The sequence below is a fragment of the Camelus bactrianus genome, chromosome 5, assembly GCF_048773025.1.
Source record: "Camelus bactrianus isolate YW-2024 breed Bactrian camel chromosome 5, ASM4877302v1, whole genome shotgun sequence".
Lineage (NCBI taxonomy): Eukaryota > Metazoa > Chordata > Mammalia > Artiodactyla > Camelidae > Camelus > Camelus bactrianus.
The window spans coordinates 56,011,880-56,083,968 of NC_133543.1; positions in this window are offsets into that span (position 1 = coordinate 56,011,880).

A 72,089-nucleotide genomic window follows, 5' to 3' on the forward strand; every position below is an offset into this window, starting at 1 on the left:
GTTATGTGTGAATAGTATATGGGGTTTTAAAAATAATCATAATTTTTTCCTTAACTGAGTGGTAGATACACATGAATTTATTTTATTATTCTATAAATAGGGCATATACATTGTATATATTTATTTGTATATATGTGATGGCATTCATAATTTTTAAAATGTAAGAAAACATGGCTCAAGATACATGTATATTTACTTCAACAGTTTTTTTTATTGTAAAACAGTAATTTTGAATTTTTATCAGTAGGGGACTGGTCAAATATATTATGGGATATCATGAGGTTATTGAAAAGAATAAGAGTAATCTCAATACACTGATCTGGTTGGCTGTCCATAATATATTAAAAGACAAAAAGCCAGTTATACAAAAATGTGTACAATGCCATCCATTTTAATAAACAACCACAAAGGAACCATCAAATGAAACCATATATTTGTACATGTTTGTATGAGCATGAAAAACAAGTAAGGAAAGATATGCACTGGTGAGGAGGTTGTCAATTGCCTTCCTTTCAGCAATGCTCTCCAATGCTCTCCTTCTTCTTTAGAATTATAACTAGTTTTTATCTAGGCTTCTTGCAGAATAAAATACTACAATTCCCAGCCTCCTTTGTTATGGTGGTGATCATATAATTCAGTTTCAGCCAATAATATACAAAAACAATTGTGTGCTTAAAGGGAGATAACTCAGATGGGACGGATTCTCCTATCCTTTTTAATTTCCTCTGCCTTTTCTCCTTCTTCTGGTCCTTAGTATGTCTCTGTTGGCTGAAGCTCCTCCAACAGCCATTTTTAGATCATGAGATGACTTTAAGGATGGCAGCTATGAATTGGGATAGTGGAGCAGAGACAGAAATCCGAGTTCCTGATGACACCAGGGGCCACCCTACTAGCCCTGGACATCCTACCTCTGGACACCTTTTAGGTGAGAGAGAAATAAACTTCTATTTTGTTTAAGTCAGAAGAGAGCAGAGCATTACCAAATTTTTTCTTTAAAAGTCCACATTGTTTGACTTCTTAAAACAAGCACAAATTATTTTTATGATTTAAAAACTCCAAATAAATTATAAAAAGAAGAAAAAAGAAAGCCTTTCAAGCGCATATGATGTGATTGATGACTTGTTGGAAACTTCTCTGATTTCACAGGTGAGAAAACTGAGGCCTGTAGTTCATACAGTGAGTTAGAGGCAGGGCCAGAACTAGAACCCAGATCTGTGGACTTCCAGTCCAGTGCTCTTCCTTTCATAACAGAACAGGAAATGTTTTAAAATGTGAGACTCTGAGAAACCTGAAGCTTAGCAGAAACAAAGTAGAAAAAGCTTGGTTTCTGATAGGTTTCAGGTCTGCATGGATTATCTAAGTGCCTAATTTTATTTAAAAAAAAAAGATGACTAGATGACTAGATAGAAGGTGAGAAGCAGGTTTGAATCCAGATGAAATAATAGTTTTGTTCTAGAACATTTTCTATGTAAGATTGGGCATTGTTTTAAGTAGCTAAAACCTGTCTAGTGTTAGACATATAACAACCTTCAAAACATTAGAAAACTTTTATTTTCTGACTTGTCATTGGGAAAAAAGGAACATCCCATCCAAGCCTTGATGTGTGGGCTTCCTTTCCTCTTTGCTAAAGGAATATTTAAAATTCTTAACTGTGACCTTACAGATAAAATCAAACGATTAAACAGTATGATATAAATTGAACAAAATATAATTTTAAGCACTTATAAAGAAAATACATCCTTACCTAAAATGGAAGTCAGTTTAGGGTCATATTTTTGACCTATGAATTCCTACACATTTCTGAAGTTATATTTTCTTCTCAGTAGATTTTTAGCATCCAGAAAATGATTTGCATAATGCTATTGTTCAACGATGAAAACTTAAGCAAAAAGACCGGACACTTCCAGGGTTAAAATATAAAAATTAAGATCAAAAACCATTTGAGTTCGCTCAAATCCATTGCCTTTCGTCACATGTAGTCAGTCTTGCCCACTGTGGACAACCCAGTGGTCAGCCTGCTACCTGTGCTGCCTGCTCCTTCACTAACATGGGCATCTCTCATTTTCATGCCTTTTGCTCACTTCACCTACAGGGTTGAGAAACAGTTTTATAAAAACTCTTCGGTACTTTTTCAAACCATCAGCTCAAAACATGTAAAGAAACCTTAGATTTATTTGCTAAATAGTGACTTTCCCTAAGTTTCTTTCTCATACACAAAAATGGCAAGAGTTACACAGACATCATTACAAGTGGTTTTTCATTGTTACTCTGTTGAAACTGAGCCCCCCCTCTTCTACTATCATGGAGGAAGAGCTCACTCCATTATTTCTACAATTCTAGAAAATGGAACTAGCTAAATTTCATTGTCACTAATGCAAGATCAATATCATGTGTTCTACAGAATTCAGAAAAACAAGAAAATGCACTGCACTTACAGGTTTTCTTATTTTCTCTAAAATGTAATCGACGACTTAATAAACTAAGAAGCTCAGGACATAAAGATGTAAGTGAGTGTCTGGTAGCACTTCAACATTTCAGAGAACACGTGTTACTAATGGCCTTTCTACTCATCTCCCTTCACTCACACACATACCTGTGGGTCAGAGCACATATTGAACTTGAGTATCAAACACCAGAGCCAATTTATGGAAGATGATAAGGAAACAGTCTTACCTCTAGAAGCAGTTCATTTTTCAGTGCCAAAGGCAAAGTGTTTAGTAGGTATTTTATAGGCCATATATCCAATACACGGCAAGACATCTGTAGTTGCTCAAACTAAAAGTCCTTCACTAGGGGTGAGTTCCCATTGTGTGTGTATGTGTGTACACACACACGTGTGCACGCGCGCGAGAGAGAGTATGTGTTTCTGCATGTTCATGCACACATGTTTATATGTGCACAAAAGGGTGCCCAGCAGAATATTCTTTGGGAGTTTTAGAGGAAACAGCTTTGATTGTTAGCTCTGCATTCTTGTCTATGAGCAATATCCTAGGTGCTTTGCGCTGACTTCTAGGCTTAATATCAGCAACCAGACTGTGTGGTCTCAACCCTTCACCACTCTGGCCTCAAGTTTCCCATTTATCAGATTGGAGTGGCACCACTTCCTCTCCATAGCTCACAGGATGGTTTGGCAGTGAGAATCAATGTGAGCAAACCCTCTGAAAATTTGATAGCACTATGAAATCAAAGGTGCCCTCATGAGGACAGACTTAACAAGAGGGGGTAAACTTGTCCACTGCTTGATAAGATCACTCTACAACCAGTGCAGAGTAATTTCTTAAGCCAGGAAGACGAGTCACATAACAAAAGGTCTTGATTAAGTCACATTTGGGAAAGTAAAACAAGCCTATCATTTTATAGCATCTCCATGTGCCAAAGATTCGATGTCCACAGATAGAAGAAAAAAGGGCCAGTGGCTCTGGCAGGCCTTTTTGTTGTCATCTCAATGTCCCTTGAGGCGCTGCCCAGACCCAGGGTGGAATGCCTCACCCCTCTCCACAGCCCACTTAGTGAACCACCACATTGTAAAGTGTTTACCAGTTTTAACATGAATGAAATAAGAATTAAGTTTCCTGGGTATATATGGTTTATCACAGTAAGTCTGTGTTAATATTTCCTAATCATAGTGACCTCAGCCTGCCAGAATGCACAGGCCCCTAATCCTCGCTGTAATGTTTTCTCATTAGCTACGCAGCATTGCCACACCAGTGGCAGCAACCAAGCTCTGCCTCAGGCACCACTGGAATTAATTACTAGAAGAAACACTGCTGTTTTGAATTGTCATCTTGAATTTATCACTTGCCACTTAATGTAACTCATCTGACCTAATACCTCCATCGTGTCACCAGGGGCCTTGGCACGGGTTTCACCAGGATAATAGCAGGGGGTTTCTGTATACCTAATGCGGCTGAGATGCCAAACACACAGCTGCTGGAGGCCTGGTTAAAATCCTACCCTGGAGGCAAAGCATGCTAACAATGCCCCTAGCAAATTGCAGATTACCCATACGTCATGTTCTATCTGAAGCTAAGAGTGATTCAAAGGTAGACCCAATAAATCTAATTTCTGCATCTTGGAGAAGATAATCTTTCATTTCTTTCAATGTAACAGCCCTCACCATTGGTTTCTCTCATACTATGTTTTTGAACATAATGAAACTGACTATTCACATATGGAAGGAAAAGGGGCTCTGGCGGGACCTGTAGGGCTAGGTCTGCGGCCCTTTTTTTTAAAATAAATTCTGAAGAAATTGATCATTAAATTACTCACACAAAGAAATGCAATTTCAACATTGGTTATGTTTCCCCACGAACAGAAGTGTAACCCAAGTAGAAATCTGTCCTGTACTTTTTGCAGTACTCCAATTTCCCCTGCACTTGTGAGAGTTATTCTGGGTTAGCCATTTAAAGATGTACATTTAATAAGGGAATTAACGATTTGGTTAGTTCTGTTAAGCCTGAGAAATTATTTCAGCATGAAAAATAAGCTTTGATGCATACTCTGAACAATAGCCCTCTTAATCAAATTTTTCATCTGTGAAAACCATATACTTGAAACCAACATTTTTCAAGTTTTCTGCTCATTTTGGATTCACCTGTCATTATTTCCATTTTAGTTTTTTAGTTCTGCTATAACTTTTATTTCAAAACATGATATACACATGCATGTACTTGGATATATGCATATATATGTATAAATGCTAGTCCCTAGAAGCTTACAGACATAACATAATACCATAATGTAACAACAAAGCATGAAAATCCTACTGATGAAATAATAAGTGAAATAGATTTACTTTCATAATGACAATTCCCAGCCTATTTCATAGACAAAACCATTTCCTTTGGTTACCACACTCTACAGTATGCATAGTAAACTTTGGAAGATGTATAATGCAATATAAACATTAATAGTTACACAATTGTGTTGTTTTAGAAAGACTATTTATAGAGAAAATACAAAATGCCTCCCCGAAGTATACTTAGACCTAAGCCACCATAATCTTCCTGCTCATACAGCGGGAAATCTAATACACCAGCTCAATAAACCTGGAGGAACGACAAAGGTTTTATGTAGCATTAAGTGTCACAATATTAAAATGCTCACATTACTTTCAATTGCTCTTATAAGCTTCTTTCTAACAACCCAGAAAGTTGAGTGCCATTATGAGAGGAATATTGTCTCATTTGGTAAGGGGTAGAAAGGAAAATCAGAAACCTCGCCCCTTCACCTGTGTTGATCTCTGATTAATACCATTGGTGCTTTTACACAAGGGTCTCTCCTCTCAAACATTCCTATTTTATACCGTTTCAAGTTGTCATGGTATGTTCTATTAGAGGTGACATAACATTTAAAAGGGTGTCAGAAAGCTTTGACTGCAATGCCAGCTCAGCCACATGACCTCTTCCGAAGTTGGTTTCCTTTCCTGTAAATGTAACATTGTGTGCTATGAGCTACTGAAGCTATAATTAGAGACTGTAAAGCTCACTGAAAATACAAAGTCCTTCATTTCACAAATGCTCATTACAAATGGTAATGCAGCAACAACAAAGATCACCACCCCCCCATCCCAAATGTGAAGTTTCCCCCAAACAGGGACAGTTGTTTTTGTGAGTTTTGCAGGGCGTCTAGCATTCTGTAGCTGCCTAATTAATACCTAATGACAATGATGAACCACTGGTGATATTCAGCGAACTAATTGGGGTTTTAAAGTATCTCAGAAAGTTTCAACTTAATGGCCATTAAAATGGAGTATCTATTTCTGTTGCACTTGCCAACTCCCCAAACTTTCTACAAACAGAAATTCATTAATTGAGGTTTTTTAATGAAATATTAATGATACAAAAGTACATTTTGAGGACTTTAGAAATACCCAGGGTCTATAAATTAATAGTGTCTTTTAAGCAACAATTTCCCCCTTTTTGTTGCTTGGGCAAGCTCAGGCAAGGAGGCCCAACAATCCTACATTGGGGTTGGTGGATCTGAATCCAGTGGGCTGTCTTTCACATTCCTCTTGATAGGGTGAGTTTGAAGGCATTTTCAATAGATACACAGTCTTTCAGGGTTGTGTGAACTCCTGGACTGTAAGACTTCATGATGGTCACACATAAGGAAGCATGACACTCATAAAGAACCAGGGGGGTTTGCATGCAGGTGATGGCAAAAACCCTTCTCCCTCCGCACAGATGGTCTGGAGACTGCAGCCTACTGGGAGCTCTGGAGCCTTGCCTTCAGGTAAGCCTTGTGAGCTAGATTATCTTTCTCCCACCCTTTTGGAATACCCAAACTGTTAACTTCCATGGTCCCATACCCATACAAACTCTCTTTAGGCAGGCCTCAGTGCAGAAGCTCTGTGAAATTGTTTGCTGATCTTTAGATGTTTCTAAATAACTTACAATGAAACATTTTAAAATCCTGACTGTTAGCATTAAAAATGTACCAGGGCATGCTGGGAATCAATGGCATTTAGTGCTGCTGCCTTGTAAAAAATGAAATCCTAAATGGTTTGTCCTAACGTTATTGGCAGATGTGGTTTTATACTTTTAAATGTCTTGGAGTTGCTGGAAAGGAAAAGAGTACATATAGGTATGCCTATGCAGATGAAATGACATCATAAAATACCTCACTGGAAAGCAAGGGGACTTGCTGTGGCTGGATTGCTTGTTATTGAACTAGGGACCCAGAGCAAAGGAGAAAGCGTATCATCTGCAACAGAATGTTTTCAATTACTTTTTGTCGTGCTTGGTCATTCTCACCACAACATATACATTGGGACGAAAGATTATTTTACATTCTGAGTGAAAGAAGTGCATAATGTGGCATTTACTGTGCAAATGGGGACCCTGTTGCCTCTCACCACTTTGAAATATGGCAAATCTGTAATGGTGCCTATACAGTAGTACCATACAAAACGATTCTTTTTCTGTCAAATTATTCCCTTCATCTTAACATCCAATTTCATCACAATCAACTGTAAGAGCCACATAGTACATAACTGCATACTCCTAGGTAATAGTTGTCACATTGGTATTTAACATCAAATATATTATTTCTTTCAGGATTGGAAATACAATTATAGAAGATGCACCTTTTTAATTTCTTTTTTAAAAACAATTGTAAAACAATCATATTCTGTATCTTAAGAATGAAAGACAAAGAAAATATGCCATTTAATAGAAGCTGTACTGACACTGTAAACAGCTCTGATGTAATTAATTCTTCCAACAGGAACTTGCTATGGCAGGAAGTTGGTGTTGAAGGACATGGCTTAGGACAGCCACTGAGAAAAGTCGTTCCTTTGAGCAAAAGCTGTCCTGCATGAGGGTCCATAGATATATATCCTTGGTCGTATATCTCTGCCTTGTCCTGGGTCTCCAAGGACCAGCACAGATGCCCCCCACCTCCTACCCTGCCTCTTGACTCATTCACAGTATCTTACTTGGGGCTAGGAAGAGGGAGATTTCAATACAAATTATTTTCCCCCACCTGGAAAACAACCTACCTAGAAACACATTCTGAGTGCTGATGACTGTGAGGCTGAGCTCATTGCAGCCATTGTCATGCAAGCACAGTTGTAAGTAATAATGTGGCCTTTAATGACGGAATGATGGACCTGCCAAACACTTGCTCCTGCCATAGACTGCCTGCATTTCCCTGCTGGAGAGCACAGAGATGCCCATCTGGGAGTTATTAACATATCCTCGTCAATTCAGAACCGACTTTAACATAATCCATATTTGTTGGAGAAAGTCCAACATCAGCTTGAGAACAGCAGTCACGTGCCTCAATGACACATTTCAAACAGCACACACGGAGCATGCTTGGGCAGCTAAGCAATTCAGAAATGCAAATAGCTGAAGCACTCTCCTGACTAGATAAAAAAGGACAAATCCCTTTTGGCAAGAGACTGGATGTCCTCTTAATGTCTTAGGAAACAACCAAACCAGGAAAGGTACAGATTCCATGGGCATTGATTTGGGTTTTGTGGGTCACCAGGAAGGTATCTCTTTGGGTTTATTCTAATCATGTTGGTACAATCCATCTTAAGTTGAACCTGGACTTGAGCGGTTGTCAGGCAGAGCTGTTTGTTTGGGATGCAGGAACACAGATGCTCTTAAGCCAACAGTGTTGCACGTCTCACGCCTGCTTGTTGACATATGTATAAGCACACACCTCTCCCTTTAAAAACACAACAAAAAGCTATGGGCTCCATTTCAACTTCATCTCAGTTCTTGCTCTGAATGGGTTATCTACTATAAACACATCCCTGGAAGAAGCTAGATTGGCTGTGCCCCTACATATGAGTCCTCAGGAAACTAAATTATATCAAAATATCACATAATGGCTCTGAAAGCTGTCTCCAAACTAGGCACTGGTCTTTGTGGGGATAGAACATGTCCCCCACCAATTCTTTCTCAATGATTTTAACATTACAGTTCATCAGTTAAATTCCTTTGGTTGATAGGTATTATTAGTGGTATCTGTGTTTTATATGTGAAATAAATTAAGGAACACAGAGAGGAAAGCATTTCCTGTAGGCCACCACCCATTCCTATTGATGTGGATTTTGGTGAAGCTGCAATAAAACCCTATTTTTAGATTATGTAAACCAAAGCCAAATGCAGATTCTTCCTTCAAATGTTTAAATAGACTCACAGGGTTGGATCCCTAGATAGTAGTATGTTACCACAATTAAATATTCTGCATTTGATAATTATGTTGCAGTTATCTGAAAGAATGTTCTTGTTTTTAAGAGATACATTTGGAAGTACTTAGGGATAAAGAGTTATGATATCTGTAACTCTTAAAATAGTTCAGCAAGAAAAGAAATAATGAATATACATACACAGAAGGAGAAAACAAATGTGGAAAAATGTTCACAACTGGTGAACGTAGATACCAGTCATATGTGTGATCCTAGCACCATTTTGGCAACTTTTCGGGAGGTTTGAAAATTTCAAATTAAAAGGTTGGAAATAAAATAAATTAGACTCACAGATACTAACATGGAATTTTAAAAAATAAAATTTGCTATTTGGAAACTTTCTCTTGTTTACTGTTTTTTTGCTTGATGATGACACTCTGTATAAGGGCAGAATCTCCTGGAAGGAGAGGAAGACTGGGTAAGAAAAACTGAGGGGAAATACCATACTTGAGGGATGGGAGAATGAGGTAGGAGAGACAAAGAACATAGAAGGAAAGAGATAGAAGAGAAGAGGCTGCTGAGAGGAGGAAAAAGCGTACCTCAGTGCAGTTCTGAGCCAGGGCAACACCAGGAGCAGCCAGGGGCAACACCCTGAGGCTGAGAAGAAGGTGGCAGAGGTCTTACCTGAGGGGAGGGGCAGTGCAAAACTACCATTCTGTTCCTGCAAGCAGAAGTGGATTGGGCAGCCCAGATGCTTATGGAACCATACACTTTCTTCCAGTAGAGAACATATTTGGCTACAAGGCAACCTGGAGGCCAGACTGCAGGTCGTGCCATAGGACTGGACACAATCAGTGCTGTGCAGGGTGTGCCCCCCACACTCCCTCCTTGGTGTGGGACCTCATCACACCCTATTAGAATGGAAGGGATATGCCTAAAAGGGAGCGGTGTCTATAGCCTTTTGATAAGGTTCCACCCTTTGCAGTTTAGAAATGTTGTACAAGTGTGGACTGTGAACATAAAAATTATAAAATAGCAAATAATTTGCCTTCACTTCAATATGTATATATTTCTTAATTTATCCCTGTGAACTGCAGAAAATGATGAGAGCTAAACAGTTTCATTCCTCAAGCTCTTGTTGGACCTACACCTCTTATCAGCAAGAAGTAGCCACAGTGGTCATTGCCCCCTTTCCCTCAAGACTGAGGAATGATCAAAAGATAGGGGGCATGGAAACCATGGGTAATTTTCAGTCAAATCCATTTCACCTGTCTTCACTAATTAAGGTCATTTTAACTGCTGTTACAAAAGACTTGCATGCCCTCCATGCGACATGGAGTCGAAACAGTAAGATGTTTGTGTGAGTCATTTTCCTGGAACTTGGAGTCAGCTGTGTCTAGTTCGAGCTGAACTGGTTAGGACTGGATAGGATCCCAACCCTCCAGGTGGGCATGCGCCAGAATCTGCTCAGTGACCTTTTGACATCAGAGGGGCGAAAATCCCATCCCCAGATCATGCTCTGCACATGCAGAGTCCTGTAGCTTAGTTACACTCAAACAGAAGGCCAATTATTGCACCTTTTTCCAATCACCTTTACTCAAGCTCCCCCATGCCCTAGACTGCCCTTCTTCTTTATTCTTCATCCCTTAGATACCGTGGTCCCTCGCCCTTGGAAAGGCAGATCTGAAATTTGTTATCTTATTTCCTTTCTCGGCTGCCTTGTAAGTAAACCCTCTCTTTGCTGCAACTTGGGTGATGCAGTGCTTTGGCTTGCTGAGCAAGGGGCAAAAGGAACCTGGTTGGGTAACTGTAGTGGTAAAAGAGGTCACTACAATTGTTCAGCCTAGGTTAGGAGCTGAGATATGACCAGGAAGAGTGTCTGTAATAGTGAGTAGCCATCAGACCAGGAACAGGCACAGATATAAAAATCTGGGGGAAGACAAGGGCAGAAACAGACAGGAAGCACACGGGCAAGAGATCTGGTGTCCAGGAGCCATGGCCTAGCTGCAGGTCAGCTACACCCATTTGGGTGGCTCTCTCCAACCAGCCACCCCAGTGAAGAGAAGCTTCGGGATCTCTCTCACCTCCAAATTTTGTGAGGAACCTTCCATTTTTGGCTTACCAGTCTCAGAACCTCAAAATTTCCATTGACTGATCCCCAAAGCCAAGTGAGCTAAAGTCTTTTTGGTCTTGAAATTAATTGTGGCAAGAAGTTGAAAGAAACTGCTTGCCTTTGTCTTACTTGTCATATTCTCCCCACAATTACTAAATAGTTTAGAGCAATACCGTTTGTTCCCAAGGAAAGAAAGAACCTCAAATAGAGTTTCAAAATTCACTGTGAAGGTCAAGTAACCAGTGTCAAACAAAAGACCTCAATAGTTCATAAACCCACAAGAAGAGGAAATGCTGGGTCTGTGTTCCCCGCCCACTACCCACTCTGGTCCCCCTCTAAGCATCATGGTGTCTTTGCGTGACGTCTTCTACTCTTCTCCCCTGATGGTCACCTAAATCTGATCTTTCTTATAGGGAAATATTAAGGAGTGGAGGTGAGGGTTTGTTCTGGGCCCTGCACTGTCCCGGAGAGGGTCCCGGGCAGAGCGGCACCAGGGGTTCAGAGCAAGCCTGCCCAGCAATCAGGCCCGGGGCTGCGTCCTCTGTGGTTTTCTCCCACGGAGTTTAGGACATTTGGCTTCTTTGATGCAGTGGTATTTTGCACAGAACATTTAGTAGGATGAGACAGTGGGGTTTCCATGTGGACTCTGAGGAAAATGCCAAATGACTAATATAAAAGCTCAGTCTGAGAACTGGCCATAGCACATTAAAAGTTATATCCTAGGGAAATCATGTTTGTTCTTTTAAAGATGGCAACTCTTCAACCAGAGGCAGCAAATGAGGGGCCTGCTCCTTCACACGATCAGGAGGTTTGCTCAGCTCACACCGTGAGGCAAATGTATGCAGAATATTGCCGATTCAAGCTAAATTGCTGCCTCATTAAGGTTATTTGGTATTTTATTTGAAACCTGAATTTCTCACAAAAGCATCACAGAGGAGGAAATACAGTCAGTTGCCTGAAGTAAGGAGGGGCATGAGTGCCACCTCTCTACCACATACCAAGGTTCCTGGCCTCAAACATACTTTCCTCTCCTCTCCTACACTTTGCCCTGGTTTGGCTGTATTTCTCTTTATGGTCCCATGGAAGACTCATTCCTCCAGACATTTCCTAAAGCCTGGGCCATGGTCGTTCATACTTTCAGTGTTGAAATAATACCTACATCTAAGACAGCAAAATACCAGCAGATATCTTAATTCCCACTGATTTAATCATCAAACCTGGAGTCATAAGAGATTAATACACAGGGAAGTGGAGACATTGGATTCTTAAGGAAAATCTAGAACATGGAATTCTATCCAGTAGAGCAGAGGAATCTGGATCATACAGAAAGTTCTGCAAGGGGGTGAAAAAGGCACCAAAGACTTACTGCGAGGATGTGTCCATTGCTTATTTCCAGCCCTACAAAGCAACACTCTGGCATTTCTGAAAATACGCTTGCTCCCTGCAGGATGCACACACATCACACTGAGCCGCATTTGAGAATTCAAAGTGTAATTTGTCAGTCATGTTTTGGAACAAACAAGGTGTCTCAACTGTCTTGAGGTGGTAGTAGCTTGTGAAAAATCACTAGACCATTTAATAGGGCAATTTACTTTCATGTGTAAGATTTGCTGTTTTCGCGGCTTGTGGGCACACCAACCATAACAATAGGGAGCCATAAGGTCAAAGAAGTGAGGAATTGATTTCTAAGGCATCATTCTACTCCTGCTTCAAGAATATGGGTACAACTATCCACTTCTTGCAAGAACAAATTTCCTCAGTGGATTGAAGAGCTGTGATTCATGGCTTTTGCAGCTATGGTCTCTTCCCTTAGGGCCAAAGTCACACCAAATGACAGGAAGACGCCACGTCCACTCTTGTAGTTACTGAATCTGCTTCTTTTCTCTCTGCTCATGAGAAACAGATGGCAGCCTCTGCTCCCTGGTTCCATCTATAGGTGGCAGAGTCAAGCCCATGTGTGAGACAGACACCTCCAGTCTCTCACTAGGTCAAAACAGACCAGGACAGTGGCTTGAACAATTCAGGCACATCAGAATCTCCTGAAAGACTTGTTAAACCACAAGGTACTGGGCTTTGCCCCAGTTTCTAATCAGTAGGTCCAGGGTGGGGCCGAGGGTGCACATTTCTAACAAGTTCCCAGGGGATGCTGATGGTGATGGTTTGGGAACTGTACTTTGAAACCACTGGGGTAGGTTATGCTGCAGTTAACAAATGACCCCAAAATCTCAGGTTTATTTTCCACTCATGTCTGAGACCTATCATAAGCCACTTCTGCTCTGTGTCACCTTCCCTCCAGGACCTACTGTGATGGGACAGCCTCTGACTGGAACATTGCCAGTCCCATGGCATAGGGCAAAGCGGATGTAGTAAACTAGTGGCTGGCTTTTAAAGCTTTGGTTTATGTTTCATTGGTTGAAGTAAGTCATGTGGTTAAGTTTGATGTCAGTGGCAAGTGAGGGACTAAATAGTTTTGTGAATAATTACAGTCTACCACATCCCTCAATATCGGTTATCCCCTTCTTCCACAGTAAATGAGCTCAAGCTTTGATTGGACAAATAGCTTTCCTGAATAAGGACTGAATTTCTCAGATTCTCCTGCAGAGAGATATTGGTCAATGCCAATTATAGCCAATGGGATATAAGCAGAATGTTGGCTAATCATTCCAGAAACCTTCCTGAAAGGACAGTGCATAAGTGCCCTCTGTCTCCCTCTCTTTCTCTTTTTTCCATTCCTTTCTCCATCCTCTTGCCTACAATGCTGATGCTAGCATTTTGGAGCATATGTTCAAAGCCATGCCTCTAATAGAAAAGATACAAGGCATGTGGAGCCCCACACTAGCCCCAGAACATCTACCCATACTTCCAGATGAGAGAGAAATAAAATTCTACCTTGTTTAAAACAAATTATCTTGGGTTTTCTGTCACTCACATCTGAATATAATCCTGAGTAATACATCCTAAGGAAGGCTTTCTTTTGAAGTCTGCTCACTTCTGTCTGCAGCTTCTTGTGTTCTACTCATCCATCCATCTGTGATTTTCTGAACTTCTGATCCTATTTCTTCTCTTCACATCCTTTTCCTCATTCTTAGCAATGCAGTGAGAATGCCTACAGAAGGAGGTCAACAATGGTGTCCTTCTTTCTAGGAACATAGATAAGACTTTAGATGCACAGAATCTGGTGGGGAAAGTGACACCAAAAAGGAAAGGCTCGTCTGGCTAGAACTTTCCTAAGCAACTTCCAAAACAGTCTTCATTGCATAGGAACAAAGATGACGATGTTCCTCTTTGTTGCCAAGCCCTCCCCTGCAATTTGGGAACATTTCTGATGTCTAAGTTTATGTGATTTGCATGCCACTTGATCCCTGATCTGCCCACAAGAAGAAATGAGGCAAAAATGTTTGAAGATGATTGTTGGAGGCCTGTAGTCACCATGCCTCTCTCCTCCACCTTCGCTCCTAATCTCCCATCCCCTAGTCTGCACTCTCTTTGTCAAGTCTTTTTCCACTTTGCCCATTTTTGCTATCTTCACAGTCATTGTCTCTTGTCTTCCTCTCCCCACAGACAGAGGGAGCAGCTAGAGAAGAGAAAAAAGGAGAGTGTTAACAAAAGTCAAAAGGCTGAAAAGGGGGAGAGAGAGGAATCTGGTGGGAGAAGTCCAGCCCCAGAGCTGAAGGGGCTCTTCCTGAAGTAAAGCCAGAGCCCTCACGGTCAAGACCTGACCAGGACGCAGGAAAGAGCTTAAGAGAGTAGTCCAGAAAGTTCCACCAATGCACATAAAATAGCTACCACTTTAGTTACACAAACACAGTTTGTAAACTCTAAATATGTATATAAGTACTTTTAAGAGTATTTCTCTTCTAATGGAGAGCTACTTGTTGGGGACATATCACATGCAGAATCTACTGCACTAGACATCATCAGTTATCTAAAAAAAATAATGTCCCAAGAGGTCAATGGCTACATTTCTCAAAAACAAACAAACAAAACCTAGTTTTCATTGTTAAGTAGGTTTAAGAAGCATTGCATACCATGTTCTCCTGGAAATTCACAACGTATGTTAACATATTAAAGAGTAAGAATTTCTGGAGTAAAGAAGCCCATTTATTTCTTCATACCCAAACTTACTAAACCACAGAATCCTTTTTTCAAGTATAATCTCTATTAACATCTTATGAAATGTGTCCTTGGAACACAGGTTGGAAAGCTGTCTCAAAAGAATAAAAATTTTATGTGCTACATGCCACGTTATTTTTTTAAAAGGAGTTACTGCCACCTGCACCCTTGTGAATATTCATAACCTATTGACATTTCAGCGAGACCACACGAGAATTAAATAGAACAAGGCGGTTCTCAAAATCACAGGCCAGTAGCAGAAAACTCACAAAATTTGGTTTATTTCACCTACCCGAAACCCAAAACTATACTGCAAGAGAATTATTTTAGAAGTAAAATAAGTCAACAGAACTGGAGAATTAACCATGGTTAGTAATTAATAATAAAATAACAAGAGAATACTCATCTAAAAATGTCTAGATGTGGAAGAGACCGTGACAAAGGGGAATGACTTGAATCAAGTTATGCAAAAGAAAAAAACACAGTGAGTTTGGAAGGATAAAATTCATCTTAAGTACAGCATGAGCCTAGGGCTTCAGTGGCTCAGCATCCTCCTCTGCCCAGAGGCAGCGAGAACTGGACAAAGTTTGGGCCTTGGAGCCCACTTACCCTCATAAAGCCGTGCACTTATTGCTATTACAACATTTCCCAGAGTGCACTGTCATAATTATGTTTTGGTGGTTTTGCTTATTACACTGTGCAATCCCTAAGGGCAAGTGTTACCTCTTGCTGGCCTGCCGAGCCCCAGTCTAGGCCTTCCAAAGTAGACATGCAGTAGGCGTTCTGTAATGTTTGCTGAATGGGTATCTATGGGAACTCTGGATGTATGTTGTATAACCAGGCTGAACCTCAGTAAGTTAATGGGACTGGGAGGGTTTACAGGTGACACAGATAATGTGACTATTATTATTATCACAGATAATGTGACTATTATTATTACAGGTGACACAGATAATGTGACTAAAATTTAAAAAAATTTTCCCCTCTGCTCATCAACCATCATCTAGTATTAGAATAAAAACATTTACTGGTTGAATGGGTGGAATCGGTTAGAAGGAAACCAAAGCCAATACCTCTACAGAAGGCCTCAGATCTGCTTTTCCAGCCTTGGGTCTCACCCAGTACAACCCAGCACTGATTCACAGGCAGCCCCTGCCACTCTCTGAGTGCTTCACACACTCTTTTGCCCGCTTGCAAAGTCTCTGCCTCTAGAAGTCCTCCGCATCCTCAGAGCAGCAGCACAGATGCCTGCTCCTTTCATGAAGGCTTTCCTGAAATCCTCACCAACAGTCAGAACTAATCCCCCAGTTTCTGTACCCCGCCATACATTTCCCCTTACTTGATGTGCTTCACTAACATGTCACTCATCACAGAGCTGGACAAACGTAACCACCACGGAGCAGAGCTCATATCTAGAGGCTGTGGAGCTATAGAGTAGGAGCTGTGTGCACAGGCTGTGAAGTCCAGCTGCACAGGTTCAAATTCTGCCTCTACAGTGGAACAAGGGGGACCTCTGGTATGTTGCCTCAGTTTTCTCATCTGTATAATGGCAGTCTTAGAATCCACTGCAAAAGGGTTATTGTGAGGATTAACTTTCTTCACGTGAGACCTGAGACCAGTAGTAACAAACTTCCATATGCATGTGAAGTTCACGCAAAAAATGCGGATTCCCTCCCCTTCAGCATTTGTTTCAGTGTAGCGGGGTCAGGGGAGGCCTGAGAAAGTACATTTAACAAGTGCTCCACTCAATTCTGCACAGGTGCTCTCTTGGACTTTGGATTTCAGAAACATTATACCCATTCAATGGTTTCTAGTCTCTGATCTACATGTTAGAACCACTTGGGAAGGTTAAAAAAAAAACAAAAACAAAAACAAAACAACCCTATATAAAGTCAGAGTCCCAACCCCAGGATTCTAATTTAAGTTTTCTTAAATTAGGTGTGCCTGGGATACCAACACTTTAAAAATACCTATCCAGGTGATTCTACCATGCAACCAGGGTTAAGAACATCTGCACTAACTGCCTCCAGGGTGCTTAAATACACCTATTTAAAGACATTAAAATACAGCTGAAATGGATTCCTCTTGAAATAGATAACAGATAAAACTCAGGATTCTGAAGACGTAGTTCCTACCCAAATGACTAAAAATGAGAAAAGATAATGCAATCCAAGTGTACAGTGGTTAAATGACCATTCTTATTGTATTGTATTTAGTTTGTCTTAAAAATTTATGAGACAAATGTCAATTGGTGAGCATCACCCAATATTAGCAAGCATCCATCAGGAAAGGCAAAGCAGTTGATTGGCAGTGACATTTGCAATGTACCTACTGTTTGATGCATGCAGTTTTTAACTTGGAACACTTTCCAAAGTCCATGGTGTATTACCTGCTATGAGAGCTTTAGGCACTTATTCTCATATTTAACAATAACAAAAAAGTATTTATGTTTTTAGTTGAAAGAAGCAAGCAAATCCCACCAAGACACCAGACTTTGTATATATACATCTGGCAAACCAAATTGCTAAAGAATGTCATTTTTGATTCTGTAATCTTTCAAGAATTTCAGCCAAATCAGACTGAAGAAGAACATGAAGTGAATCATCAGGATAAAAGGGAAAACTGTTAAGGACAAACAGATTTTGTTTATTTTAAAGCCAATCTGAAATATTCTGCTCTTAAAAAATAAGACTTAAAAGTAGACAGAAATTTATGTGTGTGAAGTGGACAATATTATTCATCAAAATGAGCTTCTGTGAAGCTAATGATAATAAAAACTATAAATGTATAAAAGCTAAGGAACAAGTCATTTACAGAGAACTGTCAGGAAAGAAAATGATGTGATTACAACACAGTGAGAACAAAAGTTTTCCCATTGAGTTTTCTTAGAAATTCGGGTGTTAAATAAGATACGAAACTATCATCAATGAGAACAATTTGGCTCAAATCTGAAAAATTAAACATCAACTTTTTTTTCACAATATGCGGGAAACTAGCCCCTGAATTGAGTATAGCAGCCGTTCACTCATTTGGAATCATGCCAACTTTAAAACCAAGCATTTTTTTTCAGAGAACTATTTTTGGATTCATTATGGGACTGTTCTGTAGCCAAACCTTGGGTGTTATATTGGTCACCTCCTGCATATCTATTATACTGTATTCTCTGGAATATTCCTTGGACTTAAGACAGTGAAGCATCATGGAAATACCATACTTGAGCAAGCAGTTCTTCACCCAGCACTTTGATGTACAGCCCCCAGGCTTGTCAACACAAAGAACACCAAATCCACTTTTTACTCTAGTCTCAATGCCATGTGTCCTCAAATATTTAGCTATAAAAAATTAAAAAGATATTCCTTTTCTCTTCATACAAATATACCCCTGCCCCACATGCCAAGATAAAGAGAACATGCTGTTGTGACTTTTGATGTCCAAATCACTAGAATTGATGACCTCTGGAAGGCTCAAAGGAGAGATCCTGATGTGTACATGTGGTCTACAGCCATCACCAGCGTCCAATGCAGGCCCGTGAGCCTCAAAGAGCAAGTGTAAACAAAAGTTTCTCATTAAATCTGAGTCTAGCATTAGTAAGACTGTCCAAAGATTACATTTAAAGATAACTGAAGTGTTACTATACTTTGTGCAGCCCAGCCATGACCCTAATTAATGTGTCTAAGGTAGGCATGTATTTCTTCAAGTAATGGGTGGTTTTGTTTGGACAATTAGACCAAGCTGACAAGGAAATTTTCCATCAAACCAAGTCATAAAAAGTACATTATTCAGCATTATTATGAGTTAAGCAGTATTTATTACCTGAACTTTACAATACTCTTATTATCAATCATTACCTGCCATTAAGGTATGTTAACATGAGATCAAAGAGAGAAGCCAAGCTAAACAAACAGTCTTGTCTACAAGTCACTTTAGTGCTGTTCATTTAAAGAGAAGCAAATGCCTTGAACTTAACGATGGACAATTTGCATTTAACCAGAAGATGCAAATCAGTTGTATTGTGGCAAGGCAGTGATTATACAAATTCCATACCTGTTATTCAACTGGCAAGACAGAGCTGGTTTCCAGGGAATTTCCAAAAGAAAAAAATGTAGTCGAAGTAAAATGTGAGATACAAAAGTCCAGTTTTGATGGGTGCTAGTAAAGATTCATTGCTGTATCAATTCTCAGCAACAATGCTGCCTTGGAAGTCACTAAAAATGATATCAGCTGAATGGATCTAAAGAGGAGACCGAATGTTTTTAGCAAAGTTGTAAAACCTTGGAAACCACCTCCTGAACAAACACTCTGAAAGCTCAGAAGTCTAAGACAAGCTTACAATGCCCTGACTTTAAAATACATTCTTGTCACCACTTCTTCCTTCTAACTCTGGAGCCAAGAGCACAAACAAGGTTTTGGGAAGTTACCCCTTTGAAAGTTTTCATTCCTCCTCTTTCATTCCAGAAGCACTTGATCCCATCCTTTCTGAAATAAACTCTTTCATTAATGCTCACTGGCTTCCTTCCCCATGTCCTATAGATGATTTTCAAAATTTAAGAAATGTCTAGGGTTCAATTCCAGCTTAAGGTTGTCTACAAACACCTGGAAAAGCTCTTTAATACTTCTTGTTACACAGAATACACAAAAGTATCTGTTTGAAAATCAAACATCCTTTCAAATCTTTATCTATTTTTTCTGACTATTAATTGGGGACAGTATACATCCATGACAAAGGAAAAGATGCAATATTTTTATTTCCTTTACATTCAACATTAGGTAATTCTGCAGACTTAATGTGACATTTCTGCTTATTGTAGGACACTAGTGGACAATCTTTTCCAAGTTACACTGTTTACAGGGATTCTTAAAAGTAACTAAATAAGCCTCTTAGGACCAACCCTGGGCCAATCAGCAAAGTATATTGAGTGCCTACTGCAATAGGGAGTCACAGTAAAGCAAAAGTTGGCCTCTGTCTCATGAGGTGCAAGACTATACAAATAGAAAGAGAGCTAATAACACCCTTGGCCAGGTGCTGGGAGGAGCAATGAGAGAAGATGGGGGAGTGGGCACCATGGGCTAGTGGGTGAGCCCCTGGGCATATATGCATTCAGTGTGCATGGTAACAAAACAGAACTCTGGAGTTCTGGGCAGGTAGGATGCGAGCTGGGATGGGAAGACTTCAAACAAGCAAACTGGGGCAAGACACAGCCAATCTCAGTGGTCAAAGGTCTTGAGCAAAATTCCTACCTATGTATAGGTGACCCTTCTCTTTCTACCCAGAGAGCTGGGTTACAGGAGTACATATGGCAAAAACAGACCAATCTGACAAGTGCAGAGAGGATCTGTGTGGGCTCTGAAGAGGGATGTGTAAGTTTGGAATGTACGTTTGGTACCAAATTTTGAAGGGCCTTGAAGGCTGGGCTTGGAGGAAGTTGACCCTCTTAACTATTGTTGATCTCTGTTGGTTTCTAAAGAGGAGCATGACATGAAGAAAGTAGTAGTTTGTGAAAGATTCATTTGGTGGGAAATTACAGGGGAGGCTGGAGTGTAGAGAGGCTGGAAGCCAGGAGGCTAGACCAGAAGTTACCACGTCAGCTATCTCTGCAGGGCTATAGGATAGAGCGTGTGAGGGATGTAACAGAAAACTAGAAAGAACACAGCAATGAGGGAGAGGATCCCAAAGCCTGGAGCCATCACTGTGTATGACAAACATGAATGTGGGAGTGCTAAAGTAGTGGTAACTGATTGTCCCCTAACTTTCATTCTCCCCTTTCTCCTTTACTACTAGAACCCTGAATTTAGAGGCAGCATTGCAGAATGGTTAAGATCACACATTTTGGAACCAGCCTGTGAGGGTCTGAATGTCACTCCTGTCATCTGATGACCTTGGGTGAGTTACTCTACCTCTCTGTGCCTTAGTTACCTTATTTGTAAAATGGGAATAATAGTTCTTCTTTCATGGGGCTGTTGTATGTCAACATGTGCAAAGCTCTTAGAATAGTGCTTGGTTCCAGGAAGCACTATGTAAGTGTCTTTTGTTACTATTAGCTGAGCAAATGGCCTGAGCATTTCCAACTATGTGCAGCCATATGGCTACATTATGGCCATTAGAATGTGAGCAGAAGTGATGTGTACAACTTCCAGTGAACCCTGGTCAGGTCCCTCTTTCCCTTCCTGTTGGTGGGATCGCAGACATGAGGAGACCATGAAATGGAAGCTGTGTGTTGCTGACACTGTGACCAGCCACGTTAGCTCTGAGCTGCTTATGCTCAGATTATTGCCTGAGAAAAATAAACCTCTATCTGATTCAAGTCACTATTATTTTGGGTCTTGGTAGACTTGTATTCAAATACATATTCATAATTTTCCTGGCCCTGGATGAAGCCTCAGGGGACTGCTGCATTACTGCATGGGGGCTTGTCTCCAGGACTCAGCTGCTAGCTGTGAAGAGTCTCCACCTGCCACTGCTCAAAATGACCTAGGGCTCCTGTCTGTCAGGCTGTCCATAGCAGTTATACTTTTAGCTCACTTCACCCAGCTCAGTTTACCTGCAGAAGAGGGCAGGGCTGTCCCTGTTCCTTGGTACCCAGGCTAGGAGACAGGTGTCTGTGTGCTTCCTCTCCCGTGTTAGTGTGTCCTCCATGCTTGTTTTAACTTGATTTTTATCCACATTAAAAATATTGGTGTTCAAGGATATCACTGTGACTCAACCCAAGTTGTCACCCATTCCCAGGAATGACCATGACTGAATTGTTAAGAAAACTATGCAGCCACCAAAAGATGATGGGAGTGGTGGAACTGAAAGTGAAATGATGGTGACATACAAGGAAATGGCCAGCTACTGGTTGGAGATGTGGATCTGAATTTAGAAAGAAGATGGGGCCATGTGAGAGAAATAGAGTCTGCCCTTGACTAGCAATTTATAGCTATCACCCAAAACCTTGTGGAAGAGATAGAACTTCAAGAAGAACAATCCCATTCCTTCTATTCACACAGCCAAGACACACCCCACCCCCTCCCCCAACTCCACTTCAGCCACAGTTAGCTTGCATTTCTCAAAACTGTGTCAATTAAGTTCCCATCCAGGCCTTCCTCACTATCACTGCCATTTGAAGCTCTAATGAATGATTTGATCCTTTCTCTCCTTGTGCTAAAACCTTCACTGGATCTACACAGCCTTTTTTAAAAAAGTGGAAACAACTTAGGTTAAAGATGAAGGCTTCAAAGTTTTCTATGTCTGATGCCAATATTTCTTACTAACTTTAGATCACATTTCTTCCTTTAGAAAACCCATATTTTATTCACATCAAGGTTCTAACTATCCCCTTTTTCCTGTCCCTTTGCAGTTCTGCATGCCATTCCTTTTTCCTGGAATGACTCTCCTCCTGCCTCTGATTTCTCACCACTGAAATTAATTCATTCTTCAATAAACAGATGAAATATTTCTCATGAAAGAGCTCTAGTCACAATCAGCTGATCTGTCTGATTTCCATCATTTTAGATTTCTCTTGTCTCAATTTCACATGATACCTCAAATTACCTATTTGTTAATGCCCCATACCTCCTACCATTTTGTAGGAGGCCAAGGATCTTAACAGTCCTTTTCTGATTTCCTCATTCAGCATGACCAGTGCCTCGAACATTCATTGAAACAGTGGGCTTGTGATGAGCATAGGACACTCCAGGAATAACTGGAGTCTTTCTTTCAGATTTAACATAAGACCTGGCAAGAAAGAAGCTCTTCCTACTCCTTTATGGAATTAAACTGGATAAAGTAAGCCTCCATGTGGCAGCTGTATACATGGAGGAAGGAAGCGTTTGGGATAAAGGAGAAAAGCAATAAGGTTAACACTTAGAAAGAAAGAGTAAAGAAGAAACAGCAAGCCAATGACATCATGTGGGTCAACGCAGTCACAAAGAGAGCTCCAGCTTCAGGCTCCCCCAGACTGGGGACCCAGCAAGTCTCCTTTGGTGTTCTTGCTTGTTTGCTCCAGGTTTCTAGTCCTTGTGAGTAAGAGTCCTCACCATTTACATATGCTGAGAGGCTTCTCGTATTCTGAAGCATGTAAGATGAAGTTACCCTGAACACATTCCTGCTGTGTTTCTGAACATCTGTGAGGCACAACATATGTTCTTCTAAAGACGCTCACTATTCTTGCTTCATTTAAGATGAGAGTATTTGATAAACACATCAGATTGCTTGAAAAGTGCTTATTATCTGCCCTATCAATTATTGATAAGGGATTCAAATTTCATGAAAAAAAAAATCCATAGACTGGTGAGGGCATTACACTACCCTAGAACTGCACCCTTTCTCAACCCCCAAATTTGGGGGATTTCTGAGCCTCTTGGCTAATTCAAATGTCACATTTCTAATGGCTCAATAAAGTGCCCTAGTGTAGCTCTACATGCCTCACAAACCAGGGGGCAGCTTCTAACTGATGGGTCTTCTGCCTCTTATAAAAGCAAATACGTATCCCCAGAAATACTGCATATCATTGCAGATAAACCAACTTCTGCTCATGTTGCCAAGGATTTCAGAAGTGCTCTGCTTACAAATTTGTCAGTCCTGAGTGCAGATTCTAAAGGAGGACAGGTCATACACTCATCACACCTTTTAAAATAAAGTTGAGGAATAGTTCCCACTGCCTGGCATCATGACAGTAAAATCTAGGAGTTGTATCATTTTCAGAAGGTCAAGGGGGAATGCCTCTGGCTAATTTGGAATTAGAAATGGCTATACTGATGCAGCCATAAGTCAATTCTAAATGGATAAAGATACGTTTTTTTAACAATACTATTTCAGATGTCCTTTTTTTGTTTTCCTAGATTTAAATCAAGACTTATTCATCTAGTCTGTACCAATATACAGCTGATGGTTCTGGAAGATTTATTGTGAAATGCCCCCTCACAGTAAGTGCCAACGTATCAGTAGAACCAGGAGTGAAAAGTCTCTTGGAGAGAAACTGGTTCACACCTCTAGGAATCACAGCCTAAAGCATTCACACCATTAAGAGCCTGCAATCTGAAAACTGTCATGTGATTTTTCTGAGCATTTTCTTAGGAAGATGGAAGAGGCATCAGTTTCTCTCCATCTGGTGCTATCCATTACACCAAATCACTTGAAAGTTTTGAAAATGGTAATAAGCAGTTCAGAAATCTAATAAAACTAGATACCCAGTAAGGAGACCCCAGTTGGGCAGGTCCCCAAATTTAATGGTATATTGAGACCCTGAAGAGGCTTCTGACCAAGTCGCAGAGACACCACTACCAAAGCCTATTATTCTTCTTCTTGTCTTTCATGGCCTATTGGGGGAATCTGTGTGTCTGTGTGTGTGTGTCTGTGCAAAATTTGGCCTCCCTCAAGTTTATCAATAGTTGGTTATTGATGATACCTTTCAAATCTTTTTTTAAATACTTCATAGACATCATGCTTTCTTAGAGCCCAAGGATGCTATTCAGTTTTGAAGTGTTCCATACTCAGAGATCAATTAACGAAAAGCTTGATGGCAGATTTAGGGAAATCTTGAATCACTTCAATGCATCAAATACCAAAGGAAAATAAATAGGGGATTAGATATTCCAAGGCCACACTACCTTATTAGATTAAACTAGAGCTGGGTGGCTTCAAGGGAGTTATTTAACCTCTCTGAGCTCTAATTTCCTCACTTGTCTAGTAGGAATAAAATACTTCACACACAGAACCATTATGAGGGTTTAATAAGACATAATACACATGTGAATACAAATAACACAGTACCTGACAGCCAGTAAAGTTTTAGTAAATACAGTTGCCATGTGTCTGGTTTTAAACCAGACAGTCCAGTACTTGAGTTTTCTTTCTGAGAAATAGATTAAGAAAAGACCAGACATATAAATGTAAATGTAAGTGCTATTATTACTACTACCATGACATGTCTTGTGCATGAGTACTGGTCCTCCTGTAACTAGGAGAATTTTGCACAGGGAATGAGAGAGAGAACGCTTGACCAAGACATGCTTCAGGCACCACGACAGAGAGCTCAGCACGCACTTTGCTGAGTACCGGATTCCATCGCGGCTGTGGGCCAGGTGCAAGGGGTGAGCCCTGCAGTGGTGCTCAGTGTTTCCTCTTACAGGTAACAATTCCTAGTAGTGGGCCTCTGTCCAGCTCTCATTTTCCTCTCATCTCCTTGTTCTCTCTTTTTTATAAGAGATATTTGGCAGTTTAATACTAACAGACTGCTTAAAAATTAAGAATATTGAATTTTTAATTCAGTTCCCAAATCGGTTAGAATTTTTTCCAGTAAGAAATTTATTTTACCAAAATTATACTTAATAATTCTTGTCATTAATTCACAGGCTTTCTAGACAGGTCAGCACAGTAACTCCTATGTTCATATTCTCTTGAATTTGAACTTGTTCTGCCTAAAGACTCCTGTTCAGGAAAGCCCAAATGGCCTGTTGTTGCCTGCAGGTGGCACCCCTCCATAAGATCAAAGTGTGATCGTGACCTCAATGCCCACTTGAGACAGAAGTCCAATCAACTTTGCTGGTCTGGGTGATACTTACCAATTAGTATTTATTATATGTCACTTCCACCAAAGAGAGACAAGCCTTGTTGAGCTGCTTCATTGCCTATTGGAAAAGTTGTGCCACACTGTTGGACTCAACAGCCTAAAGTTGCTTTCTAGAACGTCAAACATATATTGCTTTCTAACCTAAGTTTAACACAGACTTCATTTTTTTTCCAAAAGCACCTGATAGCGTTGGGCCCCTGATTATCCTCAAAATACCAGAGACATCAAATGCTCCCTCATCAAGAAGGGTGTGACCTATAGAACACCACCACACCCCAGGTGAAGGTGTAAGCACTTCCTAGGAGTGAAGTTGAGATTTCCAAATGATATGGGGTTATGCCCTTACCATTTGTCCTGAGCCCAATCTTGGGAGAAGATCTCCTTCCCAGGAAAAGCCTGTTCCCTGAGTTGTTGCCTACAAATGCAGCCCTGATGTCCAAGACCACCCGCCTGTGTGCAAGCTTAGAAGAGCAAAGTTCGATGTCGTTCCCAGATTCTGTGATGCCCCTGCCACTGCAAATTCTTATGTCCCAGCATTTGACTGACTCACTTTAGACTGATTAGGTTGAACAATTAATTGCTCTGGGTACCTTGTGGATGCATGTCTTCAATTAGGATGAGGGAGGTTTCTAATATGGCAAATATCTGAGGCATCCAACAATTATACAAACTGTTCATATTCAGCTATCCTTCAAAAAAGGTATTCTATGAAGAATATGCTGTTTTCAAATCTGACATCATGCCAGCTCAGTTCTCCTACAGAAATGCGGGAAGAGTAGTGTTTTAGCCAGTTCCAGCTGCTGTAACAAAATGCCACAGACTGGGTGGCTAAACCATAAATATTTATTTCTCACAGTTCTGGAGGCTGGGAGGTCCAAGATGAACGTGCCAGCAGATTTAATGTCTGGGTGAGGGTCTGCTCCCTGGTTTGTAGATGGTAGCCGCCTTGCTATATCCTCACATGGCAGAGAAAGAAAAAGCTCTGGTCTCCCTTTTCTTGGAATGACACTAATCCTATCATGGGGACCCCATGCTCATGATCTTATCTAAACTTAATTACCTCCCAAAAATTACCTCCAAATACCATCACATTAGGAGTTGGGGCTTCAACATATGAATTTTGGGGGGAAACAAACAGTCTGCAACAGGTAGAGAGGAAACGAAGACTGGAAGCTACATTTGGTGGCTTAAACTGTACTCTTTTTTATTCTAATATAATTTGATTCATATTTTATTATAGAAGTAAAACATATTCATTATAGGAAAATTTTGAAAATATAGAAAAATAGAAAAAGGGGAAATCACCAGTGAGTTAATAAAAATTACATAGTTTTGTTTTGTTTTTTTAACTTCAGGACTTCTCAGTCCTTTAATATGCAAATGTATGTTACATCAGGAATGCTATTCCACAGTCCACTTATTCATAGTTTCAAGAAACACAGCTTGGGAAATGCAGTTCTAGGGAGTGGTCATAGTTTAGGATATAATTTTACACCATGATAACAATTAATTTTTGTAAATTCTTCCTTGGGAACTATTTTCCTGATGAGGTGCAGCTTGAGAAGGAGATGGAAAGTTACAGTTCACATCACTGAGTAAAGAGCCCACAGAGAGCCAGAAGTAGGATGAAGATGAAGACAGGAGGCATTTGGTCCCAGGATGACAAACATTACTTGCTTCATAACTGGCCCAGACGTGCACTATCTTTGCAAATAAGTAAGATCATGTATGCTGTGCCTCCCACTGTATCCTGCTTTCCCTTGGTTTACATATTCTTCATCCCTTCCCTTCCAAGCCCACTGGAGGAAAAAAAAAAAAAAAAAAAAAACTCCACTCTGCATATACTTGTTGGGAATTACATTTTAAATATTAATAGTCCCAATGTCTAGTTTAGGGTTTCCATTTCTACCCCCATTTTATACTGTACCTTTTGGGAGTGACTCTCTCACTATTTAATACAAAAAATCTCTTTGCTTGTTTTTTTCTTCTTCCTAGCACATCGGAAAGTCTTACAGAATATGGTCCTATGTTCCCTGTTTTACCAATTCTTCACACCTGCATTTTCTCTGACCTTCTTCACTTTCAAAGAGACTCCCCTCAATAGTTGTCTCTGCCTTAAACCCTGGGCCAGCAGTCCTGGTGACCGACCTCTACGAGGCAGACTCTATCAATACCATGAGCTCACATCTGTGAAATCACTTCCATGTGCTGTGTTAGGCACACTGGGCTAAGCACATTACATAGATTATCTCATTTAATCCTCACCCAACCAAACCAAACCAAACCAAACCAAACCAAACCAGATGTTTGCAATCCCCTTTCTACAGGTAAGGACACCTAGGCTTGGCAACTTTTCTACAATTTCACAGTGGTAGAACAGGATTTGAATCTAGGGCTATCTGACTCCAAAACCCACGATTTTACCTGTTATCCTTATAATCATAGCCTAGAGCAATACTTTTTAAAGTTTGGTTCCTAAAACAGCAGTAGTAGCAGCAGCAGCAGCACCTGGAACTTGTTGCAAATATAGATTCTCAGGCTCCACACAAGATCTACCAAACCAAAAACTCTAGAGATGTGGAATGGAATATTATTTAGTCATAAAGAAGAAAGCAAGCCTGCCTTCTGCAGCAGCATGAATGGAACTTGAGGGCATTGTTCTAAGTGAAATGAGACCAAAAGAGAAAGGCAAGTATTTTATGTTCTCACCTATATGTGGAATCTAACAAAAGCCAAATTCATAAAATAGAGAGTAGAACGGTGGTTGCCAGGGGCTGGGGGTTGGGGAAACAGGGAGATGTTGGTTATAGGGTACAAACTCCAATCTATAAGAGATCTCGGGCTCTGATGTGCATTTATGGTGATTGTAATTAACAATACTGTATTATATACTTGAAAGTTGTTAAGAGAGTACATCTTAAATGTTATCACCACAAACAAACCAAAATAAAATCATAATTATGTGAGGAGATGGAGGTGTTAACTAACCTTATTGTGGTCATTGTTTTGAAATCATTGCATGTATCTAATTATCACATTGTACATCTTAGTTTACATGTGGGATATGGCAATAATATCTCAATTAAGCTAGGGTAAAAAAGAAACTCTTGAAGGGAGGACTAGGAATCTGTGTTTTAGCTAGCCCTCGAGGTGATTCTGATGTATGCTAATGTTTAAAAATAATGTTTTTGGAAACCAAGCAGGAAGACTTCAGGACAAAGGTGAGGGATAACTTTCTGGTGGGATGGTTAACACTAGTGTGGGCCATCTCAAAAGGCTGGCCTCGGATCTCCCATTCGGCCCCGATGGATGGGAAGGCCCAGTGTCTCTTGAAGGTCTTCCACCTTTCTTGTTCCTTCCCCAAGCACAGAATACCACACCCCCAAATATGAGAGTGACAGTGTGGGACTCTCAACACCACTAGAAAAATCTCACACTTAAAGTTTAACCTAACAAAGAACAGGATATTCTGATCCCACGTGTAGGTGCTGGAAAAGTAATCGGCAGGAACAGGGCGGGTGTCATGGTCAATTTCTCCCCCGCACTCACCCCGAGCAAGGGCATGCCATATATTAGCGGGCATTTCACATCAGCTAATTCAGATTCCCCTGTCAGACAAATCCCACCTGTGAGCACTGCTGTCTACACCACATAACACCACATAGATCAAGAGTGGGGAGAGGCCGAAGTCATGAACACCATGGCTTTCCATAAAAGTTAATTAACGACAGAAGCATATTGCTGGGAATGGCAACACGGCCATTATTTATGGCTCAGGAAACCCCAACTGTAGGGACCTGCCTTTTCCTTTCTCCCAGCCCCAGCTCTACCAATGAGTTTACTCACCCCATTACAGTAACTTTGTGAATCACTCGCCAAGTTAGCAAGAATATAGCCTGGAATCTATAAAAATTAATACAACAGCTGGACATCCAACACACATCCCAAGAGAAACAGACCACCCCATGGATGCCGCCCTGTTCTTTTCTAGCCCTCTATCTCAACACTCCTTCACACTTCACATTCTACTGCTGGTAACAGTTCCCACTTGTCACCCACAAGAATGGGATTTCCCCAAGGAAGCTTTGCTGCTGAAGGGCTTTGAGAAACCTCCTTTCCCCCTTCCCAGCACAGCACCACACACAGGCATGGGCCGACCACTAGGAAAATAGCTCTCCACCAACAGATCGTTATCGCTTTGGGAGGCTATGTAGCATCATGGTGGAAAGTGTCCCTCTGGCTTCAAATTCCAGTAAAGTGCTCTTAATGTCCTCATCCATAAAATGGATCCAGTAAGACTCAACTTTGAAGGTTGCTGTGAAGTTTGAGCCAACCTGACATGAGCAGAGCAACACCCAGTGCCGTCAGGACCAAACAAACCTTCATGGCACAGTGGCTTCTCCTTTACATGCCCCCTAAGAAGGCCACATGTCCCCACAAGCCCAGACTAGTATTTTCCACACTCTATCTTGTTTCCCACACAGATTTTAGAAGGAGGTGGTCTGAAGGTGATGCAAAATTTTAACGTGTGTGCACGTGTGCATTTTTGTGAGGACAAGGTCTAGAGGTTTCAGCTTATTCTCCAAGACACTCGTGACCACTGCAGTGTCTCAGGAGGAGAAAGAAAACTACTCAGGAAAAGCTCAGAAAGCAAGAATGCACATTCATCTTGGAGAAGACAGTTCCATGTGCTGGAAAGAGCACTGCACTGTGGGTCACGTGACTGGCGTTTTCCTCTTTTATGTTTGAAATGGACATTGTAGCAACTCCTCACCTCACTTCATACAGTTGTGGGCATCATAATAGGTAACAGATGTGAAAACATCTTTTCAAGAAGAAAACACCACCCCAATAAATGTATGATAATTCAAGGTTCAGATGCCTCATCAAGATTCCAGTGGATAAACAGTTTCACCAACTGGCCTGTGCAGTCCACAAAATTACAAGAAAAATAAGGATGGAGTGAGTTATATTGTTCTTTTTATTCTGCTTGTGTGAAATAGCATGGTTATCTCTGGAATAATTTATTAAAAATAAGCAAGTGGGAATCCTTTGTGGGAGAAGGAAATCTAAACATGGTGTGATTTCACCCGACCCACTTTAATCCTTAGAGCTACCCGGCATCCCCCTGCGGTTTGCTTTAATTGCACGTCACTGCTAACTTCCTTGTAAAGAGACAGGCCCCTGCCATTCCTTCTAATTATCCAAATAGCGAGCCAATGTGTGTGGCCTCACCTAAGGCTTTTAACCAGCAGTAATGTCACTAAATCAAAGCAAGTGGGAAGCGTCCCTGTTGGAGTGACTCTAATAAATGCTACATGACATTCCTTGAAGACCATTTGGAAATATTCTCTTCAGAGTTACACCAATTCCAACATGATAACTCATCAGTTAAAAACAGTCATAACCAGAAGCCCACATGTAAACCATACATCTCTTACTTTCTGGTGCCAGAGGATCCACATTTCATCTGGAAATGTGGCACTCTCATTTCAGGCCTAGCCCATCCACCTGTGGAAGACTATTATATAGCTCAATACAATCATGAGGCTATTTCCGTAGCTTCCACAAACCCAACATCAGTTGATAATGGCATTGATAATAATAATAACAAAACACCATTTACTGATGTCTTGTTACATGTAAATGTCATGTGAATCTCTTTCTATACATTATCTCACTGATCAGCACAATCCTGTGTACAGCCATTGTCCCCCATCTACAGTTGGGAAAACTGAGGCCTCGAGAGCTTAGGTGTAACTTGGTTGAAGTACAAGACAAGTACTGAAGACAAACAGAGTATATGTGGAACTGACAAGGAGATGGCCGCTGAGTGGGCTGAGATAAATTGCTCTGAATTATCATCATCTATGTATACAGTTGTGTTATTCCTTTTATATATTTGTTTAAAAAATTGAGCTAAAAATTTAGGCATCTAAAAACACAAGTTCCTCTTATTTCTAACTTACAAATATAAAATTATAGAAACTCTGGAGAAAATATTTGGTATTCATAAGGAATATTATTATCTGTATTTCAGCCTTTTTCCACATAGCTACAGATTTTTAAATGTATGCTGTACATTCTTGATTTGTGTTCTGGTAAATATGTGTATGTTTGGCTCATAAAAATTAAAATGTACATAAGTGTAAGGCTGTACACATGGTCTAGACACTTTCTTATGTGTATGTAGTATGTTAATGAAAAGTTTCAAAGCTGTATCTATGTGTATCTGTATATTGATGTTTCATCACTATTTTCTGTACTTTCTCAAAATGACCATCAAGCTGCTACTACACCTTTTAATTTTCCTCAGAATGATTTCCCTTTACAATGAAAATCTGTTGGAGCAGCATCTTGGTAAATCTCTTGGCAAGTCTTTGTTGACACTAGAAAACTGGTTACCTTACAACCACAAATCAAGTCTGAATTCCTGATCCAGAGATCCAAGCAGCTCTCTGTTCAGTAGCTCTTGCTTAGAAAAATCAAAAAGGAGTTATGACAAATGGCAGAGCAGATCAAAAGGAGGTGCCACTCCTTCTCTGTTGACTCTGTTATCTAGGCAAGCACAGTGCTTGCCCACAGGGTACCAGATAGGGAGGAAGGCTGTTCTGTTGAGATGATGGCAGTTGCCTGGGCAAACTCTGTCCCTCTTGCCCATCCAAATAAGATCTGAATAGAAACATTTCCTAGGATAAGTATTGCTCCCTGCCCTCAGTTCTGTAACTCAGGGTTTTGTTCAATCTTTCATCATTCTTCCCCGATCACCAGTCAGAGCAACCATTAGACAACTGAGAACAGAGTGACAATAAGGTTTAAATGCTTCCTTAAAAAAGAGTTAAACCAAAGCCTTTGTTGCTATATTTAAATCACACACTTTCTCAGTTCTAATCATCTGTGATAACTGAAGTCTCATCTATTTTTATCAATATTGTCTTTATTAGAAAATTATCTATCAAAGGGCAGAGATTAGTAAATGTAACTCTGTGAACAGTGTGAACAGGGTGAAACAAAGAACCATGTACCACCAAAACAAACATCAACAGCAAAACAGTGTTCCAAACAAGAAAGACATTTGAATGCAAGCTGTCCGGGTCTGGTACAGCAACTCCATATCATTAAGAACCCAGGAGTGGTTAGATCTTGTTGCTCTCCATCCTCAACAAGTGCCATCCATCTCGTGGTCTAAGACAGCAATTTCAGGTGTCACTGACACATCCACACTCTATTTAATGCCAGGAGGAAAAGGGAAATGGAGGATGTGCCTCTTTTCTTTAAGGGCATAACCCACAAATGGAACACCACACTCTCATGTACATTTCATTGGCCAGAATGTAATCACATGGCCACACCTTGCTGAAAAGGAGGCTAGGACATGTGGTCATTAGCTGGACAGCCATATGCTCTGCTAAAAGCATGTGGAGGCTCTACTGCTAAAGAGAGAGTAAGAGAATGGATATTGGGAGACAACAAATGAAACATGTATTTATTCATTCATAAACGCTGGGTGCCCACTTAATGTCCAGAACTGTACTAGTGTTAGGAGTACACCAATAAAACACCATCTTCCAATCCCTACATCAAGGGATTTATTGTCTAGGGAGGAAATACACATGGAAACAGATTGCTCTACTGGGATTATACACTAACTATGACACTCTGCCTAGGAGAACCAGGAACGCTCAGAGGACACAGCCTTTGCACAAACACTTGAAAGACAGTAGTAATCACAGAATAATAATGGCATTTCTTTTCAACCACTGTTTCAAATCCTTTACATATGTTAATTTATTTAATCTCTCCATGATAGAAACTGTTATTATTCCCACTTAACAGATGAGAAAACTGAGACACTGTACATGGTGAACTTTAGATGTGAACATGTGCGGTCTGACTCGAGCCTATATTGCCTTCCATGAGAAGGAAAGGGTCCACCTTATCACCTAAATCCCCCAATGCGTTTTTGGTATGTAGAGGAAGAAAACGATAAAAGGAGAGAAGAAAATGAAAGATTAGAGGGCCTCAGAGGTTTGCCTAAGACACAGCATGATGGAACTCACAATGCTGTGCAAGTGTCCTGACATCCAGCTCTCTCTGCGGAGGTGGGTCCTGAGGTACATTCTAAGGATGTACTCAGGGATGACACAGACCTGTGGAATGTTCTCCAGATTATGCTTTACCAAATATATGACCATATGTGTTCCTTTATTCAAAAAGTAAAGATTTTTGGATTTACTAAAAATCAGACATCAGTTCAACATCCTCCTTCTGGAACCAACATAGTAATTTCCTTAATTCTGGGGTAGTATTATTTGTGTTGACAGGAGGGGAAGCAATTTTGCAATGTAGGAGGGGTCCACAACCTAAGAGAAGTTTCGCTTTTGTGGAAATCAGTGATGTGTTTAGAGAAGAGCTCTTCTGCCTTGATGACCCTGTTAGACAAAACAGAATTTGTTCATTTGCAGTAGTTATTTATTATGGTTCTTCTATTATTCTGAACAGATTGTCTTTTATTTCAAAGATGCTGGCCCTAAAAGATGAGAGGGAAAATATATCCAGTGCAAGTCTGGTAATAGTTCAGCATGTTTCAATGAAATCTCTTTTTCTCGTGTTTTCTCCTGGTCATTTCCCACCCTTGATTAGTCATTTTACACCCTAATAGTAAAATATGAAATATTTTTTAATACTGCCATGGTGGTAAAAGTGCTTAGTTTTTATGATGTGTCTCCAGAGATAGATCTTTAGCAGTATATAGTGAGGTTAATTCAGCATAAAATAGTATAATACCTTTCTTATTTCTGTTCACTCATTTAGAAATTATGGGACAAATTCTAGCAAAAGGTTTACCCCACTGACTGGTAACTAGTGTTTTAAAAGACTGAGGTTCTCCTATTCTCTTTGGGGAGGTTAAAAATGTTTCCAGTCAACTTTTAAAAAATCTAATAAACAGGAGTTATTTCCCATTTCTGTTTCCTCATATTCTTGGGAGAAGGTACCATTACTGAAAGCCTTACAACCCCTGGTGACTCTCCCATCCAGACAGCCTGCTACTCACCCCTCCTAGGGTCTCCCCTTCATGAGTACTTATGAAATGAGATCTGGAAGCCTAGCAATCCTCTTCCACTCTGCCATTTTGTGAAGACACTAATAATATTTCCTTTGGCCATACTGTTCACTTGTGAGAGGCAGAGAAACAAATTAAGTTAGCTACTGGGGAACACAGTGCTGAAGCCCAGAAAACAAAAAAAGAAAAGAAAACAACAGGAAGTGTCTCCTTTGGTCACCAGGCTACACTTAGAACAGATCCCCTCACTCTGGTACCTGGGAGCAGTGACACCCGCCTGTGGAGATGCATTTCCCTCCAAGAAAGTCATAGCACCCTGTCTTCCAACAGCCACCAGCATCAGACAGGGTAAAATGAAGGTAAATTTCACCTATGCAATCATGCTCACTCTTCCTAATATTAGCACTTCAAGTCTAAACTGGGCTCGTACAATAAGCTACGTTCCAGCTTAATCTCATGGTCACTTCTAACTTCAATCTCTAATGAATGCTTGGCACTCCTGTGCTTCCTTTCATAAAAAGACAAAGTTCCTGCTTCTCACTTCATAAAAATGGCAAGAACAAGTTAACCTTTAACTAACATGGATAAGAAAAGGTTAATATGAGTAGAATGAAAACACAATTTCCACATAATTTTAATTTTACAGTGAAATGCAAAGCTCTTTAGACTAGATAATTGTTAGTTTTTCTGGGCACTCACTGCATTACCCCACTTGGAAACCTATTAAGAATTAAAAGTAAACATGTCAAACAAGAACTGCTCCCTAATTAATACTAAGACATGTATGAAAACATTCTTGAATATTAGGCTTAGTAGCATTGTATATTATACTGTCCTTGCTTATAAAAAGTTAAATGTTTCTTCAAATGAGAATGTAGACCAATAAAGATAGTTAAATATGTAAAATGTAGCCATCCATTTGACATACACAAGCCAGTTCTAATAATGTTATGCTGCCTACCTGGATTTTAAAGATTAATTAATTCTAACTACCCTTTTGAGAGAACGCTGATAAACAAACAAGTTGATTAACAGAAGTTAAAAATATATGTAACATAATGCAAGGCACTGCACCTGAGGTCAGAGCTCACTCAGTTGTGACAAAGAGACTTTAATTCCCAGTCTAATTTCTAACTTGTTATCCAAACACCATGTCACAAGAAGACAGAAAGTGACGCAATGCTTCACAAACCCCAAGAATTTGCTGCTGGTGTTTAAGAGCAGAAACTAAAACCAACCATAAATATATAAAACCCAAATAAACATACTGATCTCTTAAACTCTGACCCAACCTTAACCCAAGTTATTGATGATTTTCTCAAAACTAAACCAAAAAAGATTTTCCAAAAAACAGAGCCTAAATTTCTAAAACATCAAAAGACATGAAAGTACAGAAAACTGTGGTGAGTGGAAAGGATTGTGGGGAACTGTCCTAATGGAGCCTCATTCCCTGATCTGTATCCCGTCCTGGAACCTCCTGGGGGATTGTGGAATCTCTGAGCATGACTTTCTGTCATTCTTGACATACCTGTCACATCTGGGGATATGGTGTGGCCAGGTATGATGAATTAAAGAAGGAAGGAAAATAAGGAGGGCCTAGAACTTTATGAAGGATCAACTACTGGGGAGGAGATGGGACTTTGGGAACACAGCAAGTTCAGGGAGAAGTTTAGTCCAGTAGACGGATCACTGTCTTCTAACTACCCATAATTCAGCAACGGTATGTTACTGCATGATACAAGGTAAAAGTGTATGTCCCGCATTTCCAGACTTCACACTCAGGTAGAAAAAAAACTGATGCATTTGCGCTGCTCGGACAGTAGCAGACACTCGTCCATGGGATAATTCTGTGTAGGTTAAAACTGTAGCCTTTTAGGTACTCCATAACTGCTTGTCAAGCTAAATTACTGTTCCTAGACACTAAACTGTGTCCTTGTGTCAGAAAAAGCTAACATGTCTTTGAAAGTGCCTATCATGGTTACATGTTTACCACACCTAAAAAGTCTGCATCCTATTAATGGAAACATATGTAGAATGGAAGGGGGCGGGTGGGCTGTAACTGGAAGAAAGAGTATTAAGACAGGTTTTAAAAGTCATAAAATGCAGGTCTCATTCTTTAAGTCATTAAAAGACCCATAGCAGTCTGCTGTTTAATACAATAAAATATAACAGTGAGGATCATAACAGTTTAGCCATATTATAGTAGGATAGAGAAATCAAATAATATGCTAGATAGAGAAAGTCTTCCAAAGGACACAAAACCCAGAGCATGGCAGTAATTTCTATGAGGAGTAACCCTGGATGACCTTCAGGGGTTTGCATGTACTATAAAGGAAGCACCAGCTTAACCTCCAAAGAGGAAAGTTCTGCCTATGGACACTTTTCTCTAAGCTCTAGACTCAAAGCTCCAAAAGCAGGCTGGAATCTGACCAGCCACTGGAGAAAAACAAGTCACTGGATTCCAGTCTTCATACTCTGGGATTTGCCAGCTTGTCAGAGGTGAGAGCAAGCATTTTGTAATAAAGGTGGAGTACATGATTCAGGAAAATCTTTGATTTAGAGAAATAACAGTTTCCAAATTTGCCACAATTCTATTAGGATGTGACGTTATGAGCTGGGAGGAGAGACAGAGAAAAGAGGCACAAAGGTACCTTCGTTCTATCTAAAATAATTAATTATAACAACAGTAACACAACCCCAAAACAACTCTTCCCAGGTAGTCAACAATTGGTGTGTCCACTGAAGAATAAAAGTTTGTTATTACTATGTGTTCTATATAAGGAAAAACTAGCCTCTACATTAAATTTTTTTAAAATTGGGTCTCTCACAAGTTTTTATAATTGAAGTGTTGAAAATCCAATACACTCTTTCAAGAGGGAAATCTAAACAGTTTTCTGTCAGTAACAGCAACATACAGTAGTCTGGAACCTCCTTGAAGTTAATTGCAGCACAGCTCACTAATGAAACTTTCCATCTATTAAATCTTAACAGGCATAACTATAAAAATGGCGCCAAGCTTTCTCATGCTCTGGAATGTCCCAGCCAGCACTTTTGTGACTTTTACCCTTTATCTTTGTAATTACCGTAATTATTTCAGAGTTGGAGTAGAATCAAAATCTAAGAATATATATATATATTTTTCAAAGTCTTTTTTTTTTTCATATTCTCAGGAATGGGAATGTTTGAGATGGCCTACAAGAGGGGACAGTTATATTCATTTCACTGTAGAACCCCTGTTAGGGTCAAGGGACTAACGCTGAGTTCCAGAATACATATACTAGTAGCTTCTACAGAACTGTGATTTCTTGGTAAACTGATCTTATGTTTTATTTTGGGTACTTTGTGTATTAATAGAAGTAGTTTTGCAAATAATGTAAGGATGGAGGAGAAAACATCAAAATTATTACTTTCACTTTTATAGCCTAACAAGAAAATGTTCCCCTATTTTTTTTTCCATATTATCCATCTGAAAATGGACATTATTCTTAATTAGTATTTTGAAGTCTTTGGATGAAAACCAAAAAGAAATAATAGCTCTTTGTTGTATTATTTGTTCTCAATGAAGAACAAAATCACTTTTATTTTGCAGTCTCTAAATGGTCCCTATGTCCCTGGGGTGAAGGAGGATATAACTCTTGCCACCCGTTCTTATTTACTTGATTTTGTGTCAGTTCTCCTAATACTAAAAAGTGCTTTAGGGTAGCACTCCTAGGAAGCACAATCATTTTGGTACTGGTTCCAAGCCTTTGTCCTAAATAGCAGCAGACAGAGACAGGAAACGTCCCACTAAGAGCCAGTTTGGGGGCCAAATGAGGATGGACTGTATGCATAATGCATTGCAAGTATCTTTATAAATTAATGCTTTGCTGCAGGATAAATGTATTTGCAGTCTAATGCCCAGTGGGCATTTTATTCCATTTCTATTTTCTCTTCACTAGGCAAGTTGGAGCCAAAAAGACAGCATGTACATATATAGTTTTGGCTTAGATAACTAGGACATAAAACATGTTAATTAACTTCTGAAAAGTAAGTTTTGATTAGTTTTATAATGTCTGCCTGGCACCTCAGTGATAAAGTGGATTTTTTGAATGACCCTGCAAACCAAATTTTCACTTCAACAATCATCAGTTCCTACTTTATGTACTATATAGGCATCTCTTTACAACTTAACATCCAGCACAACATAGGTTATCTACTAAAGCATGGTTTCTCTAAACATGATCAGTACATGGACCACCTGCATCATTATTACCCAGGGAGCTTGCTAACATGAAGATTCCTAGGCTAGCTGTATTAGACTCCCTTGGGTAGCAGGTGTAGAACAGAGATCTGTGTTACCAAACTCCCTAATTCATTCCAGTGCACTAAAACGTCTGCACAGCTGTGTCAAAGGAACTTCAACATAATTTATTACCTTCAGTTGTTCCACTTACAGCATCATCTTCATTATCAACTAATATCTTTACTTAGCCCCTATTGAGTGCAAAATGTTATCTTGAGATATGTGATGGTTATAAAGATGGTTTGGTGGCATGTCTACCCCCTGGGTACTAACAATCCAGTTGGAAGGATAAATGAAAGATTAATAGAAACACAGTGTAACATGTGTCAAGCCCAAATAACAATCAGTAATAGTTAGAGTGGTCACTTATTGGGCATATTTTCTCTCTATTTCTCATCATCCTAGGTAGAAGACATAATTTTTATTTTGTTACAAATAAAAATTTCTAAGCTCTAGAAGTTCAAGTGACCCCCAATGCCATACAGCTCATAAATAAGAGAGAGTTGAGCCCAGACTCTGTGACCCCACGGCCCAAACTCTTCCAGCTCACCATGCTGGCCTCACCAACAGAAGTCAAGTGAAACAAAGTTGGAATTTAGTCCTGTTCTCACTGATTACTGAACTAAACTAGCAATGTCAAAAACAAAGCCATGGGGCCTCCCTGAATAAAGAATCCTATGTCCCAAGACATATACAGGGGATGTGATTTATTCATAGTGTAACTCCATTCATGACACAGCAAGGGTATCATAGTGCTTTCTTCTGTGTTTTGTTTCCAAGAACAAAGTGTTTCGTAAAAAAGTTAAGGTTTATTGTGGCCCAGAGTACAATTATCTGAACTTAGTCTTTTCCAAGCCATGAGCATTTTCCCCTAATTCTTCAGCACAGATTTAATTTAGGGCAGATAGGAGCCAATTGTAATTTGAGTTATTAAAGAAGGATAATTCCTTTCCAAATGCTGCATTATACTTTAAAAATCTTTCTGTAGATTTTTAAAGATGTGGTTTCTCAAAATAAAAGAACAAAACTAAAAAACCCAACATATTCAGAAATTTACCACATACATTTAAGTGGGTCAAAAGAATCTTCTACTATCAAAACTCAAATTGTTTTAGTTCTGTTAATAGTAACACAAGCCAAATTAATTTTTCTACGTATTATTATCTTGAAAGCATTAAATAAAACTATTTTAAAATCTGGTTTTAGTGGGTTTTTAAATTATATTTTTATTTTGACATAATTATGGATTCACTTGAAATTGTAATAGAGATCCCATATAAAAGGGCAACATCTTGTAAAACTTTATACAACATCATAGTCAGGATATTGACATTGAATTCAACACACAGAACAGTTCTATCATCATGATCCTGAATGTTTCCCTTTTATAGCCAAACCCACCTCGTTTCCACCTATACCCCTCCTCCTCAAACCCTGGCAGCCACTAATCTATTCTCCATTTTATAATTTTGTCATTTCAAGAAAGTTATGTAAATGGAATCACATAGTATGTAACCGTTTGTGATTTTTTTTTACACTGCATAATGCTCTGGAGATTCATCCAGATTATTCTGTATCAATAGATGTTCCTTTTTGTTGCTGAGTAGTATTCCATGATAAGAATGTATCATAGTTTGTTTAACATGCACTCACTGAAGGACATCTGGGTTGTTTCCAGTTTTTGTTTTTGCAAATACAAAGCTGCTATCACATTCATGGACAAGTTCTTGTATGGACATAGCCTTCATCTCTTTGAGATAAATGCTCAGGAGTACAATTGCTGGTTATATAGTAGTTTCATGTTTAGTATTTAAAGAAACTGCCAAGCTATTCTCCAGAGTGGCTGTATCTACTTTATAGTTGCTTCAGCTATGTATGAGTGACCCAATTTTTCCTCATGTTCACCAGCATTTGGTGTGTCAAATTTATTACCTTAGTCATTCTGATAGGTATGCGGTAATATTCCATTGTAGTTTTCATTTGTATTTCCCCAATAACTGATGATGTTGAACATCTTTTCATGTGCTTAGTTATCATTGTGGTGACATGTCTCTTTGTATCTTTTGCCCATTTTCTAATTATAATTATTTGTTTGAGTTTTGACAGTTTTAAAAATATATTCTAGATACCTGTCCTTTCCTGCATATGTGATTTGCAAATACTTTTACCCACTCTTCTCCTTGTCTTTTAATTCTCTTAACAGAATCTCACAGAAAAATTCTTCAATTTTGATGAAGTCTAACTTATCAATTTTCTTTTACAGACTATGCTTTTGGTGTTAAGTCAAAGAACTCTTTGCTTCGCCCTAAGTCACAAAGATTTTCTCCTATGTTTTTTCCTAAAAGTTCTAAAGTTTTAGCTTCTATATTTAAGTCCATGAGCATTTTGAGTTAATTTTTTGTATAAGGTGTGAGACTTAGGTCAGGGTTTATTTTTTTGCCTGTGGATGTCCAATTGCATTTGTTGAAAATGATACGCTTCCTCCACTGAATGGCTTTTGCATTTGTCAAAAACTAGTTGCATATATTTGTGTGAGACTATTTCTAGGCTTTCCTTTTGTTTCACTTTCTATTTCATTACTGTAACTATATTATAGCTCTTAAAATTATTTTTCTTTTTCACATTATTCTTTTTCAAAGTTGATTTAACTATTTTAGTTACTTTGCCTATTTATATAAATTTCATAATATTCTTATCTATATCTACAAAAAATCTTGCTGGAATTTTGGTAGGAATTGTATTAAACCTGTATATTAATTTGGAAGAATTGACATCTTTCTTATGTTGAATATTTCAATTTATATACAAAGTATGTTACTCCATTTATTTTTCTATTTCTTTCACCAGCTTTGTATATTTTTCAGCATAAAAAAATCTGTACATATTCCATTAGATTTACACTTAAGCTTTTTTTGTTGAGAGAATATAAAGGATATTGTATTTTTTAGTTTCCATGTGTTCATGGTTAGTATGTAGAAATATTGTTGGTTTTTGTGCATTTATCTTGTGTCCTGCAACCTTACTGAACTCACTTATTAGCTTCTATGAGGGTTTTTGTTTTTGTCTTTATTTTTAAATTCCTTGAGACTTTCTACATAGACAATCATGTCCTCTGCATATAGGGATGGTTTTATTTTTTTCTTTCTGATGTTTATGGCATTTAGTTGCTTTCTTGCCTTATTGCCTTCCCTAGAACTTGAAGAGCTGCGCTAAGAGTGTTAAGAGTAGACATCCTTACCTTCCTCCTAATCTTAGAGGGAAAGCATTTAGCCTTTCACCATTAAATATAGTGTTAACTATAGGGTTTTTTGTACATATTCTCTATCAATTGAGGAAGTTCCATTGTATTCCTATTTTTCTGAGAGCTTTTGTTATGAATAAGTTTTGAATAGTATCAAATGCTTTTTCTGCATCAACTGATATGATCATGTGATTTTTTTTTCTTTTCCTGTTATATGATGGATTACATTGATTTTCTGATATTAACCACCATTCCTGGAATAAATCCCACTTGATCTTTCCGTGTAATTTTTATACATTGCTGAATTCTTCGTGTTAATAGTTTGTTAAGAATTTTTGCATCTATATTCATGAGGGATACTGGTCTGTGATTTTCTCTTTTTTTGTTTATCTTTGTCTATTTTGATGTCAGAGTACTACTAGCTTCATAAAATAAATCAGGAAGTATTGCTTCTATTTTCTGGGAGAGATTGTGTAGAATTGATGTCAGTTCTTCTTTAAACATTTTGTAGAATTTTCTATGATAACATCAGGGCCTAGAGACTTCATTTCTTTTTGTTTTAAAATTTTGTTTTAAAATGAGTTTAATCTCCTTAATAGATATAGGGATATCCAAATTATCTATTTCATATTGGATGAGTTGTGGTAGTTCGTGTTTTTTGAGGAAGTGGTACATTTCAGCTAAGTTATCAATTATATGCATGCAGCATTGTTCTTAGTATTACCTTATTATCCTTTTGATATTTGCAGGATCTGTAGTGATAGCCCCTACTTCATTCCTGATGTTGATAATTCGTGTCTTCTTTTTTTTCTTTGTCAGTCTTGCTGGAGGTTTGTCAACTTTATTGACCTTTTCAGAGAATCAGCTTTTTTATTTACTTTTCTTGTTTTGTTTTGTTTTCCTTTTCATTGATTTCCCCTCTTAGCATTATTATTTCCTGCTTTCTGCTTACTTTGGGCTTATTTTGCTCTTCTTTTCCTAAGTTTTTGGAGTGGGGGTTTAGTTTATTAACCTGAGACTTTTCTGATTTTCCAACATATGCATTTAGTGCTATAATTTTTCCTGTGATATTTTTGTTATTGATTTCTAGTTCAATTCCACTATTGTCAGAGAAGGCACTCCGTATGATTTCAGTTCTTTTAAATGTGTTAAGGCTTGTTTCATAGCCCAGGATATGATTTTTCTTGCTATGTGTTCCAAGGGCACTTGAAAATAATGTATATTCTGTTGTTGTTGGGTAGAATATTCTATAAATAGATTAGATCCTATTGGTTGATGATGTTCTTTAGTTCTTCTATATCCTTGCTGATTTTCTGTCTAGTGCTCTATCAATTGTTGAGAGTAGGATGTTGACATCTCCAACTGTATGGTGAATTTTTCTATTTATCCTTCTAGTTCTATCAGTTCTTGCTTTATATATTTTACAGCTCTGCTGTTTGGTGAGTACAAATTTAGGATTATTGTGTCTGTTTAGTAGATTGACCCTCCTACCATGTAATGTTCCTCTCTGTCTCTAGTAATTTTCTTTGCCCTGATATTAATATGGCTACTGCTGCTTTCCTTTGATTAATGCTTGCATAATATTTTTTTTCCTATCCTTTTACTTTCAATCTGCCTACATCATATTTGAAGTACATTTTTTTCTAGATAGCATATAGTTGGGTCCTTTTTTTAGTCCACTCTGACAGTCTTTTAATTGGTATATTTAGAGCATTTACATTTAATGTAATTACTGACACGTTAGAGCTTAATTAAGACTGCCATTTTATTTTTGTTTTCTGTTTTTTCTTGCTTTTGTTTGCTGGTTGGTTGTTGGATTTCTTTTTTCTGTGAGTAACTTAAACATATTTTTAGATTTCATTTTGATTTATGTATGTTTTTGAGTATATATTTTTGTATAGCTTTTTCAGTGGTTACTCTAGATACTTCATCAAATATACATAACTCACTACAGTCTACTGGTGTCATGATTTCACCAGCTTGAGTGAAGTACAGAAATTACCCCTCTTTACATCCTCTTAATCTCCTCAATTTATAATATAATTGTCTTAAATATTCCTCTACATATATTTGAAACATTAGAGATTGGCATAATTTTTGTTTCAGTTGTCAAATATAATTTAGAAAACTCAAGAGGAGAAGGAAAGCCTGTTGTATTTTCACATATTTTTGCTTACTGTGTTCTTTCTCCCTTCCTGGCATTCCAAAGTTTTATCTTTTATTGTTCCTTTCTGTGTAGAGAACTTCCTCTAGCTATTCTTTTAAGGTAGTTCACTAAAGACAAATCCTCTTAATTTTTTTTATCTGAAAATGTCTTGATTTCCCCTTCATTCCTGAAGGATATTTTCACTGGGCATAGGATTCTAGGCTGACAGTTTTCTCTCAGAACTTGAAAAATACTGTGCCACCTCTTCCTCCACGTTCTATGATGAGAAATACAATGTCATTTCAATTGCCTTTCACCTATAGGTAAGATACTGCTTTTTTCTGGCTGCTTTCAAGACTTTTTGTTTTCAGTTTTTAGACGTTTAACTATGCTATGTCTTGGTATGGATATTTTTGTCTTTATCTTGTTTTGGTTCTTTTCAGCTTATTTCTCTCTTGAATCTGTAGGTTTATGCCTCTTGTCAAATTCAAGAAGTTGGTCATTGTTTCTTTGAGTATTTGTTCAGCCTAACCTTCTCTCTCCTCTCCTTCTGGAACTCCGACTTGAATGTTAGATCTTTTATCATAGTCTCATATGTACCTGAGGCTCTGTTTAGTTTAGGTTTTCTTTTCTTTTTCTATTCTTCAATCTATTTTCTTTCTCTTGTCCAGGTTGGATCATTTCTATTGTTATATTTCCCAGTTTAGTGGCTCTTTCCTTTGTCCTCTCCATTCCGCTGCTGAGCCTGTCACTAAGATTTTTGTTTCCATATTGTACGTTCTAAATTTCCCACTTGATTTTTCCTGGTATCTTTATTTGGTGAGACTTTCCATTTCTTGGTGAGGCTTTCTATTTTTTTCATTTGTGTCTACCATGTTCATAATTGTTCACTGAACTTTTTTTATTATACCTACTTTAAAATCTTTGATAATTCTAACATCTCTGTCATCTCAGTGTTGGCACCTATAACAGGCTGAATGGTGACTGCCCCCCAAAAGATATATCCACATCCTAATCCCTGGAACCTGTGAATTTTACCTTATTTGGGAAAAGGGTCTTTGCAGATGTAATTAAAGATCTTGAGTTGAAGAGATCATACTGGATTATTCAGGCAGGACTTAATCCAGTGATAAGGATCTTTATAAAGGAAATACAGAGGAAGAGGCAATGTGTCCATGGAAGTTGAGATTAGAGTGATGCAGTTATAAGCCAAGGAATACCTGGAGTCACTAGAAGCTGGAAGATGCAAGGAACAGACACCTTCCAAGTACTCTGAAGGAAGTGCAGCCCTGCTGACACCTTGGTTTTGGACTTCTGGTCTCGAGAACAGTGAGAGAATAAATTTCTGTTGTTTTATGTCAAGTTGGTAGTAATTTACTACAGCAGCCCTAGGAAATTAGTATGGCATCTACTGTCTTTTTTCATGCAGTTTGAGATACTTCTGGTTCTTGTATGAGGAATAGTTTTCAATTGAAACCTGAACATTTGCATATTAAGTTAGAAGAATCTGGATCTTATGTAAACTTTCTGTTTTAGCTGGTTTTTTCTGACATCATTCTGGCAGGGGGTTGCCTCACTACTGTCAGGTGGAGGTATAAGTCTAGGTTCCCCACTTGGCCTCCATTGACAGCAGAGAGTGGGGGCTCCTTGATACTGTTGGATGGGGATGGGAGTTCTGGCTCCCCAAAAGGCCTCCACCAACACTGCAGTGGGAGTGACCTCTTTACCTCTGGGTGATGGTGTAAGTCCTGACTCTCCAATAGGCTTCCTCTGACACTATCCCAGTGGGAAACAGTAAGGTGTCTCATTACTGCTGTGGAGTGGAAGGCCTATCTCCCAACATGGTCTCCAGTGACGCTGGTGGGGACGGCACTTTGAAAATCTCAGCTCCCTATTTGGCCTTCTCTGACACCACCCCAGCAGTGGGGGAGGGGGACTGACGTGCCTTGTTACAGCTTAGGATGGGCAGAAACAAACCACTGAACTTAGCTTTTGCTGGCGTGGGTGGGAGTGTGGCTACAGTTTTCTCTTTGATCTTTTACTAGTGTAGAGTGGTTACTGTCTAAACATTTTCTGTCTTGCTAGGCTGCCATTTCCCCTCATCCTTTAACTAGAAAGAGCAGGCTTTTGTTTGGGCTATGTTTGTCTGTTCCCCTTCATGTCTCTGGTTGCAACGGCTTCTCCAACTCCAAGACTGGGATATATAATGTAAAAGAAACCTAGGAATTCACCATCATGTTGTTCCTGGGGTTGCAGTTTCCCTAGATGGTCTGCCTCCTCTTTCTACCTTTCAGAGTTCTATGTTTGATTTTTAAATAATGTACAGGGTTTTTAGTTTTGCTAAGCAGGAGGAATAGTGAAAACGTATCTACCCCATCTTTAGGAAGTGGAAATCTTAACAGTTATCCTTAAATACTTCTGTTTGAAAAAAAAAAAAGCCTCTACAAAAACTTTAGAATATTGTAGCAAAGTAAGAGATAAATGTTTCCTCACAGGCATACCCCTCCACATCAAACCTCAGAGGAAACAGGTCAGGCATGCTTCCTGATATTGCAAATGAAAACATATGCCTATATGGGAGCCCTTTCTAATCCTCATGCAAAGGGTTGGTCAATATGAATATGTAACAATTTAAAGCCTCTATTTACAAGAAAAAAATACAATAAATTTAAAAAAAGGGATAAATAAGAAAAATTATTTACAAAATATAAAGGAACTAATATCTTCAATTTACAAAAAGTTCTTACTAATAACAAAAAAAGAAAAATAGGTCAAGAATATGAAATGGCAACTAATTAAAAAACAAATGATTAAAAAACACATACCAAAATAGTTAAATCTTATCGATGATCAAAATAGTTTTTTCTTTTTATTCATTCATTTATTTATTGAACCACAACTGTGCCTGGCATGCCAGGCAATGAAAATACAATTGAACAAGGCAGATACATCCCCTGTCTTCCAATGCCATCAAGCAAGGCAAATTTTGAACAAGTAATGGTGCCAGTTGTGATGCATTTTATGCTGGTGGAAGCAGAAAGAGCTATGGGAACACTGAGCAGGGGATGTAATCAAGCTCAGGGAAGGGCTACTAGAGACAGCGGTATTTAAGCTGGGAGGTAAAGGAGGAGCAGAGGTGACCCAGGCACCACAGGTAGGGGAATACTACAGGCAGAGGGGACAGCATGTGCAAAGGTGCAGATGTGAGAAAAAGCATGGGGACATTTGAGGAACTGAATGAAGTTCAATGTAGCTGGGGCACAAAAATAGGAGGAAGCTGAGAAGAGATGCAGCTGGCAGCTACATCAAGGTTGAATCGTGGGTCTTAGAGCATGGCTAGGTGACTGGGCATTACCCTCAGGGCAATAGGAAAGTGTTAGATCAAGTGGATTTTCAGTGTTAGACTATCCAACTAGCTGTAGGAGGGAAAATGGACTGGAACAAACTTAGAAGCAGAAAAGGCAGCAGGTGGATTCCTACACGGGCCCAGGAGAGAGGCGCTGGTGGCCTGGACTACGGTGTCTGTGAAATGTAGAAAAGAGCTAGAAGAGTTGGCAGGAATGAGCAATTGACTGAATGCATAGGGAGAGGGAAACTGAAAAGTCTTCCAGGTTGCTCCTTCGGTAACAGGTTGGGAAGTAGTGCCATTTGCTGAGACAGGGAACACTGAGGGAAAAGCAAATTTGAGGGAGAAGGAACAACTGTATGTGTGATTTCTGTTACACTGAGTTTGACCTGTGGGATATCCAAGTAGGAACCTGGAAGGCAGTTGCGTGTACTTGTCTGGAGGGTGGGAGACAGATCTTGTTTCTGTTGCCCTGGGATGGTTAAGATGGTCCAGGGAAAGTGAAGAGTAAGAGCCCAGACCCGTGAACATGAGCACTGAAGGACCAGCAGAGGAGGAAAAGTCAGCAAAGGAGATGAAGAAACAATCTGCAGAGACGTAGGAGGCAAATGAGGACGTAGGTATACCATCAGTGAGTGCAAAAGCAAAGCGGCATGATGATAACTTATCTGCACCTTGGGTCCCAAGATTCCCTCTTGTTGAGGTTTCTTTGGACCCAGGGTATTCCCTGGCTTTGACTATAATAACCTAGCCTTTGCTCCATCTCAAGCTCCCTCAGTAGAAAACATAGTCCCTTGACCAGAAAGATGATGCCAGACATATCTTCTAAGGTAGGCAAGAGAGCTTGGTATTTAAAAGAAATAAGGACCACTTCCTGTCAGAACCTCCTCTATGAAAAGAGGAGTGAGATCCCTGGGGAAGGGAGAAAGCTCCTTTCACTTCCCATAAATAGGCCAGAGCAGCACTGAAAGATAATTGAGCTAAATCGACACGAGGGACCCAAGAGGTGACTTCTGCACAGAGAATTCAGTGATAACACAGAAAGGGGAGGCAAGGAAAATAAAGTAGTAATAATCATACAACATGAAAATAGTCAATTCAAATTTTTCATGCAAATTCTGGCTTTTGCGTTGTTTTGTTTTTAGATCATTAAATGACAGGAGACATAGTCTTCCTTAACGAAATGATTCTGAATTCCAGCATGGAGGCTCTGGTTTACATTCACATTTCAGTTCCCCTCCAGGACATTTTTCTGTCTGAGTTCTCAAGATTGGTTCTTTGTAGACACCACAGACCAGTACTATGACAATAGTTATAATAGCAGCTGACATTTATAATAAGCACTTACTATAAACATTCCTTCTGCAAGACTCTACAAAATTTATCTAATTTAGTCCTTCCATTAACCCTATAACATAGGCATCTCATGCTTTTTATGAGGAGTGTAAGCCACAGAGAGGTTAAATAACTTAGCTAAGGTCACACAGGATCTAAGCAAGCTTTTAGCAGCACCAACTAGGCCCCCATATATATGAATCTCTGGCATCTTTTCCATGTGGAAAGAAGTGAGCCCAGTCTAGAGAGATGGCAGCCAAGTGTCTCAGACACACCAGACAGTGGCACCTTCAAAGAACTTCTAAGCTTCTAAGGGCTGGTTCAGTTTCTCCAGGTGAAGATGATACTGGGATGTCAGGTTATGTTCCAGGCATACGATAACTCTCCAGAGCCCAAGTGAGCACCCCAAGTCCCTCTGTGATGTGATATTGCATGACAGGGAGCTGTGAGGAAGCTCAGAACTAGAAGGGGAATGTTCACAATTATTAAACAAAACTTTCTGCTTAAATAAGGGGTTTACAAGTCAGTCTCACTAACTCCTCCAACATCAGGCTAGTTCCTAAGATGTCACTTCAAACACTCATCTGAGCTGATTAAATCATCAGTCCCATCCAGGATGTGGAAATGTGCAAAGGGGCAAACTGATGACTCATCAGAGTGAGACCAGGAAAATTTGTGCAATAAGTAACTTGCATGATTCTGAGAGCACTTCTGTTTGATATTTTACTTGTTTACCAATTCAACAAAAAACATTTTTGCACACCCTGCCACGTGCCAGGCACTGGGAAGATTCAAAAATGAACAAGATGCAGTTCCTTCCTTTGGAGGGGCCAACACACTGGAGAGGAGGTATTAGCTGCTGAGTCAGGCTCAATGGGTGAGCCGAGTAAGGAGCCACATCTAACCCAGCCAGTGGGGGCCTAGGGAACAGTTTTGAGAGAAGGAAGTCCCTGAGTCAAGTTCTAAATGCTATAAGCAATGGGTAGAGTTAGTATTTTTAGAAGGAAGGGAAGACAATCAGGCAGAAGAATCAGCTGGAGCAAAGGTTTGCAGGTGAGAAATGATATGGGCTATCCCAGAGGGACAAGCCCTTCAGTGTGCAAAGGAAATGGCGAAATGGTGGTAAGAGATGAGGCCAAAGAACTAGAAGAGAGTTCTGTGTGGCCCATTGAAGAGGCTGGTCATCTCCAGAGAGGAAGCAGATCCATTCAGGTCTTCTAAGTGGTGGGGTGAAGACCTGGATTTGAGATGTCTTAGTCTAGCCCTGGGGTATGGGAAGCATTTCCGAACGGACACTGACAATGTGTGGAGCAGGTTCCTAGGTTCATAGCCAACTGTAAGAAGACTTGTAAGAGTACCTAGAAAACTGCTGTACACACTTCTCCCATCCTCTTGGAGGGAAGGGTTCCACTTCAGCAAGTTTTTCCCATCTCAAATGAAGTCACCCACCCACACATACTCTCGAAACAGGAAACAAAATGGGAAGACAGGTAAATTGATTCTAAGATTATCCTTGGTCAAGTTATTAAAACCCGTGAGTCCAAACTTCCTCTTCCATTGACTAGATGTGAAATTGACAGCAAGGGCAGGAGAAACTAGAGTGCAAGCCATTCATTCAAACAGGCACCTACACACCCGTGCCCTCACAGGCTAGGGGAGAACCCAGATGAGGACACAAGAAATGTATTAGGTATGAGACTAAAAAGACCACCAGTACAGTGTACAGAAGAAACACTTAGGAGGGGCACCTAACCAGGCTGGGAATAGGTTGTGAAGGTTCCGAACCGAACCAGTAAATCTGAAGAAGTGATGTCTGAACCAAACCAGTAAGAATTAGACTAAAAAGGGGGTGAAGGTAAAGGGAGAGAGAGTTCCAGGCAAAAGAAGCAGCATGAAGGTGTGATTACATACTGTGTGCACGTGTGTGTGTGTGTGAGAGAGAGAGAGATAGAGAAAGAGAGAAAGAGAGAGATTGAGACAGAGAGGGTCAGGGGAATTCCAGTACTTACATGAGGAATAATTCTGGAGAGGTAAGAAGATTCACATTGTAAAGTTCTTTATAAGTCTCATTTAGTTAAATTTAGCTACATGTAACACAAAACCCCCAAATAACAGTGGTTTAATCAAGATAAAGGGATAAAAGTGTATTCCTCTTTCACAAAAAGGCGTGGTGGGAAGGGGACCAAAGCTGGTATAGGGTGCTACAATTTTCAGTTCCATCAGGGACTCAGGCTCCCATTTTTCTGCTTCCCTGTTCTGCTACACATCCTTTCCATCCTCAGGGTCTCCTCATGGTACTAGATGGCTGCTAGACTCCTGTCAGCACATCTGTGTATCAGGACAAAAGAATGAAGAAAGGCAGTGGGCAAAAAATGCCCCCTCTCACCACCTGGCCCAGTCAGGTTAACTGGCTTTAAGCAGCATTACACTTCATTAGCCAGGATTGAGTCACGGGGCCCCTACCCTGGTTGCATGGGAGCATGGAAGACAATGCTTTTGCCTTTGGGTGGCCCTGTATCTAGCTGCAATTGAGATTCCCCTGGGGAGGCAATGGTCCGGGTCTCACATTAGCTATTCCAAACCAATCTAAGACATAGCCCTAAGGCTTGAGAACCTGCTGAAGGATGCTGAACAAGAGATAGCACGCTCATATTTGGGTTTTTGAGTGACCATGGGCCCTAGCACAGTCACCGTGACAGCAGAAACCAGGCTTGCAATGCTCATCTCTTGGGCCACATCCCCAGCACAATGCCCTGGATGTTAGCAAACACTCAACTGTGCTGTGAATGAGTGAATGAATGAATGAAATGAGTGGCAAAACTAGAGGCAAGAAGAGTGAAAGGGCTGCAATAAGAGTCTGAACTTGAATAACAACAGTAGGAGCAAAACAGATAATCAACAATAGTTGAGGGCTGACATCTATGTCATTTGGGCACAGGGAAAAGAATTAAGGATGAGTCCTAGATTTATGGTTTTGGCAACTGGGAGGATGGTATCATTCACTGAGATAGGGAATATATGAGCAGAAGCTTATGGAGTTCAAATGAGTTCTGTTCTGGATGTGGTAATGTTCAACTGTCCATGGCTGTCCCAGTGGAGGTGTCCAGGAGTTGGCACCATTCCTCTGGAATCCAAGGGAGACCTCAGCTGCATATGCAGATCCGGAGTCACTGGCCTAAAGACTGTAACTGAAGCCACAGGTGTGTTTTTATACTAAAAATGAATGCAAAAAGGGGAAAGAGCAGGACCAAGGGTAGAAGGATAGACTCACAAGGTACTACTGCATTTAAGGGCTGGAGAGAGGAAGTGGAACTTTCAGAGGAAACTGAGGATTAATTCAGAAAGACTTGGGGGCAATTGGGAGAGAGAAATGTCCCAGGAGCCAAAAGTAGACACTGACGCAGGAAAGAAAAAGTGGTGTCACATATTCCAGCGAGATCTGGTAGAGTGAGAACTGAAAATGCCACTGAAAGTTGGCAATTAGCAACTTCTTCCAGGTTAGTTTGATTGGAAGGTGAGTGGGCAAAGCCAGGTGATTGGAAGAAAGTGAGGAAATAGGGAAAATGAAGCTGGGTGATTCTTTTAAGAAGGGTAAAGAGGGATGCAGGTAGTCAGAAGCGACTATTATACAAATTCAACTGAAAGGACAAAATAGCTTAGCAATAAAACTCAAACTGTGTGGGAATCTTACTTAATTTTAGATTCAACACATTCACATTTATTAAAGCACTAACTTTATGCTATGAAATATGCTTGTATTTTCATGTACTCAATCTTTTTATTATGTAAAGCTAGTATCCTTTATCATGGGCAAAGTTGAAGAATAATCTTTTTCCTATCCATGATATAAAAGAAGTCCAGATTTTTCTTAATTTTTAGTAAATTCAAAGTAATGTGATTTTCAGAAGATATCTGTGCACTGAGATCATCTTACCTTGCTTCTAATATAATTATTCACTGGCTAATTACATTCCATTACATTTTGGTTGATCAATATACTTTGCTTATTCCTCTTTAACTACATTTTTTGTGGCTTTGGTAAATCATTTGGGAAACATTTTCAAAACATGCTACATTATTTAACTCTATCTGTGGCTCAGTGTGGCTCTGTATTCCATTCCAGTCATCCCATAAATAAGCCACTCTGCACAAACCACAAATAGCTCTAGAAACAGTCATAGATGACCATACCTACTGGTCTGGTGCCTTTTGCCCTTGGTGGTTCATGTGTATGTACCATTTGGTTTTTAAGATTGGCTCAAAGTGAATCATAATTGCTAACAAACATTAAATTAATTCTTGTTTACCCATCACACATGGTAATGCTGCCCAATTATAGAGTTTCAAGTAAAAAAATTAAAATCCCAGAATTAATGTTATCTCTTCCACACCCCTTCATTCAGCAACTTTGTCTCTTTTGTGGATACTGGCACTGTCCCTTCCTGTTCCACTACCATGGTTCCACCATCACGATTCTAGTCATCTTCTCTGATTTTCTCTGACTTTATCTTTGCTGTTATTCAAAAGCTATGACTATCTCATTAAGGGACTCTTCTCCAGCTGGCTGGAAGGGACACAGAAGCCCTGTCCAAGCACAACTCCTTCTCACTATCCCACTTGTACTTCTTGGACTACCACAGACACCCTCTGTGTTATTTCACTGAAACCAGAACTCTAAAACTAACTTTCAGGGAAAATGTTTTTGTTTTCAGAACTTCTCAATACAAGAATGGAACAACTTATATCCAGACAAGAGAAGATAAACAATCTTTATGCCAATATGGCCCTCAACCTGTTGCTTCTCAAATGAAAGCCAGTCATTTGTACTTCGTGAAAGGTAATGAGTCCACAGATTCACTCATCTATTTTAACTCCATACAAAAACTAATCTTTTCACTAGCTGTTTTTTTCCACATCAACTAGTTCCTACATTGCTACCATTCTCTGTCCTCCTCAGCACAAGCTCTATTATTTGATTGCCATGTAGTAACATGACACTAAAGAACATTTATAATACCTCCCAGATGGCCACATATGGTAATTCCCAATGGTCAAGTTGAAATAAAATATGTGGCTCCTGAATCTTCTTTCTATTAAAAACCTCCACTAAAATATTGAAGCAACTGTAAAGTCGACAGTAAAGACTACAGACGAATCAGCTGCTTTTTAAAGGTCATTAAGTCTATTTCTCTCCCATGTCTCAAAAACTCCCATTGAAACAGACGATAAAATCCACTGGATGTTTTGAGACGCACATAAAAGACCACTTGCTTTGCAAATGGAGGACAGCCCACAGTACCTGCTGCATGAAAAACTATGAAAATTCCATACTTGTCCATCTTCCTTATTTTTCTCCCCTTTAAGTAGGAAGTTCACTTCTACAGTGAGATTACTTCTTTTCACAGTTTTTCTTATGAGAGATGGCATTTTAAGAATCATTTTTTCTAGACCAAGATGCTATTTACAGTGGAGATGGGGATGGGGTGGGACTTCAAGCAGAAAAGAGTTTGAGGCCACATTGCTAATGATGGTTGACCAATTAAAGATGGAGTTAGTTAACAGAGAAGATAAGGGTGGGGGGCAGCAAAGGACCCTTAAATCCCTCCACTGACACTCTCTACTATCCTAGCTGAGTGGGCCAGCTAGATTTCTCTGCTTCTCCATCTATTAAACAATAATCACAATATCTTTTTCACACTTCATAAGAATATAGGGTAAAAAAAAGAAAATATTTGTTTTTTTAAGTGTTTTCTTTAAAAGAAAGTGATATATAAAATAAGGTGAAAGAAATTACCTTTATATGTGCTTTCTACCAGCTTTATAAATTCACTATAATCCAGGGCTGTTTCTGGGCTTCTCTTAGGAATCTTTCTGTGGGTCACTAGAAAAATTACTGTTTTATCTACTATAAAAATAAAGGATCAAAGGATCATGGGTACAAAAAGACTTTTGTGTATCTCTCTGCCTCCCGATGGGACCTACCAATCAGACTGGCAGGAAGCTACTTTTCTTTTTCTGAAACTCTCCTATTTTTTATTCTGTTGAATTTAAGCTCATCAAGGTGACTGATATCATTGGTTATATACAGAACAGTTGGTTACTCCTTTCCTTTTAAAAGCACATTACAGACAGAAACTGACCTCTCGCCATCCTTACTACGACTCCTGCCCCTGCCCTCCTACACCTCCTTCTCAAATGAGTAAAGAAACTGTGATATTTAGGAGCGGTAGGGAAAGTACTATATTTTCAACAAGAGGGATTTTCTGGTTAATCAAATTCTCTCATCAACTAAAAATTAAAATTTTGTGTTTCAAGCTGTCTTAATTCCTAAACAAGTTCAGCATGGTGCACACACATTTGTTGTGACTTGTGAATTTGGGGGCCATGGGGCCACCTTTTCAAATGGATGGGCAGTATTTTGAACGCAAATAAAGAACATATAGGATATTGGGTTCAGTGTGCACTGATCTGAGAACATGCCCTAGAAAGTGATATTTTTTAAAAACAAAATTCTCTGGTTATGATTTGACTATTTTTTTCCAGATAAAACCAAGGAGAATAAATTCAGTTGTCTGAGGTTTGCTATTAGTTGAGCCTGGGATGGATTCTAGAATCTTAGTTAATTTTGTCTCCCTAAAAATGAGAAAATCAAGATCGTACAATGTTAGCTAATGTCCTACAAAATCCACCCTTCCTCTCTCTCACTTCTGGTTTCTAGATTACTGAAGCAAATTATAGAATGTTAAAAGAAATTAAGGTAGAATGTATTAGCCATTGTGATTATATTATTGGTTCCATCTTCAAGCTTCTTGTCCTCTTTGGATGTGAGAATCCTCTTTCTCTATCTAGTTTCCGTGGGACCAAACCCCAGGACCCACAAACCTCAGTAAGGCTCATGGCTGTAAACTTCTGACCAGCTTTGTGATCTTAGGCAAGTTACTTGAAACTCTCTGATTATCTATAAAATGGTTAAAATAGTACCACCTGCTAGAGCTATTGTGCATTTGAAATGGGATAACATGGGTCAAGTGCTTAATATGGAAAGCTCTACTTAAATTTAGCTATTTTATTGTTATGCTGATCAGTTCTCTCAGGCCACACACACTGTATTTCTCCGAGGAGAAGCGCTCCAGGCCAAATGCATCCTAATTCTTCACGGAGTTTATGAATAATGCTGATTGCCGGTCCCCACCCCCAGGGGGACCTCATAAGTCACAGGGAACCTCAGGGGTCTGGGGTGAGGTTTAGAAACAGGGTATTTTTACTAAGTGCTCCTCAATCCTGACGCGGGCAAAAGTTTGAGAACCACTGCCGTAGTTGTTGTAAGAAACATTTTTGTCACACGCAAAGCCCAACAATTCCCAGGAAATAAAAATAGAATCTGGGTAATAAGGTAAAGTCTAACCTGTTTTGTTTTTTTTTTTTCCTTTGTGCTTCACCTTGTTTCATTTGCTCATGGGGAATCCTGTGCAGAGCTCTCACACCTGGCACTTCCTTCCGACCGGCGCTGCTACTGCAAAATGGCTGTGCCAGACACCTCAGCCGGGGCGCCGGGGGGGCCAAGGGTGCCGCCTGGGCAGAAGCGACACCTCTATCCAAGATGGCGGCAGGCAGTGTGCAGAGACACTGCGGCCCGCCGCACTGCATTCTGGATCCTGAGCAGCACAGTGCGGGGCGCCTCCGGAGAACCCCGCCCCCTCCCCGCTGACAAGAACCTGTAAAGCAGCCTAGCCGACGCCTGTGGGGAGGGGGCGGAGGGGGCGGAGAGGGAGGGGGCGGGGGAGGGGGCGGAGACCCTGCTCTAGACCGGGAGGTCGTACCTCTCCATTCATTGATCGAATGTAAAGTTTTCCTTTACTTCTGAACTGACCTCAGTCTCATTCTATTGGTGCAAGTGACACTGGGCAGGAGGACCTTTGTTGGGGACCAACTTAGGAGGGCTGATAACAATTTGATTATTTTATTTGCTCTGATAACTATTAGGTTTTCTTTCATTTGATTATTCTGTTCTGTTTCGGTCTGAGACTTTCCTCCATTCTAGAAACCCAGATTGTTCATGTCCCAATGTCAGACTCTGGTTTTTTGTTGGCTGCTCAACATTTAAACCCCCAAGTCTAAACTGTACATTGAATTAGTCTTGGTGGAAGACAGGGCAATCCCCCTCCCATTCCAAAGACTTAAGCAGGAATAGCTTCCTTCCTCACCCTCCTCATCCCCTCACTCGGCTGCATAAGTACACCCAGAGCAAGGACATTTGACCCAGGATCAGCCAGACATTCCTACACAGACTTTGAATCATGGGGAGAGAGACCCAAGGGCGAAGGGGTAGATGATTGGTGGCCCAGCCAGGGACGGTGTGGCCAACAGCCCTGACAGTGTGCGGCAGGGCCCATGATAAGGAGCACACTCACCCCTGCCCCTGCCAAGTTTGGATAAAAACGTCTTTGATAAGGTGGGAGAAAGTGGCTCTTTTAGCATTAAGATGTTCTACAATTATGCTAAAAGGTAGACAATCTTAGGAATATTTGATAAGGTTCAGCAAAGAGACAGAGACTCAGCTAGCATATTAACACACCAGGATTATGCTCTGTGCAGTCAGTCAATTTTTGCAGGAGAAAGGCTTGCTTAAAGAGTCTTCACCCTGAGGCTGGAACAAGCGATGTTACCGGTTTTTACCTTCTTCCACTTGTAGAACCTGAAAACAATTCTCAGCTCCCACCCCAGGTTTATCAAGGTAAAACCAGAGAGAAATGAATGCCTGGACTTAAGGATAAGAAGAAAAAGAAGCTGAACTTGGGGAAGGGGATGCAGTAAAAGACAGAGAGGACTACAGGAAATAGAAGAGAGAAGAAGGCCATAGGGGCCTCTGGAGGTGGACATGGGTGGATGGGAAGGCTGCTCAGTGTAAGGAGGGGCTGTCTATTCCCATCCCTGGTTCTCATAAGAGACTCTTGGCTACAAACAAGCTCCTTTCCTTTCCCTGCCCTCCCACACTCTTTGCCCTCAGGACCAGGAGACACTTCAGTGACAGGAGCTCGTCTGGCTCACTCTCCTCCCGTGCACAATTTTTGTGAGACACACACGTAACCCTTCAAAGGGAAGATCAACAGATCTAGGAGATAAGTTCAATTCAGAGGTATGCCTTGGTAAGCTCTTTTGGCTCTTTTGAGGAGCTAGTGATACCAAGGCCCATGCTCTCAAACTGCTAGGAGAGAGCAATGATTTGATGACCTTTATAGTCTCTTCCAGCCAGGACATTCTCTGTTCTTGAATATTCTACATACCCTTTATAACACAGCTTTTTTCAACCATGGCTCTGCCACTTTTTAGGCAATCCTTTTACCATTCTGAGTCTCAGTTTCCATATATATATATATGGAACTGCTGTAGTGGACACTATAGTTACCTGCACTGTGTCTGTTCCCCACTTCTTCCTTCTTAAAGTATACCTCACTCTGTTCTGGTATCCTCCATCTCTCTCCCATGCACACATGTGCCTCGGGGCACCCTGACTCCAGCCCCAGAAATAGGCCAGCTTGGGCTAAAAGTAATCCCATTCCTCTTGTCAATGATCAGTTCAAGAATTGCATGCAGTGCAACTCTGGCCTACGAGGCACGAAGGGAAGTCTGCAGAAGGGCTTTTGGAAAAAATTTCTCACTCTTATGAAAGAGTCATGGGGGGGGGAATGAACTTCCCTTTTCCTATGAAAATATTTGGGCTTTGCTGTGATGCCTAGAACTACTGTAGTCATCTTCCTACCAGCTTGAGGATCTGAGCAACACCACTGACAGCACTTTGATAGAAATAACTGGAGGTCTTGATGACAAAGCTGAGCTACTGAATCAACCAACCCTGAAATCTGTCCACAGCTCTGATCCAAAAGAATGCATTTACTTGTCGTTAAAGACATTTTGAGTTGAATTTTCTGTTACTTGCAGCCTGATGTATCCAACTGATAAATACTATCATAGCATATTTATAAGGGCCCAAAGATGTAAAATACATTAAAATGCATTGTAAAATATTAAGTAGTATAAAAGTTATACCTAATTTTTATCATGAATGATTGCTTAATTCTCTGTCTTCCACATCTTCGTGAATGTTTTCCAAGATTTTTGAAACAATTTCCAAATATAATTAATATTATCTCAACATAAATGAGGATGGAAAGATGGAAAATAGGAAAGTGATGTGATATTTTCTGTAACAATTGCAGGATTCGGTGGGGGGAGTAGTCTGGCATTCTTGTTACCCTGCTTGATAAAGTTTCCTCCCTGACCCTTCAACTCAAGTGCCCCAAACTAGCTTAGCCTTTCTTGAGCATTTCCTTTTATGTCTTTCTTTGTGCTCTATGTATCATTTTCTCTCTGTGCTCTTTTAAACTCCCTATGGTCATCCCATTGACTGGAATGACACTCAATAGCAAAAGTAGACATAATCAATGTCAAAACATAGTCTGAAATCAGCCCTGGACTCTCGCAGCTGCGCCACTTTCTAATTCACTTGGAACCTTATGGATGGCTATTCTCTCTCCCAGCCCAGAGCAAATAACAATGCTGAGGAGATGGAGATGGTACTGCACTCTGCTGCTCTCTTGATCCTATTTAATTCTAGGTGTGTTTTCAGCTGGGGATTTAGCACAGAACAAGACAGTACCTGAAACATCTTTCCTTTATTTTTAAATGATTAGTAAATAAGAATGTACCCCCAAGACAAACTGGTATATAAATTCAAAATGCTATTGCCAGCTGTGTCCATTTTCCTAGTCCTTGAAATCAGTTATAATCTCATTTCTAATCTCAGATATGGAGTTTATTTTAAGAGGACCTCCACGTAGTAGGAGGAACAATTGGGGTGAAAATTCCTGATTCTTAAGAGGCACACTGTTCTTGGAAAACCTTGCTTAGACCTCTGCTTTAAGCTACACAGAAGTTTCTATGAAGGATAAAGTAAGTTATATTATTTATATAACTTCAAGGGACCTCAAAGCTACCTAGCTCAAGCTCAATCCCTGGAAAGATTCAAGAGCCAAAGACATTAGGAGACTTGCCAAATATCACACAGCTTGCCCAAGATTATAGGCAGTAACAGTAAAAAAAAATTATGGCAGCTACTATTTATTTAGCTCAAACTAAGTGCTTTGCATTAGGCCTCAAAATTACCCTACGTAGTAGGTGCTATTTTGCTTTCATTTTAGAAATAAGCAAAAGGAACCTTAGGATTCTAAATATTGTCCAAAATCTACCAGCCAACAGGGAGAGATGGCTCTCGAAACTAGGACTCAGAGCCACCCTGCCAGGTTGGTCTATACTGTATTATACCAGATGCTGGTAGGCCCCATCTAATCTTACCATGCCAAGATAACCCTTTTATTCAGAAGAAAATGGAAATTAGAGTAAGACATCACATTTTAAACTTTTATAGCTCTTCATAGTTATTGAATTCTAACCAACAATGTTCATTCTCCTAGAGAGAAAAAATGAGCCTCGTAATATGATCCAAACCTACTTAATGCCTGTATACATTAAAACGGCACCTAGACAAGATATAACTAGATCTCATTTCAAAGCACAACACCCTCTTTCCTTATAGCTCTAAAAGACTGTTAAAAGCAAAAGTAAGTTTCTTTTTTTCTTGAAGTATTAAAACGAAACACCTTGACTTTATCCTTTGAGATCTCCCCTATTTATCAGGCTGACATTTTGAAATTTGGGTTTGCTATGAAAATAGCTTACCCAATGAAAGAGCATTGTGTTGGGCCAATGTCTTTTTTGAGCACTGTGACTCTTGGTTTCATTGTTCTGTTGTGCTGCAGAATTACCATTGCTATTTTTAAATCATCGCTGTAGACTTGTCGGCTTTGAACCACTCCTACTCTTGGCTGCGCGGGCTCCAGCCGTCTTTTCAGTCCTACTGATAAGTCATTCTGCATGTAATATTTTTATGGCTTCTCATCTATTTATAATTGCTTCTCAAAAACTAGAAAATTCTGTCTGTGCCCTACTCTACCCCCTCCAGATCTACATTACCCCTCTGACTAAAGTAATAAACTGTCATGCTTAAACAATTAGCATAATGCAGAGGACACTCGGGCCTCCTATACACTGCTGATGGAATACCAAATGTGGATTCAGAAAGTCAGATAAAAATGTGTTTTACATGGGCCAGCGTTGCATTCAGGCAAATCGTCTTTGCACACACATTCCTGACAGAGGACCATCACAACGAGTGCTTCTCAAGGTGTGGGAGACTTCCTGCATCTGAAGTCAGAGACTCAGCGAGGAGGTTCCCCTGGCTCAGATGTGACTAGTGCATCAGAACTGTCATTTTATGCTCCATGTGATATACCATGGTGGTACAATGTCCATGCTTTCTGACCAGTGCTAATTTCCAGAGTTTGGTTCTGAGATACATCACTGGCTTCAGATCATGCAGGATTTGTTTTCATACACACATTAATTCATTCATTCATTTATTCATTAACTAACTTAATAGGTATTGATGAGCAAAGGTTTTCCAGGCTCTCATCCCCTAATATCCCTAGTTTAAGAGCTATATTATCAAGCATTCGTGAATTAAATCCTTAACCTCTACCTTTTAATTAAAATATAAGTAATGGGTAACATTTCTGAGCTCTTATGAAGAGGCAGCATAATACAGAGATTAAGAGCATGGACTCTGGGCTCTGAGCATGGATTTGAATTGTGACTTTACAATTTAAGTAGCTATGTGATCTGGGGGAGATTACTCAACTCTTCTAGCCCTCAGTTACTTCACCTGTAAAATGGGAATAATTTATAGTATCTTTCCCTATAGGGTTGTTATGAGGATTACATGAGTAAATGCAAGGAACATCCTTAAGACAGAACACACAAGTTCTTGCTGTTATTATGTCACAAGCACTATCCTAAGTATATCACATAACTTATCTCAATTAAATATATAGGACAGGGATTATTTTTATCCCAAATTAGATATGAGAAAACCACAGTTTAGAAAAGTTAAGTAATTCGCCTGAAGTTGTGCAGCTATAGTTAAGAGTGAAGCCAAGACTCCAACCCTGGTATCTGCTAACAGAGGCCATTTGCTTAAAAACTCTGCTATACATTCCTGACTTTTAGCTTTCCAAGTATTCCCGTATCAGTTTGGGTCAAATGTGCTCTGATTTGGCCTGGCTTGGTTTCAGTTTGTGAAATTGTATAGAAGTAAGCAGCCCTTTAGAGAGTGTGCCAGTCTAATCAGCAGCATGCCCTGCCCTCTCCATGCATACATTTGTGTCTACTTTATCTTCATTCATTTCTTTTTGCTTTCCCAGGATTTTTGCTGGTGACTGTGGAATTTTTCTGCACTCTGAAAGAGGAATTTAGTAGCCAGAAAAACTGACCTTACTGAATTGGTTGCTATTCCCGAAGTCTTACTGAAATAGAACTGAATCAAGGTTGAAAATGCCCTTTTTGAGTCTTTTAAGTACATATAAATATAAATTCAAAGACAAAAGCTCCCTTTAATTTCTAATGGAAATGGTATGGAAATAAATCCTGAAAAATAACATGGAGACAATGAAATGATGAACTGCTCTGTCATCCCCTCTGAGAAATTTGAACTTTTTCTCCTTCTGTGTGTAGAACCTACCGCAGGAGGGGAGCAGGGGCCATGGTTTTACAGGCAGGCTTCATACCCTTCAGGGACTGTCTAACTGTCACACTACTTAGTTTTATACCCCATCAAATAGATTCTCCTTGTTCATGAAATAACCATGAGCCTTATCACATATTGTTTGGCTAGCTATTTTAATTAGAGCAATGTGAGACATTAATTATGAAAATGTCTGTTGAGTGGTAATAAAATAACTCACAGAAAAATGAACAAAAATAATTGTTGGAATAATGGCCAACTTTTATTAATGCTTTCTGTGTACCAAACATTTTATATATGCTACCTAATTTAATCCACATATCAACTCTCTGAAGTAGGTACTGCTATTGTCTCTATATCGTAGAGGCAGGAATGGAACTGAGGTGCAGAGTGTTGAACTATCTGGGCCAAGTGTGGCAAGAAAAGCTCACTTTTCACTAACATTTGTGCTCCCCCTTCCATAGAACCAACCTGCTCAGCCAGGACTACATTTCCCAGCCTCCCCTGCATCATGGTGGCACCATGTGACTTGTTCTTTCCAATAGAAAACTGTGCAAGAGATGTGTGTTTCTCCCAGCTCTGTCAGTTACTGGCTATGCCTTCTCTACACTCCCTACTGATCGGCTGGTTGGATACAGAAGACCCTGTGGTTCTAGAAAATGCAAGAACCACAAGATGAAGGAGTCCCATCTCTGAATCCCAGCATGGAAGATTGCTCACCAGGAACACCAGGACTAGATTATTGCATGGGTGAGAAGTAAATTTTTATTGTGTCAAAGCACTGACAACGTGAGGTTTATTTGTTATAGCAACCAGTGCTGCCCTATGTAATACACAAGATTACCTTGGAGGAGCCAGGAAGCTAATCAAGGGACTCTGATTTGGAGTCCTATTCTTAACCACTCCATTAGCATGCCTCTCAGGAAAAGGAGGCAGTAAGCTCCTCACTCTAGTTCACTCATGGCAGAAATGCAAAGGCAGATAGAGATGGTATTAAGAGACCAAGTCCAAAGAGTTCTTCTGAAGAGACTCCAGGCACACTTATGTCTCACTGCATTGCGTTTATCTTTGGCTACTTGATATCCCCAAAAAAGTCTACATTATCTTGAAATGCTGCTCAAAGGAAGTTCACATTTCTTTTCTCAATTTAAACTAAATGACAGCTCTGCTTTCTAAGAACTTGCCCAAAAAAAGGGACTAATTTAAGGAAGAGGATAATTATTCTAGATATATTCCTGAGTGAATTAGGTAATTTTTGATTCTCTAAAATTGAGAAGTGTGTCCTTAACACAGCCATGGTCAAACTCCATAGTACAAACAACTACGAATGGACTTAGGTGCTAACCGAACTCAAACAAACTGGATTTCTAAGCTCCCCGTGCCACGCCACCCCACACTTTCCCTCAATCATCCCAGTTTCCAGGCCAATGCATACCTTTTTTTATGGGCTAGATTTCCTGGATGGTTATGATTTTAAAATCTCTGGCTTCAGAGTGCTATAATTACCTCTTGATGATGTAATTAGTAACAAAATTTAACAGGGTACCATGGGACACCTAGAACCTTTCCAAATGCATCCACTTCATTTATAAAGGGTTTTGAACCACTTCCCCAACCAACTACCCATAAAACTAGGGCTCCCAGGGTGACAGGACTCACCCAGTCCTGGGCAACACTGCACACTGGCCTCTGCAATGACGTTAGATTGAAGAATATTATAAATGTTGTCAGTGACCAGTAACTCACAAGCACTCTCATTACCTTACTAGCAGTGAAGGCAGGTGTGCTGAAGTTAGCATCCTGGGATACATTAGACATGATGTAGGGAATTAGTCATTAGTCCCCAGAAGGTGTGTTTTTCTCCCACTGTGGTGATGCTGAGGTTTAACTCCAGTGTAGAGGCTGAACCAATCTCTCTGGCAGCTTAAAGGCTGTCTAACAAGAGCAGTGCTGGCCAGCCCTGCGTTCACATGGGATGGGGATTTCCCTGTTAACTCTGCCCCTTCACTACCAGCCCCATCACAATGCAGACTGCCAAAAAAGAACAGGGCAGAGTCCTACAGACACATTGTAAAGGCCCCTTACAACAGCTTTGTGTCCAACAAACATCTTCAGCCCTCCGGTTGTGGCTGCTTGTTTTTTCCTGGGGTTTAAAAATTTCCAAAAGTTAACTGAAAGAAATGGATTGGCTGCTAACTCATCATGTATTAAAGGAGAGTTTTGTGGCATCAGATGAGACAATGCCAAACTTAGGAGAAAAATTCTGTAGTCTAGTAACTTTCACCTCAACAGTGAGGAAGAAGCAGCTACATTCTGGAAGTCCTCTGGGACTCTTTGGAAACTTCTAGAGTTAGTTTAATAAACTGCTGGTCTTGAGGCTTTTAAATGGAACTCAGATGCTATGCTGATGAGCAAGCAAAGTGCCCACTTGGTATTGCTGGGATAAATTCGGACATTTAAAGTCATCGCTGCGGGGAGAGTATAGCTCAGTGGTGGAATACCTGCTTAGCATGCATGAGGTCCTGGGTTCAATCCCCAGCAACTCCGTTAAAATCAATCAAATTAAATAAATACAGAAATAAACCTAATTACCTCCTCCCTCCTAAAAAACAATCAAAGAAAAAATAAAATCATCGGTGACTTGGAAGGAAACAGGAAACTTATTCCCTAGTAGAAAAACTGCAGAAACGACATTGACCAAGAGGGAGAAAAGTAGTTAGCAGAGAATGCAGGTTGGAATACAAGCTTGCCACGATAGAAGTCTCTGTAAGAGTAAAGAATGGATCCACTGCTGACGGGGAAATTAAGTAATCCCTGAAGCACAGACAGGGCTCTCCTGACCTGAGTTTAGCCTATAAATATTAGGACAAACCGAGGAGTCTGGAAGCAATTCTGTGGGGCTAGGGGTATAGAGCACATGCTTGGCATGCCCAAGGTCCTGGGTTCAATTCCCAGTGCCTCCATTAAGAGGAAAAAATGCAGCTAGTGTGACTGAGAAATTAAAAAAAAACAAAACTCTATGGATCAGAGCAGAGAAAACAGAGGCTCCTGCTCCCTTTCACTCAGGGCTGCCTTGAACATCAATACCATCTTGAGGAGGGAAGTTTTCACCTTGCGGTCATCCTTCACTCTCTTGTCTTAATCTAGACATTTATCTCCTCTGTGTCTCATCTGTAAAATAGAAATAATAATAATATCTTCCGAATTTACTTCTCATATTTATGGAGATCAAATAAGGTAATGTGGGAGATGCCACTTAAAAAAATAACAAAACAAAACTGAGAGAAGCTTGTTTCTAAATCAGAGAGAGAAGCTTCAAGCCTTCCTCAAGGAATCCCTTGACCCTTGGCAGAGTAACAGTTTGGTTTAAAGGCCAAAGATTTTTGGAAATGATCTGTATTTATACACAAGTGTTATGTGGCAAATGTTGCTCTGAGTGAGGACATACTAAAATAGGCCATAGGTGGGGTGGAGGCGGGGCGGGGGGGGGGGGGAACACATCATATAGCTGCTGGGCACATCCAGTCCTTCTGAAGCAAGAACCAGGGGAGAGTGGCAGAGACACCGTACAAGTCCACTGTCAGGACGACATACTCACTTCCTTCCCGGTGAGTGAAAATGGTGTCTCCTTCTGAAAGTGACCCACGAGTCATGTCCCTTCTCTGGCCCCAGCAGAAATGCCCATGCGTCCCCATTCACCACCCACTGTCTCTTGTCCACTACGTTAATCCCCTCAGCCGTACACCCACAAGAGCTGCTCAGTGGCTCCCTCCTGCATTATTGCAGCAGCCTGTGAGGTCTCCCTGCTGCTGGGCCACTCCATGCCAACATTTCCTGAGCACTGTAGCCAGGTTCACCTTCTGAAAACACCACATTAAGGAGCATTTGTGATATTCAAATTCCCTTACCTACCAATTAAGAGCACTTATGACCTGTCCCCATTCACCTTTTGAAGATCTCCTAGCTCGTAACCTGTGCTTTATTCAAGCTCAACATGTTTTCCAAACACACAACACGTTTCTCCACCTCCCTGACTGCTCAGACTGCTTCCTCTTTTTGAGGAATGACATCTAAACCAAAGGTGAGGTCTTGACAGTGCTTTACATCTGCCCATTTTATTGCAGTTTCCTTGTAACAGTGCTGAAATGTGTCTCCGACATGAAGTGTACTGAAACCCCCCAGCAGAATTCACTCAGAGCAATTACATTTTCCTTGTAACATTAATTTTTGTGCTTGCCGTATTATGTCTTCTAAACTGTAAATTCTTTGAGGTCAGGGAACCAGGTCTTACCTTTATTTCCCCTGATTGTCTAATTCAGTAGGAGTTCAATATTTGTTTAATGAATGAAAATGTTAATAAATAAATGAATGAAGTCTTACGTTTCTTCTTTTGCTCATGCTATTCTATGCAAAAAGTTCTGCCTTTGGCTTCCAAATACCAGCGATCCTTCAATGTCTGGCTCAAGGCTTATTTGCTCCATGAAGCCTTCCTCAAACTACCTCAGACCGTACCAACCCCTCTGCTATATTTACAGTCTATATGCCAAAAAGCCAAGTAAACTATTTCCTAAATGTTCACTATCTGTTTGAAGACTTGGTCACCTCTAAAGCAGAGGATCTTCAGTCTGAGATCCACAGATAGGATTAAGGAGACGATTAACCTTCTAAAATTGAATGCAAATTTTCATGTAAATGCCCAACTGCATTAGAGTGTCTAAAAGCTCCATGAGGTATGACATCCAAAGATTAAAAGGTGAAAAGAACCACTGTTCTAAGAGCACCGTAAGCCGCTTTCCTGGAGCGGAGTTGGAGTCTGTCACGTACATCTTTCCCATTTCCCACAGTGGTGAGCCAAGTGCTTGGAACAGAGGGGAAACTGTCCTTGAATGGCTGGAAGCATCCTCTTGACAAGGCCAATGTCTCTTGCCTTCACTGTGCCCACCTTTCACAGCGCCCAGCCTAAGAGCCTGTGGGGTTTGCTTAATAAGGCATTATAAGTAGGCAAGCAAATGATCTCAGGATTATGGAGGGTCCGTGCCTACATCGGAATGGGGGAAGAGCACCTGGCCTAACAGAATTGCCTTTCTCTGTGTGCAGTTCTACGATGGGACAGGCAGGAAGACAGCAAGCCTATGGCAGTTCTGCGCAGATAAAAAGTAAACCCATTAGAGAGCTGGTCTCCTCTGGAGGCAGGCCTGGCTTGGTTGGTCCTAGGGGTTCAAGGCTGACTCCTCGCCATTGTTCACCCTCTTCCCTTTCTGCCTGGCCTGGTCTGCCCTGGCCACTTTGATGCCTCGTAGCAGCCCAAGGTCTGGAGAGCACTGGAACTCATATGTGTCGAATTTAATATGAAATAGACTTTATAAAGCATAATGCTTTCTGGAGATAGCGTTAGCAAAGAAATGTCAGAATTTTCAGTTGGGCTTGAGCAGCAGGAAATATAAGGTCTGTTTCCAGCTGTAATGTTTCTACACGCGCGCGCGCGCGCGCACACACACACACACACACACACAATCTATGGAGTCCTTTTAAGTTACAAATAATAACTTTAGTGGTTTAACCAAAGAGGTGATTTTTAAAACAACAACAACAGGGGAAGTATGATTGGTGATTTTTGATTTGACAAGCTGAATTCCTTTTGGTTTCTCCTTGATTTAAAACATGGCCTGTGTTACAAACCAAAAAAATTATAAGCAGCTAGTGCAGTTGTGGTCTCGCTGAAACTCTCTTAAGTAATGATGATCCCACCTTATTTAGACAAGTCAGGGGTCAATATGGCCCTATTTGCTTCTGGTTTTCATTAGTGGCGCTCTGCCTATTGCATCGTACTTCCTACTAGCTCCTTGAATACACAGAGGATTCATGCTTCAGTTCTGCATGTATTAAGAATGCAGCTATAGCAACTACTAGCATTAATGAACTATTTGCTTATGCAGTAATAATTAACTTCCATTACATTACTTTGTGTGATTACTTTCTTAATTGCCTGAATTATGCATCCATTTAATATTTAATAACCATTCTCAGAAATCAGACACTGGTAAAAAACAAATTGCTCACAGTTTCCTTGCAATAATTAAGCTCACAAGAATAAATGAAACCTTTTAAAAACGAATGCCTTGCGATTATATCCTTGCATATAGAACAAGATCCTAAATTAGTTATTTATTAAATCTAAATTTAAGTCCAAATAGTGCATTTTTCACTTTCACCTCGGGAAATCAACCTGCACGGTACCTGATATCAACAACAGGATTAAGGGCCTTCTATTTTCTTTGGGAGTCACAAGCTGCATTAATATTTATTACCATGCAAAATTCAAAAGTCCTTAAAATATTGTGTGTTTATTATTTATTTCAACTTGGCATCTCTTTTACACAAGGTAAGTAAGATGTTTAGCTGGAGATTAAAGTGTTCTGAAATGAGATCAATAGCTCTCCATTAAGATGGGCTATTGTGAGCCTCCCCCATTCTTTTCTGCTACCTCCCCCCCACCATCGCCCCCGCCACGACCCAATCACACACACTCAGGCTCCTACATTCACCTCCAAGCATCTTATAAAACAGCAAAAACACACACATGCCATGTGTTTTTAACCAAGCAGAAGGAGATTCATGGCAATTTATCCTCATACATTTACACTCACAGCCAGGCAGTTTGATCTCCTTGCCTTTTCAGGTGACCAGCTAGAGCTCTCAGAACCCTGTGCCCTTCTGCCGCCGCCAGCACCCAAGCAAAGCCACATGCTGATTTGCAAAGTGATCATGCTATTATCCTATTGTACATCAGCTTCAGTTCCCACCAGCTTGCGAAGTCATCACTGTCTTAACAAATAAACCGTGTGACTGCTTTATTGCAGGTTTCTTGGTGAATAGATTCCATTGAATCTGGATAAGACAGCTTTTTTTTTTTTTTATCTTCCTGGGACTGCATCTGCAAAATTGTTCTGCCATTCCACATTGATTATGGCAGCCATGTACAGACGTGTTTATCTGAACCATAACCATGTTAGTCTTAAGCTACAGGGACACTGGGATGTTATTTACCCACTGTTACCCTGTGCATACATAATATACACAAAATAACGTGTGCCATATGAACAAGGGGGCGGGGGAAACTGAAAGCTTCTTGTACCAAACGAGCCAGTCCAGGAAAATAGGTGCAGCCTGAGAGATCACATGCAGAATGTCACGCACATAGCCGAGATGAACAGTTTTCCTACCGGGGAGGAGAATCTTTTGCCAGGCGTGGAAATGGCCAGGGGGGTGAGGTAGCATGGGGGGAGGGGGCGTGGAGGACACCTAGAGTTTAGGGGTCACAAGTCAACAATGGTGGCTATCCGGTGTTCCTAAACTGATTAAAATTGATGCCAATCTCGCTGACTGTTGTTACAGTGGGCAGAGTCATTAGGATTTGTTTTTTAGATGATCTCTCAGGCTGTAAGGCTGAGAGCTGCTAGCAAGGCAAGGTTAGGGAGAAAATGATAGCAGTATGTTGATGCTTCACAGACCTCATGATAGTTTCCGTCTGTCATTATTTACGTCTGACTAGATGCGTCATGTCAGCTCCCTCGAAGACTTTAATATGAAGCCCTTGTTTGCCTCTGCTCTTGTGCAGCCAGACTGGGATACTATTATTTTTGCATCACTACACTTAGGTGAAGCTGGCTTCAATCTTTCAGTAATGACACACAGAAGAAATAAAAATGGTTGTGTCCAAGTTATTATACATGCTTGTATTCTAACTGGCCTCGTCAGCATTGCTCAGAAAAAGAGAAAAAAATGTGAATTTAAATCAATAAACAGACATTTATTAAAAGGTCAGCTTAATTTTGTTTGTTTCAGCTTCTTCCCCAACACTTTAGGTAGAACTATTTTTCTTTGGCTTTGGATTCATGTCATTGTAATTGGATGGAATTGCTTGGGGGTAAAAAACTGTAAAACTAATATTTGATCAAATTTGCTCATGTTGCTTAATATCATTTTATATCATTTTTATAAATTCTATCAGTGTCACTGTAAATAAAGCCACACACAAAAAAGCTTTTGTTTTATATCTATATTATTGGCACCTCTAAGGACAAATTTTCAAACAGTGTACCTTTATCTGTAAAACTATATACAGAGAGGGCTAATCACAGCACTTATAGTGATTTTTAAATCTCAGGCAGCTATTTCATATATCAGGAAAAAATACTATTATGACAAAAAAATAAAATAGGATACTTATGTTGTCTTTCACCCATATTATCTTAACAGATGAAACTACCACTACTCTATACCTGTCCCTGGTAAAGAAAAGAAATGTTAGCTGAAAAGATTTCCTAGAATGTTAGAATTTATTGACACCATTTTACGTTGAAAAATTCAACATAGTTTTAGCAGGAATCCCATTTTAATAAGATCAAAATATTCTAGGTGATTTTTGCCTTATGCTTTAAAAAATAGAATAAATATAACTGGAGTGTGAATGAAACAATCTAACTCAAACACATTTGAAAATACGAAAGCATATACATATGTGTAATAACCAACAAAAAAATATAAACAGTTTACAATTTTACGTACATACATCAGTGCAAAGAATTGAAAAGGTACAATCAAAAAATAAAATAACTCACATAGATTGTGTCTTAGGATCATGTGTTTATAAAGTTTTCACCAGGATTCTATATTTAAATAGTAAATAGCATTGCCGTACCCAGAAAATGAGTTATAACTTTAAAATGAGTAATTCAGACATGAGAGAGAAAAACACACTAACCCCTCCTGCCTTCTGAGTTCTAAGCATTTAACAAAGTCTCAGGACTACAGTGTTAACTGACAGACTTCTATCGAAAGGTTGGGTCACTCAGAAATAGCTGAGGATGTACAGTACTTGATCTCCTTATTTAGATAGAAGAAGACCTTATATTTTCAAAGTCTGCACAAGCCGTGTAAACATAAAAGTATGATGATAGAGATCTCTTTTCTGTTTTAAAGATCAGATGCCAACCAACTTCATGAGATATTTTCAGGTTGATGAATTTGTGTTTGTGGCATATTTTTATAATTTTCAAGTATAATGCTTTGTCAGGACTAAACAAAATGCCCTGCACATATATACAGACATTTTTAGAACACTGTAGCAATTTTCATTTTTAACCAATGTAACTGTCATAAGCTACTAAGACAGATACAGTCATTTGAAATGGAATCAATCACATTCTCTCCATCTCCTAAATTTTTAAAATAATTACATTATAGCACATGTTAAGATACTTTTTCAAAAAAAAAAAAAAAAAAAAAAAAAGATTTGCCCAAGGCGTTTTTCTTACCTCCTTGTAGCCCAAGCCACATTTGAGTTTTGGCAAAAAATGAACAGTAGGTGGCAGTCAAGCCACTAAACTGCTTCAAGGCTTCATTAATTAGAATCTGTTGTTAGAATAGGAAAGTAGTAGATTTTTCCATTTTAAAGAATTCATTCTATAATTAATCTTGAAATACATTTCTCAGGTCCCAAGCTGCTGAAATAGTGAGTTGATTGCATCCTTAAGTGAATGAGCCCAGATAAAAGTGATTTAATTCAAGAACACTTTCTGCTCTTGTCTCCATGACTTTTTTCTTTTCTTTTCTTTTC